This window comes from Sylvia atricapilla, chromosome 8 (assembly GCF_009819655.1).
Source record: "Sylvia atricapilla isolate bSylAtr1 chromosome 8, bSylAtr1.pri, whole genome shotgun sequence".
Taxonomy (NCBI): domain Eukaryota; kingdom Metazoa; phylum Chordata; class Aves; order Passeriformes; family Sylviidae; genus Sylvia; species Sylvia atricapilla.
This window is the reverse complement of record NC_089147.1, coordinates 26,587,312-26,647,654: the sequence shown is the minus strand read 5'-3', so window position 1 is coordinate 26,647,654 and position 60,343 is coordinate 26,587,312. Positions and strand designations below refer to the sequence as shown.

Genomic DNA, 60,343 nt, shown 5'->3' with positions numbered 1-60,343 from the left:
CAAAAGTGACGATGAAGGCTCACATGATCAGCCAGGTACGGATTTGGTCACGGAAAGAAGTTGCTCTGTGCAGGACAGGAGAGTGATGTGGTGTCAGACCACTGGCCATGCACACATCTGCCATTCCTATGGTCTCAGTGGTGGCAGAGGCTCAGTGCAGTCTTTTGGGTTTCAAACATTTTACAAATTTAAACAAAACTGAAAAAAACTCTGTTTAATATTAATCTAAATGTACTTTCATAGTCAGTGTGAACTGATCAGTCATTTAAGTTCTGCAGCTTCACTGGAATTTGAATTTGAGTGCTTATCACAAAGTAATTCCCTGATGTGTAATTTTCCACTCAAGTCCCTCAGGTAGTAATACTGTATATAACATTTTTCTCTTGTAATAAATATTATTAATGAATAACATTATGTACGGTCTGCCAAATATTGAGGGGGAAAGATCCTGCCAAGCTGAAATGCTAACAGATAAAGCTTGCTGAATTGTTCTGAAATGTGCTTGTAAATTTATTGGAAGGACTTCGACTCGTGCTCTGGATGTGTATGTACACTGTGGCTTAACAAAATTCACTGGTTGGAATGGAGGAGCCCTGTATGGATTTTACAAGTCCTCCTTGGACAGGAGGGTTTCACTTATGTCAGATTACTTGGCCTGATGGAAAAAGCAAGTCAACATATAGATGCCAGGAACAGGGGTACCTCACAAGGGTTTCTGATAGGGCTCTCTGTATTCCTTGCACTAATGATAAGGAACTTCTCTTGCATTGGGAGAATTTGTCAATCGCTGTATAAAAGAATTCATGCTACTTCTATGTCGTGACAGGTGAAAGAATTATAAAAGAAAGGCCTCATAAAATCGGGCCTGCTCTGCTAACTTGCCAAAGTTGTTACCCTGTCACTTCTAAGTAATTTGCAAGTTCCCATGCAAAAACAATCGTGGTATGAGAACTCGTTAGCCTAACAACCTATTCCTGGGCTGAAAACCAAACTCACCTGCAATAACAAGGGATTTGTCCCACGAGAACCAGTAAAGAAAATATATAAACAATACAATAGAGAGATTTAATGGACAAGTAGAACACCTTTTACTGACCAAAGGAGTAACTGGCAAGGAAGCAAATAAAGTTACACACGAGGTCTGTGAAAACTGTCCAAATTGAGTTGTGAGAATAAAGAATGGGCTTTTCCCGCACGGAGAAGATGGAGCCTGGGCCGATTTATCCCAGCACCCGAGGACCCGGGGCGGTGGCGGGAGGCGCCGGCCGAGCCGCGGGACAGGACCGAAGGCGAGAGGGACCCGAGAGACGGAGAACACAAACGGCGAACCAACAGCCCGCAGCGAACACACAAAGTAGGGGAAGGCTCCGCCTGCAGCTGCAGCCCCAGCCTCAGCCTGAACCCCAGCCCGAACCCCAGCCCAGCCCAAACCCCAACCCAAACCCCAACCCAAACCCCAGCCCAAACCCCAACCCAAACCCCAGCCCAGCCCCAGCCCAGCCCCAGCCCAAACCCCAGCCCCAGCCCAAACCCCAGCCCAAACCCCAGCCCAGCCCCAGCCCAGCCCCAGCCCAAACCCCAGCCCCAGCCCAAACCCCAGCCCAGCCCCAGCCCGAACCCCAGCCCAAACCCCAGCCCAAACCCCAGCCCCAGCCCAAACCCCAGCCCAAACCCCAGCCCCAGCCCAGCCCCAGCCCAAACCCCAGCCCCAGCCCAAACCCCAGCCCCAGCCCAAACCCCAGCCCAAACCCCAGCCCCAGCCCAGCCCCAGCCCAAACCCCAGCCCGAACCCCAGCCCAAACCCCAGCCCAAACCCCAGCCCAGCCCCAGCCCAGCCCCAGCCCAAACCCCAGCCCCAGCCCAAACCCCAGCCCCAGCCCAGCCCCAGCCCAAACCCCAGCCCCAGCCCAAACCCCAGCCCAAACCCCAGCCCCAGCCCAAACCCCAGCCTCAGCCCAAACCCCAGCCCAAACCCCAGCCCCAGCCCAGCCCCAGCCCAGCCCCAGCCCAAACCCCAGCCCCAGCCCAAACCCCAGCCCAAACCCCAGCCCCAGCCCAGCCCCAGCCCAAACCCCAACCCAAACCCCAGCCCAAACCCCAGCCCCAGCCCAAACCCCAGCCCAGCCTCAGCCCAAACCCCAGCCCAAACCCCAGCCCCAGCCCAGGCCCAGCCCAAACCCCAGCCCAAACCCCAGCCCGAAACCCAGCCCGAAACCCAGCCCCAACCCCAGCCCGAAACCCAGCCCCAGCCCGAACCCCAGCCCCAGCCCAAACCCCAGCCCAGCCCAAACCCCAGCCCAGCCCAAACCCAAACCCCAGCCCAAACCCCAGCCCCAGCCCAAACCCCAGCCCCAGCCCCAGCCCAGCCCCAGCCCCAGCCCAAACCCCAGCCCAGCCCAGCCCAAACCCCAGCCCAAACCCCAGCCCAGCCCAGCCCAAACCCCAGCCCAGCCCAAACCCCAGCCCCAGCCCAAACCCCAGCCCAAACCCCAGCCCCAGCCCAGCCCCAGCCGGGCCCGGGACGGCCCCGGACACACCGAGACGAGCCGGAACCCGGCGGGAGCCGAGCGGGGCGGGGGCGGAACGGACAGAGGCAAACACGGAACTGAACACGGAAACAAAAACGGAAATAAATACATAAACAGAGACACAAACACAGAAGCAAACACAGAAAGAAGCAGAGACCCAAACGCAGGAATAAACACAGAACTAAAGGCAGCCCCGGGCCGGCTCCCGGCTGAGCACGGAGCGCGGAGACAGAGCGGCCCCAGCCCCGCGCCGGGACCCGGGAACAGCCGGGAACAGCCGGGAACAGCCGGGAACAGCCGGGAACAGCCGGGCAGGGCCGGGAACAGCCGGGAACAGCCGGGAACAGAGCCGGGCAGGGCCGGGAACAGCGCCCCGCCCGCGGGACAGCGCCCGGGGCCGGCAGACGGCTGCGGAAGGTGCGCGCTGAGGAAGATCCGCGCCGCGGAGCGTCACAAATGCGGAATCACGCACCCGGGAGGAATCGAGTGAAAATCAGACTTAGTGTTTCAAAAACACCCTGCGGAAAAGTCGCGCCGCGGAGCGCAACATGCGCGTAATTACGCACTTAGCCGCGGAGTAAAGTCACGAATTTTGAGTTCAAAAACTACGCTCTGAAAAGTCGCACCACTGAGCGCAATATGCGCGTAATTACGCACTTAGACCGCGGAGTAAAGTGACGAATTTTGAGCTCAAAAACTTCGCAGTGGAAAAGTCGCGCCGCCTAAGATACGCGGCGCGGAGCGTCACAAATGCGTAATTAAGCACTCAGGAGGAATCGAGTGAAAAAACACTTAAGAGTTCGAAAAACACGCTGCGGAAACTACGCGCCGCGGAGCGTAATATGCGCGTAATTACAGGGTGTAAAGTCACGAATTTTGAGTTCAAGAACTACGCTGTGAAAAGTCGCACCACGGAGCGTCACAAATGCGTAATTACGCACCCGGAATCGAGTGAACACCAGACTTAGACCTTGAGAAATACGCCGCGGAAACTTCGCACCACGGAGCGCAATATGCGCGTAATTACGCACTTAGACCGCGGAGTAAAGTCACGAATTTTGAGTTCAAAAACTTCGCAGTGCAAAATTCGCGCCGTGGAAAATACGCGCCGCGGAGCGTCACAAATGCGAAATTACGCATCCAGGAGGAATTGAGTGAAAACCAGACTTAGAGTTTGAAAAATACCCAGCGAAAGTTCGCGCCGCGGAGCGCAATATGCGCGTAATTATGCACTCAGGAGGAATCGAGTGAACACCAGACTTAGTATTTCAAAAATACGCCGCGGAAACTTCGCGCCGCGGAGCGCAATATGCGCGTAATTACGCACTTAGACCGCGGAGTAAAGTGACGAATTTTGAGTTAAAAAACTTCGCAGTGGAAAATTCGCGAGGCGGAAGATACGCGCCGCGGAGCGTCACAAATGCGAAATTACGCGCATACGCCGCGGGGTATTATCCAGACTTAGAGTTTAAAATAGGAGTGAACTACGGGAAATCCTACATCACGAATTTCAGCTGGCGAAAAGGGGGTAATACGTGTGTCTGCACTTATATTGCACAAACGGGATAAAACAGAATAAAATAGGGACCTTTATTGCTACAGCGTAGCAAACTGTACAAAATGCCTTTTCTATCGATATTTTATTAGCAATCCGTTTAAAAACATTACAATCAGCTAAAGGACCGCAGCAGCTGCGGAAACCGCCCCCTCGCGGGCTCCAGAGACCTCCTGGTCACTATCTCCTTTGCCTGTAGGTGTTTCTGTTCCTTCTCCACGTGAACGATGGGAGAGTTACCTTTTAGTTCCGTTTTTCATTGAGAAGACCATTTAACACGTTAAATCCACTCTGAACTGTTGCCAGTCTAAGCCATGTGAAGACGCGGCCGCACGAACAGACCGGAAACGGAATCCGTGTGCTGGTGCCTCAGTAAAAGGGTTCCGGCGGGAAACAGCCTCCCCCGGCAATGCGGGGTGGCGGCTCCCGCTCCCCGGGAAGCCGCGGTGGCCCCGGTAGCTGGCGGTGCCCCTGTGGCGGGCGGTGCCCCGGTAGCGGGCGGTGCCCCAGTGGCGGGCGGTGGCTCCGGTAGCGGGCGGTGGCCGCGGTGGCCCCGCGCGGGTGAGTTTTACCCCGCAGAAACCCCCGAGCCGCGGTCGGTTCGCAGCTCCGTGCGGAACGCGCGAGCTCGGCGGCCGGCAGGAGCCGGAGCACATTCCCTGCACACAGCTCCTCCCACAGCTGAGGGCTCCAATGGCGTCCCCTCGCTCCCGCCCGCGCTCTGCGCGGGATTTCCAACAGCGCCGGCGGCTCTGCCGGTCCCGCCCCGCAGCGGGGGCGCCACAAGCGTTTTGTGCCTTTTTACCCTTTTCTGTATTTGTTTTCGGTGTTTCCCCCTTTTGCTCCCGCGGCCTGCAGAGGGTTTTGTGTTGCTCTCCCCTCCGCGGGTGTCGGGGCCGGGCGCTGTGCCCGCTCCGCTCGGCTCGCACCGCCCGGGCCCCGCGCAGTTCAGGCTCTCATCCCCGCGCCCGCCCTTGTCTCCTTCCCCCGCAGCAGCTCGAGCTGGCGGCGGCCGCAGTTTTCCTTCTCTTCCCCCCGCCTCCTTTCCGTGCGAGCACAGCTCCAGCGCGGAGCGCTCCCTGACTCTGTTTAATGATGCACTTTCTCCTGAGTCTCAACTATTTGGACTTTAAAACAATGGTCATTTATTATCTCAATTTCCCCTAGAGACATTGGACATTATTTTTATTTTTCTCATGCTGTGAGACCCTGTGTCAGTGACATGATTGGATTTAATAAGTTTTGTTGATTGCGATTGGTTTTTTATGTATCTTGTCCTCTATTTAATAGATAACCGGTAACAGCCTTAATAAAAGCAAACTGCTTTAACATCAGAACATATGAGCTTTTAAAACTAACAAAAAAGGGGGGAGACATTGTGACAGGTAAAATAATTATAAAAGCAAGGCAGAAAAAACATAGAAAAACAGAAGAAAGTCTGTTTTTCCAGAAGTTTTAGTGCTGAGTTGCAGGATTGCTGTAAGCCTGGGTCCTGCCCACAGAGGCAGCAGGGGCACTGGGCTGTGCAGAACTCAGCCTTCCATGGGTAAGCTCCTGAAGAACCAAGGCTGTCCTGAAGTTTTCCTGTGGTGAACGCAGTGCATCCTCTGCCCAAGGACCTTCCTGTAAGTGAGGCCTGCAGGAGCTGACTGGGAAGCAGAAATACTCACTTTTCAGCTGACTGGAGGCGTGAGCTGGGCCACTTGCTGCACCCAGCCCTGGTGAGCAGCCTGGCTCTGTGAGCTGCCTGTGGACAAGGCACTGGCACCCTTTGCTAGTTCTCCATCGAGGGCTCATCCTGAGACATTCACTGTGCGTGTCTTCCATTTTACACACTCTACTGGGTATTTTTTCTGCTTTGAATAAATAGTGATCCCAAATGGAATAAACGTGACTTCTGTCATTGCTGTGCCCGCTCTCACTGTGTCATAGATGAGGTATCCCAGTTTATCCTCTCAGCTGCTGCTGCTCAAGACAAGCTTTACTGCACTGCTGGTTCATACACAATAAGCAATAGGTACAAACTTGCACAAGCTCTGTCTTGTCTGGCATTGGTCAGAGGAGAAACCCTGTACTTGCTAAATTATGAGTAAAATTTCAAACCATTAAGGAAGCTGATGTGACTTCAAGGCTCTGGGTCAGATTTTCAGTGGTATCAGACATGTAAAGATAAATACCTCAGGGGATTTTCTGGTGTCATGGAAGAGCTGTTAGGCACCTGTTTTCAGCATGATAAGGAGTAAACCATTTATTGATTTAAGTCACTTCCCAAGATGTGCTGTAAGAACCAAAGCACACATCTGCTCTTGCATTCCCTTCTACCAAGCCTGGACTGGGTATCGCCATGCCCACTAAACCCTATTACATCACCTCCTTTTTAAACACGTTGATACATGCACTGTCTGAAACACCCACCTGCAGCCCGCAGTGCTTCAATGTGTCCTGCCCAGCGGGGATTTCTAACACTGAAGGCTGTGGCAGAAGGACTCATTGAAAAGCATCAGCCCAGACTTGATTTCATACAAGAAGAAATGCCATTTCAATCTGGAGTTTGACTCCCTGGCCATAGCTGGCAGCACTCACTGGGTGATCTCTCGGCATTTGCTTTGGCAATCAGCACAGCTCCTAAACTCCACTGCCCACAGACCAGCAGACACTGTCTCTGTGGAGATTTATTTTGACAGCTGGAGTTTTAGACAGCTTGTTCTGCATTTTGGCTTCAGCCAGGATGCCAGATGATGTTAAAGAGCAGCTGAACTGAGTGGACATCTGCTGTCACAATAGTGACCATTAAATTTACAAGCAGGCATAAACCTGGCTGAATTAAAAAGGCAGCAAAATCCCAGTCCAGTAGCTAACATAAGCGTAATGACTGTGGCTAACACTGGGGGATTTATTTCCCTTATGTCCTCCTCCCCCTTCTCTCCGCCCTAATTCATCCAATTTTGGTAAGTGATTTGCCACTGGACTCTCAGGTTAATACTGAACCTTCTGAGTACACTTGGAATTTGGATATATTTAGATAAATGGCCTCTCGAGCAGCAAATAAATATCAGCCTGAAAACAGCCAGAGCATTGGCCCATGGTACTGACTAACACCACTCTTTGAAAGGCCACTTTCCAGCCCTGTGGAAGGCAGGCGGGACTGGCAGGAATTCTCATGTGGGAAAAGGAAAACAACGGCATTTTTTAATTGTTTTTTCTGTTAAGCAGATAATTTATTTAAAATAAGCTATTTCTGACAGAGAACCCTGAATATCATTTTGCTTCCTATATCCCAGGACATTGGGCACCTGTTCTGTGCCTTAAGATATACATGGAGGGAAACTCCAGTAGTTTATAAACCTGTAAATAACTAACAATTTTTCATGGAAGATTTTTTGAAGACATGACTTAGCTGCCACATATTTAATAATAAGGAATATTCCAGCTAAAAACACCAAACCATAAAAATGCCATGTGCTTGTGGTTAGATGCGAGGCACTGCTGACAACAGCATCCCCACAGGTGTGGAAGTCGAGATGGCCACAACACTGGGAGTGCTTCACCAAAACTGCAGAAGGCTTTAGGCATCATCCCCTTGTTATCTAGAAGTCTCTCATACCTTTTCTCTTTCGCCTCTCAGGGGCAGCTCCACACAGCTCTGGCCCTGGCTCTGGAGTCTTCTCTCTTCCTTCTGCAGTTCCAGCTGGCTCCTTCCTGTCCCCAGCACGGCCACCTAACCCTGTCTGTGCCTTGTGGCAACCTGTTCCTTGTCCAAGCTCCTGTCCCTTGCTCCTCACAGCACGGCCAGCAGACCCCGACTGCCTCCCTACAGCCCACTCACTCTTTATCCCAGCCACAGCTGGGAGGGCAAAAGGCTGTTCCCACTCTTGGGTAATCAACAAGCTGTAATGTATCAAGGGTAAGAGTCTTTGTCTCTGCACACAGCGATCTTGTGGCCTGCTCCCTGTACACGGGGGACAGCAGCAAAGCACTGTATCAGTCCCCACAAGTTCCCCCACCGGTTCATTTTGCTGATTTGCCATGAAATACAAGCTCCCGTTGATTTAAACACTGCAGAAACAAGCCTGTGTCTTCCATAGGCTGAAAGCAGCACAACCCTGAGAGCCACATATAGCTCTAAGCTGCCACACTTTAAATATTTTTCTATCCCGGTCCCATAGGTTAGAGGTTAAGCAGGTTCAGGCTAATCTTGCTTTGTGACCCAGTGTGACACACGGGCAGTGAGGTGCAGCCCTTTTCCCAGGCGTGCTCCCGTGCTGTAGTGAAGCCCATCCACACTAGAGGGCCCCAGGAGAATGCAGAACTCCTTGGAAAGCACAACTGAAACCTATTTCGGATTAAAAGGGATCAATACATTTGGTTACTCAAAATCCCTTCTCACAACAGCTCAGTTTTTCAAGATGACTGAAAGGTAGTCGGCATGTGTCTTATGAGGGAAGCCAGAGAACAGTACTGAAAGTTTGGATTTATACAAAAGAGGTCGACTTCCAAGACACTCTTGTGAGAGAAACCCATGGACTGGCCATGATTATGTTGCTATTTTCAATCCCAACCTGTAAGAATTGAGCTACTGTGGGGAGGAGGAGTCATTTCAGAGGAAAAAGGTGCCATGCTAATGCTTCCATGTTGTAACATCCAAATTTGGGGAGCAGGTTTTGCACCCACCATGAGCAGGCCACACCCTGCACAGTGCAGCAGGCAGGGTTTGGGGTGGGATGGACAGTGCAATGGGCCACTTGGAAAATTACAGCTGTGACATCTGGCCCTTACTGTGGCTTTCAACCTTGATAAAAGCTATTAAAATATAGGAGATAGAGACAGACCCCATGAAATTTTTTTAAAAAAAGAAAGAATTTGGCCTGGGCTTGGCTAAAGAAGTAGTTTGGGCTCCATCGTCATACTCCCAACCAAATAAATATGTCCATCAGAACCCCCTCAGCTGGAGGAAAAAGGCCAAAAGTGGTCCTGGGGGTGGTTTTTAGCCCTTGGACACAGACTGAGAACCACACTAGATGTCTTCCTTAGGGTTGGGTCCCCAGCAGGATTTATTTCTGCGTCAAGGAAGATTACAGCTGATAGGATTTGCTTCTTGGAGGCTGTTGGCTTGTTTGGTGCAAACCCCTGCACAGAGCTTTCTTAAGGGAGAATATGGACCCTGTCTGTCATATTTTTCTTCTTCTTCTGGCCTTCCACAAGATAAATCCATCTGTTTCATCTTGCATAACAGGATGCTCTTGTTCCCAGGACAGCTTTGGAAGGTAAGAACACTGTAACCCCTGTTGTAGCAGCGGTGAAGTGGCTCAGACAGCCCCAGCAGGAACTTGCCGATGATGTGGGCACCAGGCAGACTGATGCATGGAGTGCCACCTTTAATACTTGAACTGTGCTGTCTTGAGCATAGAATGAGATTTCTCTTATTTCCCTGAGATATACATAGCCATTTTATTTTAGTAGTTACACACATAGCCGTTTTTATGACTTAATTGCATTCTTTATAATAAAATTGGCGTAAACCCCAGGGATGGATGGATGGACAGCTTATGCATGCCCTCCAAAAATACCTTATTATTATTCAAGTGCTTCTAGACCTGCATAGGGAACTGGTTTATTGGCCTCAAACGTGGTGTGTGACCTGGAAAATTTTCTGGTTTCCTCCCTAGGAGTTTGCTCTGCATGTCTGCGCTGCTGAGGCAGATCCCTGCAAACATCCCTCAGGACATCCGGAAAATTAGAATAGAAAATTCTCACCTAACAGAATTGCCTCGTGGGTCTTTTGAGAACGTTAGTGCCTTGGAGTATCTGTGGCTCAATTTTAACAACATCACAGTGATGCACATCAAGAGCCTGGAATACCTGCCAGCTCTGAAGGAGCTGCGCTTGCAAGGGAACAAATTAAGTTCGGTGCCATGGACAGCATTTCAGGACACCCCGACTCTGAAAATCCTGGACCTGAAGCACAACCGGCTGGATGTCCTTCCAGAACACGCCCTGCGCTACCTGCCCAACCTGACCTATTTAGATCTATCCTCAAATCAGCTTACCATCATATCCAGGGATGTCTTCTACAACTGGCCTGTCTACCAGAGAAGCCAGAGGATGGAGGGGCCGCTGGAAGCCATGTCCAATGCTGTCCTGGCCCTCCATGACAACCCCTGGATCTGCGACTGTCGCCTGCGAGGATTTGTCCAGTTTATCAAGTCCGTGGGCCCTCCTATCATTCTGATGAACTCCTATTTAACCTGCTCAGGCCCAAAATTCAGGACAGGGAAATTTTTTCATGAAGTAGAGCTTAACAGCTGCATGAAGCCCCTGACCTCAGCCCCTGACACCAACCTGACAGTCCCAGCAGGGTTAAACATCACCCTGACCTGCTTTGTGCAAGCCAGCCCTTCCCCAGCTGTCTGGTGGACCTATGCACTCAAACTTTTAAGGGCATTTAATGGTAAGCAAAGCTTTTCTTCTTCTTCTTCCTCTTTTTTTTTTCTCATTAAAAATTTATGCTGTACTATCCTACTTACATAGGTCTGCAGGCCATCACAGTCACCACAGCAACCCAGCCCCTTCAGAGCACCACAGTTATTGTGGTGGCAGTAATCCAAATGATCTTAATCATCCTGTGCATCTCAGCACATCTGACCAGAGTAAGAGCTGCTTCATGCAGGACATCAGTCAATGATGAAAGGAGCATGGCCTCATTTTTATACAATTATCTTACTTGTGGATTTTAAGAAGCAGCTCTTTTCTCATGACACATGATGTAGGAGCTACTAATTCCTATCTTAGTTGTACACATTTAACAAATAGATAGTTATCTAAATATGCATGTATATTTGCTATTTATCATACACTACATACTTTACTGTATGTCACAGACCATATATATATATACACACATTCTGTATATGTGCATGTACATGTGTTTCGATGAGCCCACAGAGATATACACAGACTTGTATGTCCCTACACTATTCCCCTGTACTGCACCAAGGAAATACTACACAAACCACAAAACTGTGCTGCCCTGTTTCCTGTCTGCATTCATGTTCTGCATGAACTGAAACAGAGGTGGTTGTTTTCCTGAAGTCTTGCTTATTTATATTCTTTAGCAAAGGTGTTGTAATGTGAGACCTTTTCCTCTTCCTCCCAATCCGTCCTCCCTCATGTTTATTTTCACTAAGAGCCTTCAATAGAACAAGTTGCTATTTTCATCAGCTAAGGTAATAAGACATAGAGGCAGCCAGCACACAGATTCTGTGTGCCCCTAATAAGCCAGCTAACTAAATAGGATAGCATTAGCCCTTAATCCTGGGCTGATATTTGCTTCAGTTGCAGCACAGTAGCACCGCTTGTGTGTCTTTCCACAAGCACATGCTGATTAATTACATAGTTTCTTCTCCACCACAGCCACACACCCCTGTTTAGGTAGATGACAGGGGTTCACACTGTTCTTAAAAGTGCATTTCACTTCCAGCCCAAAGCTTTCTGGCTTCATTCACCTGTTTCGGTCTGAGCCTCTTGAGACTACCATTTTTAATCCTAACAGAGGATGCAGCACTGTCCAAAATGCAGGTGTGCCTCCTCAGTACCTCTCCCGGCTTGCCCTGACCTAAGGCGGCTCACTGCCGATGGGCAGCTCGGCCTCTGCCCACAGCAGCTTCTCCGGCTGCTTCTGCTGGCGTGGGACACCCGCCACGCTTCCCGTGCCTGGGTGTCCCAACGCTGAGTTATTGCCCGTCAGACAGACAACGCTTTGCTGTCAGCTCTGGGCTCCGGCACGTTCCCGTGCCGCCCTTCTCCCCGGCCAGGGTGGGTCCCGGGCGGGCCCCGCCGCACACGGGCCCCTGGCTGAGCACTCCCCTCTGCCCGCAGTGTCCACGGAGCCCGTCAGCGAGGACACCGTCCGCTCGGAGCTGCTCATCCCGGCGGCACGGCCGGCAGACGCGGGCAACTACACCTGCACGGCCGCCAATTTCCTGGGCAACACCTCGGCGGCCGTCAGCCTCCGCGTGGTGGCCCCGTGGGCGTCCACCACGGCCCGCGGCTGGGCGCCGGCGGGCCCCGCGGAGCCGGGCGCTCACGTGGAGGTGCGCATCGCCAAGCAGACGGTCTACGGCATCACCCTCGAGTGGTTCGCGGCGGCGGCGGCGGCGGCGGAGCCGGGGGAGACCTGGTACACCCTCCTGGTGGGCCGCTACGACGCCGCCCAGAAGGACACCATCTACATCGGGCCCGGGGTCAACACCTACTCGGTGACCGACCTGCTGCCCGCCACCAAGTACGAGGTGTGCGTGGCCGTGCGCAACCAGGCTCCCCGCAAGGGCCAGTGCGTCGTCTTCGTCACGGGCAGCGACGTCAGCCAGATGGAGCAGCGCGAGAAGCTCATCCACATCGTGGTCATCGTGTGCGCCATGGTGCTGGCCGTGCCCGCCGGCATGTACGCCTGCACGGCCGAGGCGCTGCCCGGCTGCCTGGCCCGCTGCCCCAGCGCCTGCCCGCGCCGCCGCCGCGGGAGCCCGGCGCAGGCCGCGGGCAGCAAGGAGAGCACGCTGGACAGCCTGCCCGCCGGCAGCGAGGACGGCCTCTGCCGCCCCGACGGCGGCCGCGGCGCTCGACGGCCCGCGGAGCGCCAGGAGCCCGGCAAGGCGCGGCCGCCCCACAGGAACAGCGCCGACCTCTACTAGCCCGGCCTGCCCGGCCCGGGAATGGCGCCTCACAGCCCCGGGCCACACGGCGCCTCACAGCCCCGGGCCGCGGCGCCTCACAGCCCCGGGCCGCGGCGCCTCACAGCCCCGGGCCACACGGCGCCTCACAGCCCCGGGAATGGCGCCTCACAGCCTCGGGCCACACGGCGCCTCACAGCCCCGGGCCGCGGCCGGGCTCGCGGGGACACACGGCTCTCTGCGGCACTCGGGTGTTTGCGGCGGGCGTGGGGAGCCCCGGGAATGGCGGTGCCCGGCCACGGCTGAGGGTGGAGCAGCTCCTCCGTGGCCCCGGGCTGGCCCTGCAGCGCTGTCGGGGAGCAACGCGCACCGACACACCGAGAAAAACAACGCTGACCAAAAACCAGCCCCTGAAACCAATAGTACCAGTGCTTGTGGCCAGAGGCCACGAGTGTCCCCTCAGTGCTTGTGGCCAGAGGCCACGAGTGTCCCCTCATTCACCCACACAGGTGTCCCCTCATCCACCCACACAGGTGTGTCTGTCTGTATGTGTGTCCGCAGCTCTGTCCAGTGCCAGGTGCCAGCTTCTCCTGTGTGCCAGCTCCTGGGAAGGGACACGGGAGCTGGGCGCGGCTGTGGTCACAGCCCAGCAACAACAAATGGTGGGGAGGATTGGGTCAGCACGATGAAGAGATTTTATTTTAGTTGGAGAAAAAATTTTGACAAGAGGTGGTGGTTTTGTGGGTGGTTTGTGGTGGGTGTTTTTATTTGTTTGTTTGTTTGTGTTTTTTTAACTCCTCCTTAAGGTTTACGCAGCCCTAAGAGATTCACAGCTTTGGTTGTACCACCAACAGGAAGAGTGCAAGTGCTTGAACCAGGCTGGTGGGACAAGTGGACAGGGCATACAGTGGAGCTGGAGTTGGGAGCTGTGGATGCAAGCCGGGCACATTCCCTAAATGCAGACAGATGGCTGCTTATCTGCTGCTTTGAAACCAAAGCTCACCTCTTTGCTAGAGGCAAAAAGGCCCGAAGATGCATGTAAAAGTGACTGCCTCCTGCTTGTGGAGCAGCTCAGTGCTGTGATTCTCAGGGGTCTGAGGACATGTGACTTATTATTTTTCTTTTTTTTTTTTTTACCTCATGCTTTCCAGCACAACTAAAGCATGTGGCCCATATATCCACAGCCCTTGTTATATGTGTTAAAGGTCGTTTCAAAAAGAAAAATGTAGAGTAAACACCCCAGGTGTTTTGAGCTTCATGCTGTGGTAGCTTGGCTTTCTAATTGTATTTTGGTTTTTGGTGTGTTTTCCATGCTGTCTTTCCTCAGGCCCTATGATTCCTCCCCCAGCACCTCCTTCTGCTGTACTGTACTGCTCAGCTTTTTAACAGAGCTCTGTTTTGTCACTGCTGACTGTTGCTGTTAATACTTCACAGGACTTCCTAGTCTTGTCAGTCTTTTAGTGTCAAAGCAATAAACACGACAGGTTTTCAGAATACACCGAGGTCCTCTGCTTCATCTCTGGCCTTTTACAGTTACAAATTGCAAAGAAACGTGGATTCCAAAGAGCTCTGGGGTTTCTGCAGGGATGGAGGAGGCCAGGCAGCTTCAGTACAAGTCACAGGGGTCTGGAGTGGTGAGGAAGGGGCAGAAGCAGCTGGCCTAGCAGGAAGGCCTTGTCCTGGGAAAGCTGCCTGCAGACATGGCTAATACAGAGTGAGGCATGAGCTGATGCTGGTTGAAGATCAGTGTGGGGCCGTGGGTGAGGGGCAGTAAATAACAAAGCACCGTCAGTAATGACTGGCCTTCTTTTACCCCAGTCAGCAGGGAGGGACAACAGCACACTGTAGGGACTGGAGAGAGCTGCTGAATCACAGTGGGGAAACGGCCAGGGAAAGACAAAACATCCCCTGACCACGTGGAGGAAGTTCATAACAAATGGCAGTGGCTGGACGCTGGTGTCAGACTGCAGCCTGCTGCCCCGGGGCCACGCTGCCAGGGGCTCTCTGTGACCCTGCCCACGGCCTGTGCCAGGGGCGCCCTGCTCCTCACCTCCTCTCCTTCCAGCCTGGTGTTGTCCAAAACCCACACAGCCCCTCTCCCGATCCGCAGCCTGCAGAAGGGGCCATTTGGTCATCCTAAAAAGTGGCCTGGCTGCGTGTGCCTGGTCATCTAACAGGGAATGGCAAGGCAGCGTGGCCAGCAGAAGTACACCAAGCACAGAAGCACCTTCTGCAGATTTTTTTAAAATCAGTTTATTAAAAAATTTGGAGTTGAAATACAGAGTAACTGGGAAAGAGTCTCACAACATAGTAATAAAACATCTTTATTGTCTCTTATATATAATCTCTAAGACTATAAGCCTGTAATTCCTGTTAAATCTGACTTAATTGAATGGTCTTCATAGGCTTTCCTCATTCGAGAATGAACACTGAATACTGGCAATAACACAACACTGGGAAGACAGTGGTATGGGGAATTAATCAGGAACTTCTGGGAACATTGCAGAACCTGCAGACACTCAGCCAGCAGAAGGCAGGTGCTTGCACAGGGCAGCGGGAGTTGGGTCAGGGGCTGCACGTCCTCTCCTTCCAGCCAGCTTATGGCCAGGGGACAAGGACGAGGTGTTTGGACAGGTGAGAACCTGGGCCTCACATCACAGTGCCCCAGGAGGAGGGATAAGCAAGAAAACAGTAGAGAAAAGGAGAGATGTGACAGCAGAGGCTCTGGGAGCAGCGCTCCTGCCATGGCCCCCAGCTGGGACTCTGCTGCAGAGATTTTCCTTGTAAGTCGGTAATTTCAGCTATCTACTAAATATTCAGCTATCTGCTAAACTGATGAAGTCCTGGTGCAAAAAGGGGAATTCTTTCAGCAACTGGAAGGAGAGGAGATCCTGAAGGCCAGGTCTGCTGGTTCAACTGAAATGACAGCTGCAGAACTCTCATGAACCCCTTGAATTAACACTGTGTCCTGTCAGGTTTGCTCCCTACCTTGATGTTCCTGGTACCATGACAGCACAGCTTCTCTGCAGGGCTGGGTCTCAGAGAGAGGGTGCAGAGTGCTGCTCCCCAGCCAGCTCGGTTGGTGCTGCCTTCTCCCCAGGGGATGGGAAACATCCGGGCCCAGCTCAAAAACATCTCCTCAGAAATAAACCTGGGTGGGAGTCCATGGGGTAGATCCAGTGAAAAAAGTGCTCTGCTCTCAGTGCCTTTTTACTGTCATGTAACAGGAAAAGAAAAACCTGTCAGCTGCCCTGCCAGTCCCCTCCCGTTAACTGTTGTTCAATTCACTCAAAAATACTGGTAAGAAAAACCTGAATATTTTATGGAAACCTCCTTTTTCACACACCAGTCCCTGCAACAAGCCAGGAGAGGTGATGAAATATATTCCTTGGCACCTTCTGCTAGCAGTGTACAACACCACATGATCTTTCCAGACACTTCCCTGACCAACATATGCAACTTTCCAGCACTTGTCTCTGTCTTCCACTTATCATTTGCATCTCAGTTTTACCTTGTCTTCCCTGTGTTTTTATTCCTGTCCTCCTCCTGCTGGGCTCCTGCTCTTTTGGGGAGCAGTGTCAGAAGGAGGCAGTGCTGAGTGAGTGCTGCTATTCAACTTCTGTGCTCAAATCTTGCCCCTGCTGGTCCGGGGAAGGCTGAGGTGCCCCTTTCATCCCTCCTCAGCAGGCAAGTCCAGGGCAGAAGCAAAGTGCAGCATCATGTCAATGTGCTCTGGCAAAACCCAGCGTAAGCTGCAGGAAAATGAAGAACTTCTCCAAGCCTGCCCGCTTACCTTTTGGGAATGAAGGTACTCAGCCACGAGCACATCGCTCCGCCAGCTGTTGCAAAGCACACTGTGCTCTGGGGACAGGGCAGTGTCACTGCTGTAGGAGACCTGCACTTCGACTCAGTGCTGCTGCCACAGCCAGGCCAACATCTTCAAAAAATGGGTCTGGGATTTGAAGTGATGGATTTTCAGACACCTCAAACCCACCTGCCAGACCAGGTCAGAAGAAGCATCCACCAGGGCCTTGGCTGCAGAGCATCTTGTTTGAAAACCCAAGCTCTGGGTAGAGACCTCCAAACCAGGGGCAGCCTGAGTCCCTGTTCACCTGGGGAGACTGTGGCTGGCGCACTCGGCACCGTGGTCAGACACAGTGCAGGAGGGCCCACGGGACACGGCCGAAGGAACCGCAGTCGCGACTGGACATGGAGGCAGCGCTCCTGCGGGGGTGACTCTGTAGCACGTGGTACTTGCAGAAGGTGAGGGGTGGCTATGACAGCGAGAGGCTGCTCTGGTTCACAGGGTGCTGACAGACACAGGGAAGAGACAGCACGTAAAAACATCCATGCCCAGCCACAGTCTGCAGTCTCTGGGGGCTGCTGAGAGCACTTAGATGTGGGGCTCCCCGTAAGCTGCGTTCCTCTTCTCAAACCTCATTTTGAGCTCTGACACGAGGGCGTTGTGGGTGCTGCTGTGACCTTTCTTCTTTAGTGGCTTGATGACGTGCTTGGGAGTGAGGGAGCCGGACACGGTTGGCACCCGCCACCCTGGGGCATCGCCCCGGGGAGCCAGGGCCGGGGGTGGCGGCGGCAGGGGGGCTGCCGGCGGCACGGGGACAACCTGGACGTTGTTGTTGCTGTTCTCATTGTGCAGGCTCTTGGCGTCCTCCTCGACAACAAACTTCTCTGCGGCGTTGCTGGGCCTCTTGAACTTCAGCCACTCCATCCTGACTGTCCGGGATGGCGGCATCTGTCTCTTTTTTATGATCCGTCTCACCGGCATGACTTTGTTGGACCGCTTGTTGCGCCAGAACATGGCAGTAGAGATCATGATAGTTATCAGCACCATTATGCCCATGACACCAGCTAGCACTCCTAAGGCTTTCATGGGGTTATCTTTAGTTTGCATCAAAAAGGCGGCCATAGGCCCTTTGTGAAGAGTCTGTAAAGGAGTACAAAGAAAACACATAACTTACTCTAGGGGACAGACAGTGACCCAGAAATTTCATTTGTCCAAAATATGTTACAAGTACAGCTGATTGATGGAAGTTGTCTCTAAAAAAAAAAAAAAAAGAGAGTCACATGGCCAGTCCAGCCCAGGGGTGGAGAATTTAGACGGGGCCAGAGACTGGGTAAACATTATAGTACTGTGAGGTAGATGACTTGAACACAAAAGCTTACAGAAGTATTGCCACCAAATTAGGGCAGATTCCTGCATGTCGCCATAGTGTTTAACTTGCAAGAATGGAACAAGGAAATAATTGGCTCAATTACTGAGCATGGCATTGAAAAGGATTAGGAGAAAACTTCTGCTTATAAAATGTCAGTGTACAAATGAGTAGTCAGCAGATATGTGCTGCATTCTGTTTTCAAGTACTCTTTTACAGACATAACAAAACTCTTTGAGGTAGGGGAGATAAGTGGAGCTAAAGAGCTTTGTTTGTAGAAAGAAAAGAAATCAGCAATGACATAAGCTACATATGGCATATTAAGGACAAATGAATGGCCAGTTCGCTTTCCAGCTTAGCACACTGTGCGTCTTGGAGGTCCCCGTATAATTTTGCGGATTTTGCCCTGCGGGTGGAGCTTGGATCTTTTCACACTTTTCCAGTACATGATGGTGGAGATCACCATTGTAACAGAAATGGTGGAAAGGACGCCACTCATGCATATTCCATATATTGTCCATGGACGCTTCTTGAGGCCTAAAATATAGGATTTTACCCTGGACTTGATCTGGAAATATCAAAAATAAGAGAAATGGTCAACCCTCACATGGTTATATTTGAAGGAGGCCAGTATCTATTATAAATACAGCTGGGGAGCTAGGCTGAAATGTGTACAGGCTAGAGAGCCTATAAAATAAAGGGAGCTAAGTGTTCAACTAGGCACAGGAGAGGAGGCAGTTGCAATGATGTTGAACTGAATCCAGAAACAGTAAAAGAAGTTAGGAAGCATATATAAACACCTGGCTAATTGGGGACTAAAGGCTAGAGGCATGGCACATAGATCACCCTTATTCAGGGCACGGCAGCCCATCCTTGGACTGCATTTCCAGGAGGAGTTCATCATGAATACAGGTGGTATCTGAACAGACAATAGTGCTGTGCAAGGCCAGGAGATGCTTCAGAAATGGCACATTCACATGCAGGTTTGGTTACTGAGCGTCAGTCATAAAGTGATGCGTGGCTGCAGAAAGACAGGGCTGCTCACTGTGCCCCAGGCCCTGTCTTTGACTCCGTGAGGGAATCCTCATCCAAACTGTGCACATCTAGTGATCTAGGTTTAGTCAGAGGTCTAAGCTCCCAGCTTTTGGTCAATGGGTAGAAAAGGACACCTCTGGAGCAGGAGTCACCATATGCTAAAAGAGGTATCAAAGAAGGTTGTACAAGGAGGACCTTGTGAGTAGCTTGGACTTGAACCTCTGACTTGAGGTTCTGACTAGATCAGATGGATTTCCCTGTATGACCCTAATCAAGGATGTCCATCTCTTTGCCCTCCCCAGTCTGGGAGTATCACAGAGTGTGCCTCAGAGTAGCTCTTGTCATTAATGTCACATCCATAAACTTGGGGCATGTTAATTAACTAATAAACACCTCCTTGTCTTAATTTCTGTGTTTTCACAACCTATTTCAAACACATTATATCAAGCCTACTCTTCTACCCTGAATGTGTCCCATTGCCAACAACAAAGGGGCAAAGAAATGCTAGTGAAACTCACAGGCCATGTCACTGGGCAGGTAGGGACAAATTTTCATCATTTTGCTGTGCAGAGTTTTCTTCCAGTATTTAATTAAGAGTGGACATGAACTAGAAACCAAAAGCAAAGCAGCCCATGACTTTGGCAGAGCTTAGATTCACATCAGCTTTGCTGTTCTGCATTACTTGGATTTTTTTTGTACTTAAATCCCATCAGATGATAGAAATTGTACCCTAGCTTACTTAACTTCATGTGAAAGTCAGATGAATTAAGTGTCAGATAAACCCTGCTAAGTAGTATGTGACCTGAGTCCACCTGTTACGACTTTTGTCAAGATCTCTTTTATAGGAAGGCACTGATGGCTGAAGAGTATTTGACTAGGTACTTGAAAACCTTGAATAAATGAGATTAGACAGAAATACATGTTACCCATGTACTACAGCTGCAGAGGTAAGAACAGATAAAAATTGTATGGAGAGTTTTGGCATGTGGCTTCGCTCAATCCCCTGGTCTCAGCTAGTCTGGCATTTGTTCAGAACTCCCAATGATGAAGAGATGATTAATACCAAAACTAAACCCATTAACAGCTAGCTGGTTCAGCATCTATTCTAGTTACTTGACCTTTACTATACAAAGCTTTGCCTGGAATTAGCCTTGGATGACAACTGTTCTGCATAAAGATATCAGGCATTTTGTAAGCACACAGTGGGAGAGTTTCTGTTTGTCATGGCCATGCCACTGGCAGGATAAATATGAGGAATAACTTGCAACACAAGCCAGGAATGTCATAATCTTAGCCAGGCTGGAGAGAGACTTATGGGAAGTACAGATTTAAAACATCTTTAAGTCCTTGTGTCGATTACCACCAGTGCCATGTAGCCAGCTCAACAAACAGCCACTTTGCAATTGCTGAAGCTGTTGTTTTTTCCTAAAAGGCATGCTGCATTTTGAAGAGTACTGGTTTTTCTGGTACACATAAAATAAAAGCAGATACATGATGAAATGGAAGCTATCATATCTCTGTGGGCCAGGACCTGGAACAAACACTCTTTCTTAACAGACATCAAAGGAGTTAAAATACCACTGCTCACAGAAGACAATGCTCTGGTTTTTTTGCTGTAGCAGCTTCTCAGGCTTTCCCAGTGCATGGGTTGCAGTAAGCAGAGCACATAGAGCACATAGGACAAGTAGTCAGAGGCTGGACCCAAAAGGAATGTGGTTGAGCTGTTCAAGAACAAGAGCAGCCAAGGCTCACCAGAAGTATTTAGGAGTCTAAGTAGGTGAACCTGTTAAGAGTCCTAGCTATTGCAGATTATTTGTAGATATGCCACTTAAGGGACATGGTTTTGTGATGGACTTGGCAGTGCTGGATTAACAGCTGGACTTGATTTAAATGCTTGGCTCAGTGATTGTGTTACAGGCAACTTGGGCTGTGTCGACTTAAGCAAGTGGATCTGTACAATCTGTACAATGAGCCAGTTGGTTCTGAGGAGCCCACTTGCACACATTCAGTGTCCTGGGTTTTTTTCTAGCCTGGTTGCAGGGAGGGACTGCCTGCTGGTGTCCAGGCACACTAGGTGTGCTCCCCAAACACATTTTCCTCTGAAAGAAGTCCATCCCTTGTTTGCTTGGAGCTGTGTGAAACACAGGCACAGTATGTGGGGATGATCAGGAGATTTGCTTCAGAGGTGACTCCTGATCCGAGGTAGAACACCAGCTGCCCCTGCAGTGTTTATCCCGAAGCTCAGTGCTAACACTGTATATGAAAGCTGTGTTTGCATCACTTTGCAACATAAACACCAGCATGAGGCAAGACTTCTCAAATCAAACCAGTATTTTTTTTCTGGTCCATGAAACTGTGGGAAGAAGAGACTTAACTGCTCTGCAAATGTGGGAAGGGGCTGTGCAGTGCCATCAGCCACAGCTCCCAAGGTTGCAGTTAGTATGAGACAGGAGAAGATCTCCATGTTACTGCAAAGATTTTTGTTGAGCCTTTCAGTTAGAAGAATCTAAAACTGAGACTCACTAGGTATTTTTAGAAGTCTAAATGAGTGGCCAAAGCTATTAAGAACTACAGATTATGCTGCCTAAATATGGACTTAAGCCTCAGTCCATGAGGAGGTGTAAATAAACGCCCCCAAACCTCAGTGGAGTCATCAAGAGGCCAAGGGATGCTCCCATCAGGCCAGTCTTCAGGAACAGGAGTGGGAATCAGCCTTCTCTGAAAATACCAGGCAGCAGGAATAGATTTCTGAGTGAGACATATGGATGGAAAAAGACTGTCTTTTCCAGCATATGTTTTTTATTCTGTGAAAGGATATTTTTTATTTATTGTGAAAGGATAGGATATTAACAGATGCCCCTCAATACCAATTTCCATAAAATCAGACTCAGTTAAATTAAAAGTACTTTGGATGCTTTTAGCACTGTATTATTCCAAGAGAAGAAGGTCCTTTTGATGTGCAATACTGCTGAACTTAGCCACAAGGCATCCATCTCGAAGGGCACAGACTTGTGCTAATTGCAATGGTAAACGTTAATCAGAAAATATGCCTGTTTAATTACTTACTGTGATTAACACTGCAGGAAACCTCTAGAGGATGCATTCAGAAATATCCTCCTTATCCAAAATCAGTAATACATAAATGCCCACCAAACAGCAAAATAAGAGCCTTTGTACAGCTGGAGCACAGAGGGATGAAATGCACATTTGTAACAGCCTCAGAGAAAAAAGAGAGTGTGTGTATGCAATATGCCTTCACCAAGAAGATGACTTCTTCATAAAGTGTTAGGGACTGTGCTGTCCCTGGGACACGGGGAATGATCAAGGGTTTTGGACACTGGCACTGCATCTCTCATACATGCAAACTGAAATCTATTTCTGCAAAAAAGATGGGATGCTATGGGATAAAAAAAAACCCCAACCCAAATCATTGCAAGAAACGGAAGAAGTAATAGAGACATACACAAAAGGTTATGGAGGATGTGACACTAGATTAGTAGTCCAGATCCTGCTAAAGAAACCTACTGAAAGAAAGAAGATGCTGTTGCTATCTCAGACTCTCTGTTGGGAGAAGAACATGGCAAGAAGAAAAAAACTGTGTTTGTGAGGAAATCCATGCCATCACAACCCTCTCTGCTTCCCCTTTAGACTTTAAGAGGATGGCTCTCCCTCATTTTATGCCAAATACGTACCCCTGGAGGGAGAGAAAAGAAGCAGACAGGGGACTTCATACAAGACACCATCTTCCATCAGGTACTGCTATTGCTTCAAGCACTAGAAGGAAATTCAGGAAACTCCTTATCCCAAAGTATCAGCTACTTTAGTTTTCCTTCCAGTTGTCCTTCACCAGCTGGCCCAGGGACACGCTGTCCCCCAGCAGGGGAGGTGTGGGGCACCCTCCCTCCACTCACATCCATGACAGAGTTTTCCAGCTCACCCAGGAGGGAAGGGAAGGCTGGTGGACACCAGCAGGGACATGCATGAGGACAGTGTCTGGGTCCACCTGGTGCCATGCACTCCTGAAATATGCAGCGTCTGAGAAGCCTGGAAGCAAGGCAGGGAGGGCAAGTACTCCCATTGCTGCGGGCAGCAATTCTTGATTGTAAAACCCACCAAAACTTCCTTTCGATGGGAAATCCAAGTGTTAAGCAGTGCATTTCCTTTGTACCTGTAAGAACAGCTAAGTCTCTAGACTTCACACAGACACCCCAGCTCCACACGTGCCCAGAGGGCTGGCTGGCCCCAGAAGGCAGCCCCATGCCAGGCACTGCCCTGCTAGGGCAGACACACGTCCCCTGGCAGTCCAGCAGGCTCTGAACTGTCTACAAAAGCTATCATATGAATGTGCCTCATAAGGAGTATCAGCGGAGTAAGAGGAGATGGAGAAAACAGAAAGATTGTAACAGACCTAAGAGCAGTGGGAGCATTTGTGACCGAACAAAGAGAAGGCCAGCTGCTGTCTGTAGGAAGAGATTTGCATCTTTGCCCAGTTTGTGTGTGTGGTCCGGAGACTGTCAGGCTAATGATGTGTTTCTCATCTGCTTTTAAGCCCATTTCCTCCCTGCTGGTACCTAGTTAAAGGCATGGCAAGGCAGTTACAATAAATAAGAATTGTGCAAGCGTGCACTGCACACCATAAATTGCTGCTTGTTCTTCAGCTGATGTAAAAGCTGGACTAAGGAAAATCTCAACCTATTTGTGCAAGACTCTTTTAGAGACTTCTTGTTTCATCTTCTAATAATACTGCAATTATTAAACTGCCATTCAAAGCTCTATGTACTTTAAAGCATTTCTGTAAAGTTTTTTCTCACTTTTCCTGTGTCACTTAGGTTGATTTATCTGATTTATTTCACTCTGACCCTGATTTATTTCACTGCTTTCCACTCACTTTTTGTAAGGAAAAAAAGACTTTGTTTTCTTCTGCATGAAAATAGGAAAGCAAAAATTTAGCAGCTGAGATTTACTTTTACTCTCTGAAGTCTATAGACCTTAATTCATATCTAACAATCTCTAACAAAAAACTAATCTCCCAATTACATTCTGCTCCTACCTTTGTACCTTTTCAATATTTCTGATCAAAATATCTTTCACGTTTGTGGCTGTAAAATCCAACTTCACCACAAGGCTATAGAAACACTCTACAAAACAGAGCTGGCAAGAAAGTCTCAGAAATGGAACAAGCAATGTCTACCCACTGGTGCCTTTCAGGGATTGTCTCCCATGAGGATTTTTCTAAAACATTTGCTTACCTCTTCTGTGATATCAATCTTGAGAACTGCTGTGGTACTGAAGGATGGGGAGCCTCGGTCTTTGGCCTGGACCACCAATGACCATATGCAGTCCTTGTTGTTTGTGATGTTGTGGATGATGTCCAGAGACCGGATATAGGATTTCAGCTTGATTTCCCCAGTGCTTTGGTCTATGTCAAACACATTGGCTGGATCTGCTTGCATGATGGAATAATCCACAATGTTGTTGGGTTCTTCTGCATCTTGGTCTATAGCCTGGTAGGGGAAGTGTGAAAAACAAAGGTGTTATTGTTTGTATCTTTGCCTGAGGACAAAAAGCTTCTGAGCATTCACTTCTGAGACTATCTGTGCCATGACTGGGCTGCTTTCATTTCATCTTGGAAGCTAGGCTATATTTTCTAGTGAAAAACAGCAGGACTAGGCTCCTTTCTTTATAAGTGATTTCTATTTAAGATGAAATAAAATCAGAGGAAAAAATTAACTGTAACCTATCTGTAAAATGCAAATGGCCCTCAGCTGGGAGCTTCTCACACAGTGTGTGGGGCAAATGTGAAGTGATAAAGAACAGCAGGATTAGCTCCATGTCATAAACTATAGCTGCCTTAATTTTTGTGCTGTGGTATTTATTCTACTAACATTAGGTGTTGTGTGATCAGGCTTCATGATATGCATTTAAATGTGTGGAACATAGGATGTTCTGCACCTTTGCCTGGGAATCGTTATTGCATTTTTTCACCTTCTGTTCCACACTGATTATTGAATATGGTTCTTCAAAACGAAGGGAACTAAGTTGTGTAGTTGAACACAAATGGGTGTCAGGAAGGTTAAGTGTTCAAAACCCTGTACTTTCATTCACTTATCTTATTTGGGCTTCTTGTGATCACTATATAATCCAGGACCCTCCACCAGCTGATTGTTCAAATACTGTAACAGGACTTTATATTCCGCCTATAGAACTTAATTCTCCTTCTCAGCAGTCAGTAAATACTGTAATTCCACACTTTAATCCATTTGTCACATCCAAATGGATGTGCAAAATAAAGCAGGAAGAAAAGGCAAGTTTCAGGCATTCATCATCACCCCTGAGAGTAAACAGCAGAGCCAGGGCTTTTCCAAAGCACCCTGCTTTGTGACACATGGTGCCATCTCTCACCTCTATCTTCACCGGTGACCCAATGATCATTGTCTTCTCCTGGATGTTCTCATTGAACTCTGGAGAGTGGTCATTGACATCTAGCACGGTGATGAACACTTCAGCCAAGCTGTATTTCCCATCTGTGTCCTCTGCTTTCACGTAGAAATTATACTTGGAGTTCACTTCAGCATCCAGTACAGCCCAGGGCTGGGTGTAAATTATACCTGTTGATGGGTGGATTAGGAACCTGGAAAAGAAGGAAGGAAAGACTTCTGGTCACTAAATGTCTGTTTAGAGCTCGCTGTAAACACTGAAATGCCGTGCCCAGACACTGGTACTCTCCACCTAACCACTCCATCCTTCACTCTACCTAATTTTTGTCTAGTTTCTTTAGGCTTGAAAACCAGAGAAATACCAGTGTCTCATAGTTTTCTCTCTCTTGTGCCATTTTAGCTGCATTTTCCATTAAAAGTCTTTGTCCTCAGTAAATGGTCAGTGTGACAGCCTTCTACTAGAGTGATTGTCTTGCATTAAAAGGAAAAGCATTAAACCTGTTTTTACTTTTTTTTTTTCACTTTAAAAGTATGGTGTAATAGATTATGTTCTGCATAAATTAAGATTGATTTATATCACCTAAATAGCTAAAAGAAGTGTGATGCATATAATATTTAAACTCTTCACTTCTCAGAATGGGTAGGAAAAAAAAATCTGCTTTTAAATCTCCCAAACTACAGGGCAAATTATCTTCTCCAAAAATAATCATTTTTCCATAGACTGACACTGGGATGGAGTGGGTGTTCAGATTTATCTGTTGCAAATTCAATTTTACACATTTGTAACTACAGAGACACTGTCAAAAGTGTCAGCCCAAAGTTTGGATTTATAGAGAAATACCAACACAGTGTCTTTTTAAAATGGACTGCCAATGTAGGCTCCAAGAAGTAGAGCTTTTAACAGATGAAACTTTTTATATATCCTCTGATCAATGCACAGGGTAGCAAAATATTTTCTGTATTCCAACTGTGAATGCAGTGGAGAGTGATTACAAAAGGGGTATTTGGAAATCTAGAATCTTCAATTGTTCTCATGACCCTGTTAAATAAAAATGGAAGTCTTGATGAAATCCATGATGTGGAGGTACGAATAGCTGTGCAGGAGACAGTGCCTGTGCTGTCTCCTCTGCACCCAGCCCAGCCTAACCATGCAGACACCACTGTCATCCTTCCCATTTCAGTGGAAGAACAGAAGTGCTCCCACTGGCAGCTTGGATTACCAAAGTAGGATTACCATCAGATTGGTTTCATCTTCAACAGTTAACACTATTTCTCTTACTCCGCTACAACTGATCTTTCTGCCCACGCAACTGCACACCCACTGATGTAATATCCCAGGCAGAAACACCTCTAGTTGAAATTCTCCTGTCTGCATCAAACTGTGTGTTCAGCAGATCTAGAGGTGCCAGGGCTAAAAAATCAATCCATCCTTGCAGAGCTATGCCATTCTGGCACGAGGAAAACAAACAAAAATACTTAAGAAGGAAAAGTTCACATGATAATTTCTTCATTCGATAACATAAGAACAGTGAATCTGAGCATCCCCATAATGCCAATCAGAATAAAGTTGTGCTTACATTTTTTTCCCCCTAAATCCTTTGTCAACAACCTTCTCAAGCTTTTTTCCACCAGCTGCTACATTCCAAACCTAAGAGGCCTGCCTGCATGACATGACCTTTTCTTGCTGCTCTCTGTGCAGTTAGCAGCTAGCTTAAAGACTTAGTGAAGAGCTCAAAATAATCCATGGTGGAAATGCTCCCATATGTGTAGCCTTCTGCCTACTGAAGAGGTTCACCCTTAACATCTTGGATTTAGGACTTTGATTGTGCCTCCTAAACAGCTTTCACCTTAACAAGAAGAGTTCAGCTTTAGCTCCAGGTGGATAATGTACAGAGGAAAAAAGATTCTTGAGATGAGTGCCCGAAAAGCTCATTCATTCCCAGCATTCTGCCCTGCAGCTGCAGGTTCCAGCAGGAATATATGTGACAGCCGTGTCATTGATCCCAGCCATGTTTGGGAGCTGGGATGGACATGATATGAGGGAAACCAGTGTTTCAAGATGTTCTACCCCCATCACTGCCCCCAAAGACAGGGAGAGGGTGGGAGGCATTATTACCAAATCAAGTTAGCATCAGGTTCCCTTCTTTCTGATGCAGGACTTATTACGTGTAAGTATATGAAAGGCTTTTAACACTCAGTGCAGCTGACCTCCAAAGCTGAAGTTTAAATCCTTGAATATCTTGTCTTCCTTGATTTATCTTGACAAGAGCTATTTGTAAAGGCATATGGAACAGGAAGGGGAAAAAACCAAGAGATTCTTTTTCTGTAGAACTGACTTTTCACAACTAGACCAAAACCTCTCTCTCTGTCTTACAAGTGCTTTTCAAATGGTGATTGAACAAATCCTGTGTATTGATACTTCAGCTGCCTTATATATCTCTTTGGGGGTTTGTGGGTAGAATTCCTTGGGCTCATGAAGCAGATGTTTAATGATCACAGCAGCTTTACTGTTGTTGTGTTCACAGAGCTCACAAAGAATATGGCATAAATGTCCTTGGAAATTATCAGATCAAGAATGAGCCTGCTAGAATTATTTTAAAATTCTTTTACAACTCTGCTTAGAGGTTATGTAGTTTTATTTATTTACTTGTTACTTACAGATCTGCTCCTGTTCCATAGATGGAATACTTGATTTCTCCCCAAAGCCCTGAATCTGGATCTGTAGCCTTTAGAAAAGAAAAAAAAGATGGTTTTACTTTACTAAAATGCAAAAAGAAATGTTTCATTTTTCTTTTAACAAAAGGCCCAAATGCTTTTCACTCTCTTTGCCGTCATATTTTTAGTGAGAAACCAGGTGAGCAAATACGGACCTAGAAAGTGCTCAACCTACGACCAGGAAATGTCCCTGCCAGTCCCGGGAGCGCCGTCCCTGGTGCCCGGGGACTCTGGCAGGGAGACTGACGCTAGATGGCCCCATCCATCCACAGTTACCTCATCCTCCTTTGACAGAGATGATCTCAATGACATGAGCACAACTGCCAGCTCTCAAACCTTCCTAATTACCAGTTAAACATTAATGAATATTCCTTAGACGAAATTATTTACTTTATATAAAGTATTTTTTAAGCTTCTCCTTGTTTAATTGGTTCAATTTAAAGTAATGAATAACAAATATTTTAATCTATACATTGTATTTCAGCTTTGTTTATATTTTAATCACTCTTGTGCCTGTATGACTTTTAATAATGCAAATACTAAGCTAGATGATATCTTTGTTTCACACTCTTGTTGGCTTCCTGTCTTAGCTCGGGCTTAGGAAAGCTATTGATTTGGTAGCAGCTATTTCCATAAGCTCCTGCTTCTCTGATAGCTCTGAGGAGGTGTTACACTGTTGTATCTGGCCATCAGAATTCATGGTGGCGCTGGTTGATTCATTCATCTTTCTGTTTAAATATCTGAGAACTGGAGCAATGTCTTTGATTCCTGCACAATTAACATAACACACCCGGAGCCCTACTGATAGGTGTTGTTTTGTTCTTTGCCATGAGCTTGTCAGATTCTCACACCCCATATTTTGACCACAGCCTAGTTTAGTACTGTCTGACTTTACTTAAAACATCTGCATATTTGGGACTTCCTCCAAAATTGCCATTCTGAGTACTTGAAACATCTTAGTTTTTCATATATAGTTGTGAACCTGGGTCAAGTACTGAGCTGACAGACATGACTAAATTTTTTTACATGGGCTCCTCAGCTACATGTTCCCATGCACTTTGGGTCAGAAGTTTTGTTGCTTCTGCAAACATTTTTTAAATCTCTTTTATTTTACTGTCCAAGTCCTAAATTTTTTTTATTCCTATTACCTCAAAGATAGTGATGTTTAAGAGTCTAATAGCTTTCCTATTAGTTTCATGCAATAATTTTTTCTCTATTGTTTATGTTTCATTTCATTGATTCTTCCATCGCTAAAATTTGCCTTCAGCACTTTATTATTCTGACTGTTTAATTGTCTTTCTTAACTTGTTGCCAGCTTGTGCTGGAGATCTCTGGCAACCTGCCTCCACCATCCTTACCTGTGTGGCCTCTGCAAGGTGACCTGCATCCCCCACCAGGCCCAGGTGGCCAGGAACTTTCTTGTCTGTGACATGAGAGCTGTTCCCAGTCTCAGCAGTTGCGTTAGAGAGAGGCAGCTGGAATGCTCCTCCAGCACTCAGGGTCCATGAAATGCCCTGACTTTCTTTGTATGAAAATGCAAGATACTGGAAAATCTATTTTTCATATTTTTCCCGCTATGAGGAGATACATACATAGAGATCTTCTTTTCCCAATCCTAAGCACTTTAATTTTATATTTGTGACCTCATTAACTGTTTAATTATGCCTTTAGCAGCCAGGTTCCTCCCAAGAGGAGGAGACTAATACCTACTAAGCAGCCATCTTGTTTTCTTGTTACTTATACTTAAGCAAGCAAATCCAGTAAATCCAATTCCACTTAGCCATAACTGAATCTTCCCACTGGACACTGATTTGGCCGAGGCTTTCTTAATACTCAAAGGCCATGTGATTTGTCTTGAAAGCAGATGGCCCTTGTTGTTCTAAATAATATTTGTCTAAAGCTTTATTTTTTTCCTGAAGTGGTTTTTTTTCTGTTGATTCTAGAAAGGAATTACAGTTTGGTCCAGAAGTTAAATGGCGAGAAAGATTTGCTACTTGGCCTGTCCACTATTTTTAAGGTACTTAAACTGCCTCTACAGACATCCAGAAGAGAGAGCATTTCTTAAGAAGCGAATTAAACTCACTGTGACAGCAACTACATTGGAGCCCCCTGGGGAGTTCTCGGGGATCCTGGCGATGTAGTAGTCAGAGGAGAACTTCGGGACATTGTCATTGGTATCCAGCAAGCGAATCACGACGTCAGCCGTCGAGCTGAATTTCTCTGGTGTGTTCACCTCTATTGCAAGAAGCTAAGAGGAGAAAGACCAGAAATCACTACAAAGCAGCTATTGGTTCTCTTAAAGGAGCTTTCTCCACCACCATGGCACTCTGGTGCATTTTAGCCTGGTTGACCAGACAGCTCAGAACCAGTGGGATGAAGAGGCAGGTCAGTGTGCAGCCTTGGCTTGTTTGTGTGTGATTGCTTGCAGTGGGCAATCAAACTGTGGGGAGAGGCCTTCAAACCCCTGTATTCATATTGGACTTCGTGTGACAGATGTGACTAGTCATAATTAACCAACACACATCCAAAAGCCATAACAGAAGCCTGCAAACAGTCATCACTGGGCAGCTCCTAGAACTTCAGGAAACATAACCACTGAAATATCTTGAATAACCACATGTCTTTAATCATGATCTTTTGTAGAGGAAGTTCTTTATGAGGAAAGAAGAATAAACTGCACCAAACAGGGTGAAAAGATGAGGGAACCTTTTGTTTTGAGGCAGCTTTACTCCCACCCCAAATGCTGGGTGGTTAGGCATGTACAGCACAATCCCATTTCCCAAAGATTGTGAGGACTTCTACTACTGACTTCATGGGACTTCTACGCTCGTGGCTGCGTGCTGATTAGGACTTTATCAGATAACATGGGGGCTTTTGAATTGCCTCACTGTCTCTGAGGAGAACAGAACTCTCTGACATCACCCATTCTTGTAACTGCTCATCTGAAAGGACACATTTGTGTCACCTCGAGGTGAAAGCAGAGCATGGGGAGCTGTTCAAGTAGCCAGGGAAAGGGTTATCTCAGTGTCATCTAGAGCCTTCCTGCTGGGTGAACATTTATGATGTTTGGAAATAAAGAGAAGAAGTGCATCTCGAAGGACTGCTTGCAGATATTGCAGGACACAACTGCTCTAAAAGGAGAGCCTGGTCACTACATTGCTGTGTTAACTTTTGTGTTTGGGAGTCTCAGGTGGTGTTACAGCAAAAGAAATTTTTGAAGGGACAGCCATACAGACATCAGAAAAAACCTCCTCATGAGAAATCTCAGCTCCTAAAGCAGTACAGAGGTAAAGTCGTAGTGCTGATTGTGCACATGGAGCTATAACTAAATTATAACATCTGCAGATAAATCATCTTTGCTGCTGCTATCAGCCCATCTGAAATAAAAGCTCACTATTTTACTCTGTTTTCTAAACTGATTTTTTATCCTTTTCCTTTAAGTCCTGCTATGTCAACATGCTGACAACGTCGTCCTTCAGGGAGGAAATTTTGTCAGCTTACTTGTCTGCAGTGTCTTATGCAGATCTGTATTGTTTGTTTTATGCAGAGAGAAAAAAAAATAGCATAAAATCTATTACTTCACAGGATTACATATCAACAATTGATACTTAAGTGTCAGAAGAGCAAACTGACAAGTAATGTTAAAAGTGGTAGGTGAATTTTTAAAATAGAGTTTGATTTTGGCAGCTGAAGGCAACTGCAGCCTCAGCTGGTCCCAGTCTGCAGCTGTGTCTGCAGCATGTCCAGGCTCCTGCCAAGGCACGATGTGCTCTGAGGTGGAGGAGATAGAGGCAGGTGGTTTGCCCCTAAAGCATGGCTGCCCTTAACAAGGTGGGACAGCAATATCTGGCCCCTGTGGCAGAGGGACTTGAGAGATGTATGAATTATCAGAGCTGCCATACTTTGGGAAACCCGTTCGAGCTCCTGGGCATCTGAAAATGAAGGAAGTCCCGACTACCAGCCCCATTCAAGAGTCAGCACTAAATGGAAGACAGGTTTCTTTAGTGGCCTTTGCTTCAGAAAGTTTTTCCGTACATCTCCCAGACAAATTAGCTTTAATTACTCTCTAGCACTTTACTCTTCAGAAACAAACTAGAGGAGAGGGATCATTGCTTACAAAAAAACCCCAAATGCCTGAAGATAACCTCTCAAAGCTGTTGTGAGCTACGCACTTAATAGAAATATATTTGATCCAAAATTCTAGCCAGAATGACTACACTGACAGCTAAAGCTGGGTAGGAAGTGATCTGAACTTTGCAGGAAAATGAAGCCAGCAATGAGGTCTTTATAAAGGTTTTGCTGCCATATATTGCTAACATATCATCCATCTGAACCTTCTCCATTTGGAATCCAGACAAAGGCTGCACTTTTTAAGACAAGTCTTAGTCTCCAGTAGAAATAATTTTGGAAAATCTTTCTCCAGTAGAAAAAAAGAAAAAAAAAAAAAAAAGGTGAGTAACTGCTTAAGCTATAAAAATATATATCCTTTTTCCTGGTAATTAATTCTTTTGGTGTTCATGGCAATCACATTAACTACTTTGATTTCTATTGGCATTCATGAGGAGGCCATGTGTAACTCCTTTACTGATCTTTTGGTAGTTTAACCTGAATAAATGTGCACTTGTTATAATTAGTTTCAGTAGCACTTTATGGCCCTTTCAGAATCTTCCACTTTAATACAGTAATGATGCTTCATATTTTTGTAGCATCTATAACCTATAAAGCTCAAAATGGCTTAGGAACATTACAAGAAGAGGCCTGAAACATACTGAAGTGAAACTTGCTAAGGGCACAAAGCAAACTGTACAGCAAGGGGGAGACAAATTTGTGGAATTTGGGCTTTTGGACTGTGCAAAAGATGCCCTCTCTGTACATTACAAAACTAGCACATGATAATACTGTTAGATCATTTAGGCAGTTTTTTTAAATGGTTACAGGGATTGTCTATGCAATTCTTTGCAGTCAGAACTGAAACATCGACATTCATGTTCAGAGGCAGCTGACAGAAAACCAGACTACTTAATTATATTGTTGATGAGCCAAAGAATCCATCAGGGAAGGTGATAATGCAAGGTTCCAGCTTTTGGATGAAACTGGTTCTTGCACGGCTGGCTTAGAGCATGGGTGAGCCTCAGGTCAGCCTGCAAATGGCCATATAGATGGATAGACTCTGACAAAGGCAGTGAGCAATTTTTGGGAATTATCTTCCAGTCAGCTGGGGTCTTCGGGCTGCCAACACTGAAAAGCATGATCATGAATCAAATTACTTAGCACTATGCAGGTAAAGTTCTAGCTGCAGAGAAATTAGGATTTCATCCTGTGAATGTATCATTGTGAGTGCAGAAATAACACCCTCAAGGTTCAGTCTAGAATGATTCAGAGCCACCAACATACACAGTTTCCAGAGGGAGATAAAAATCAACGTTTTGCACTGACTGGACTAAATCAGTCCACAGATGCATCCATTAAACTTTGTGAAGGTGGGGAACTAGAGGCAGAAATGAGTTTCCCTTACTGCATCAGACAGTTCCGGGTGGATTAAGAAGCTAAATCACATCAAATACAAAAGCCATCATACTCAATAGTGTATACATTGAAAAAGAGGACCTGGAAAGCAGAAGTACCTTGAAGGTTAACACCTTGAAGCTTTCATAGTCAATAGCAGCAGAATTTTCCACTATTATTGTAACCTGAGCCTCGTTCAGGACAGTCTGAGGAACCACTCGGAAGATGCCACCAGGTCCAACAAGACGGAGGTTGAATTTAGCATTGGCTCCCTGTGAATAAAAGCAGGTATGGCATTGATTGTTTTCAGTGAGTGGCACATATCTTACAGCCTGGATTGATTTGTTTCTTCAAACTATATAAAATGAGAATAAATCTTACTGCTTAGAGCCCTCTGCTCTCCATCCCCTGGGCAGAAGACCACTAAGAAGCTTAGTTGTATAATCCCTCCAGCCCTAGTCACAAGACAGACCCAGCTTTTCTTAAAATAGATTGACAAGCTTGGTTATTCTTTCAGTCATAATGGAAAAACCCTGCAGCAGGCCTGGCTAAGAGAGGAATCTTGTGGCAAGAAGCCTTGGGTTTTGTGCCACACACTGGGAGCTACTCAGAGATGTGCATATTGCCAGGGAAGTCCTACCTCTTCCTGCTCCTTCCAAGGAAAGAAAACTGAACTGCTTGACTGAGGACAACACAACCCTCACAAACCCAGTCTCATGGAATGGTTTGGGTTGGAAGGGACATTTGAGATCACCACATTTCAACCCCGCTGCCACAGGCAGGGACACCTTCCACCAGACCAGGTTGCTCAGAGCCCCATCCAGCCTGGCCTTGAACACTTCCAGTGTCCAGCCTGTGTCCTCATAACTCACATGCTGCGCGAGTTGTCCTTCATGCATTCTGCATGATGAAGATGCAGAATCACAAAGATAGGCAATTTCCAAACAGAGGAGGTTCTCCACATTTGGCACCGGTTGGATTAAGCTAGCCCAGAGATGCAAACACCAAACCTTTTGGAAGTTGATCCACTTGTGGGGAGAGAGGAGCTCCACTTGTGCAGAACAGAATCCGACACACTTGACAGCTCCACGTGAAGTGAGAAGGCAAATCCCATTACAGAGATAAATTTTCTAGCCAGAGAGAACATGGGAAGCAGCAGTATCTAAAAGATACTTTTGTGCAGGTTGGGAAAAGTGAGCCAGAGCCAGCTGGCCAGGCTAATTCTGTTAAACCAAAGTGGAGGATGTAAAAGAAAATATGAAAGGGGGATTCTCATATTTCTGCCTTACAGGGAAGATGTGAAAATGAGCTGAGCCTACCTCACCAAGCTCTCTGGGTTCACCAATTTCTCAGTGTCATGTTTACACTGTGACAAACAGCCAGATTCACTGCCTGCCTGGTGCCACCTTCTCCCTGTAGCATGAATCTTGAAATGATGAATTTCCAATAATAACTTTCAAACAGAACAACTTTACTTTCAGCTGTATCCCTGGAGAGCTTGTTATGAGCAGTTCTTGAGCAGCTCTAGCTCATGTCAAGAGAAAAAGTACTCAGCAGTAGTCCCTTAAGGGAAACAGAATGACCTTGGATCCAAACTCAGTGGTATGTGTTGTTTGGTCACACAAACCCACCCCCTAACTATAGAGATGATAAAGGGCTCTCTTTGGCTGGATGGTGAAGCCAAACACACACAAAGCCAGAGCTGCTGGACTATGGAAAATAGTGCTGATGGGAAGAGTGGACAGTGTGACAATAAAAAGTCAGACAAAGTGTGTGGCACATGGGACTGTACATGACTAGAAGAGTGGCATGGGATAGGGAGAGAACTGCCTCCCTCCAACAGCTGGGTGATTTCTGCCACTGATGTCCACTGAACCCAGATCAGCTCAGAGCAAGCCATGCTGCTGCATGTCTCCAGGCAGACAGCCATGGGACACAGGAATGACTGGAGGAACAGCAGCACTGAGCCCTAAGCCCTAAGTTGAGGTCTGAGAGAGAAATTTCTGTGTAATTTTCTTGAAAGTAAACATGGCATTTCCATCAACCTGTAGGCCTAAACCAGACCTTAACCATAGCCTCCTCCTCCTCCTCACTTGTATCATCCACTCCCCCAAAAGAAAGAGCCTCTGGTAGCTGTGACAGAGACAGACACATGTTTAATTTTCCTCTCTACGGAATCATCTTGGATGGAAGGGAAAACATTGTATTCTCTGCCTTAGAAGAAAGGCGACCCACCCCCCTAGGGTTATGCCTTACACTGTACTAGGAAGCTTCTTGAGAAATCTATACAGTGTATTTATCAGTGTTTTCTGCTTATTTTATAGCCTAACTTGCAGCCCGAATATTTTGTCAGCCTAGATATATATATTTTGTCTCTAAAGAGAAGAGATGGGTTTTGTTTCTCCCCTCCTGCAGCACCATCCCCCGTGACAACAGCAGGACAGACGTAGCAGTGCTTTGAAAGCAGTCATTTATCTGCTCGCTGCAGAGCAGCAGGAGGGAGGGGGAAGAAGCCAGTGGGTTTGATAAAGTACAATACCATCAAACCAGCACAATACTGAGCACAGTTACAGAAGAGAGCTCTTTCCAATAGTAATACAATTCTCAGATGCATTAAGCTTTTTTCTTGTCACTACCTAACCTGAGGCTAACTCAGATGGATGTCATTCATACAGCATTTAGCTTAGGGGTCCCTATAGCAACCATTGCCATAGCACCTACAGGCATCACAGGTCAGTTAGACTGCAGGCTGAGATGGATGGAGTGTTCTTTCCTTTTCCTTTATCTGTTAAGAGTTAGTTTGGCTTGGGCATAATTTTTAAGACTACTTAAAAATATCACTCCGGTGGGAATGACTTATCAAACCATGCACTGCAGACCCTGACTGGTAAAATAAGGGCCAGAAGAAGATGCAGACAGTAATTGCACTTGAAGTTAGTAAAGGGCTCGGAACCTCCAGAAAATCTTCAAAGGGAACAAGTTCTCAGACATTACACTGGCAACAACTGAACACAACCAGTAGTTGGGGAAGTTCATAAGGATTGTTCAACTTCAGTTGCCACAAGACCTGGGCTACAGGTGTAGAATCACCCTTCCCATTGGCATCACAGTACATGACAGACTAACTGAACTCCTGGGTCCACGCTTTCTGTGGTACTGGACCCTACAACTACTACTTTGGCCTGTCCTAGCCTTTTAGGGAATGCAGGTGAAACAGTTGAGTTTCTAAAATGACATTTATCCATCTGACAGCTCTTTCTAGTCTTTGGGAAAACAGGACAGGAAAACTGAAAGTCCACATAGTTTCCATTTACCTGATCTGAATCATTGACTGTAATCTTCAATCCCCTTAAGATTTCACCCTCTGGGGGATGCTCGTACATGGTCAGCTCAAACCTGTTCTGGGGACCATTTTCTCCATAGAACGTTGGCGGATGGTTGTTGAGGTCGACTACCCGTATGGTCACCATGGCAAATGTGTGCTCCGAGAGGTCACCTTCCTGACTGACTTCTGATGCCTGCAACAGGCAAGTGGGAGAAAAGAATGATAAAAGTGTTCTCTCCTTCTTCAGATTTGTGTTCAGGTATTATTCTACACATACAGAGCACTCTAACTTGTAGGAAGATGCACAGACTTATAAAACCTCAGTCCATTTCACAGGGAAGTTTACGATGATTAGAAGATTATGGTAATAAAGCAGTCCCAGTAGAGCCCCAGTTGATTCTCCTTCTCATTTTGTGATCTTAGTAACTCTCTCTAGGTGAAAACAGTCCTCTAAAAACAAATAATCAAATAGAGGCAAGGTAATTGCTTGCCTAAAGTGTTGATAGAATAGAAAAGGAAGTCAATGTTTAAATTTGCTGTGGTACCACAGGCAGTTCATTGTCTCATTGCTGCAAGGACTGCAGCCTTGAATACTGCACGAAAAACTGTACTTGTGGTATTTAGGTAAATATTTGAAAACACACACTTTTTTGAGATTTAGTCTCTGATTCACAATTCTGCTGTGATGTTTACCTGATCTTAATTGAAAGTGGACATAGTTTAGACAGACATGCAAACATAGCTGATATTTTTCTGAACTACAAGATGAAATCTGTCTGGGTTTCAACAACTGCAATGCGCAGCTTGATTCACTGGATTGAACCTGAGGCATTTCTTCTGCCAGGACAGAAACTAGCTGGTATTTTTGTCACAACAGCTATATCTAACATGTCTTTTTGCACAAAGGGCTCAAAACCAAAGGCACTTTCTCTGAAGACACTAGTCTGGCAACTGAGGTGCCTGTCACTACGTACACTGGGTAATATAACACCCTTTTGGTTCCTCTAGCAGCTTTTGCAGCCTGCATGAGCTCTGGGTCACCACATACATAATTAGGAGATCAGAAGAGCTTGCAAGGCTTTAACCTGCAAGCATCTGAGGAGTGGTAGCAGACTGCAGTGAAGCAGAGCTGATAGAGGAAGAAATGGTGCCTGAGTTTAACTCAGCCCATGAGGACTCTGTGTTCTCCTGGGTACTGCTCACTGCTTGAACCCAGGAGCAAGCAAGTGGGGATGCTATACACCAGTTCTGGCAGTCTGCAATTCCTCAAGGCTGCCTTAAAGCCAATACTGTCCTTACCACAACAATAATATGCAGTTCCAGCATGCTGAAGAAAACTGATACAGTCTTCACAATTTAATTCTGCATTTTTAAACACTTTTTCTTTAGAAACTGCTTAAAATAACCCAGCCTGTCACATGAGCACTGGCTCATCGAGGTGTTAGCTCATCAAGGTGTGAGCATGTATTAGCATGAGTCCCTCAGGAGTGGATGCTGACATGACAACTGCATGATCTGTCCCAGTCCCTTTACTAATCATAGATTTGACTGTTACCTATCTCATAACACAGAGGTTTCAAGGCATTAATTCCCAGTTTAGCAATGAAGTCTGGAAACATAGAACAGGTACCTGTGGCCTGTAAAGGACATTGATTCTCTAGCCTCAGAGATGAAATTAGGACAAGATAATTCCATTTAAAAGAAGTAATTTGAGACACTAAATTCTCAGCAAAATCCCAACACCTCAAAAAAAGCAATTAGTGCTGCTTTATACTATCTGGCACTCTGCTCAAATAGAGGAGGTAGTTTCTAAAACAGGTAAAGTCAGCTATAAATCAAACAATTTTAGACAACCATGCCTACTCATGGCATTTCAGAGCAATAGTCTTAAAGTGGCCACAGTACCTACCTTAACTTTTAGTTCATACACTTCTTTCTTGAGCTGATTTGGGCTTTTTATCACAGAAATGGCTCCAGTTGTGTTGCTGATTTCAAATGAACCTTCACTTCCTGCAATGAAACCAAGATGCTCTGCTTACGTGCAACACCTTCTTTCTTTAAACAAACATGGGCAAATCAACTATACACTTCATTAGGCACATCTTTTTCCATTTGTGTATCCATATCTAGCAGTAGATCTGAAGCCACTCTTCAAAAATTAAGCTTTTCTATGATTTGTCACAGTGAGATGAAAACAAAGATGAGGGCCAAAAAGAGTTTCAACCCCTAGGAACAGCTCAGTGGAGTTCTTCCCTTACAGGCAACTGTCAGCATTTTCCTCTTCCCATCCTGCTTGGGCTGCCCTCAAGCCTCAGCATCCAGGCATGCAAATCTGGTATTAGTTTTTATTAGGCTGTCTTCTTTAAATGCTGATTTAGACAAAAATAGACATTTGTCATTGTAATTAGCAAATGCTTAATTAAGTCTCTGAGAAACAAGAATATTTCTCTCACTAATATCAGCTAAGCTGAGAAGTCTGACAATCTGCCTCAAAGAAATACAGTCACTTCTCTCAGACAGCAGCTCTGGAGAAGCCTCTTCTGGACATGAACATTGAGTTGTCAAAAAAAGCTTTCAGCCTGTTTCAGCAAGGCTGTCCTGAAGGAAAAGGGTTTTTTGGAGTACCTGGGGTAAAGCCCAAGGTTTCTGAACTGAGGCAGAGTCTGACAGAGGCAGGACATGACTGCAGGCTGACTTTGCTACTGCTACCCAACTTCCATTGATGTGGAGAGAATACCAGTTCCAGGCAGCAGTTTATTGAGACTGCTGTATTTGTGCTGAAGCAAATGGCAGCTTGCAGAGAGGCAGCAGTGTCTCACCAGGATGTCAGGAACCATCTCACAGCCCAGCCAAGGGCAGCCCTGATGCTACCTCATGTACAGTATTGGCTATATCCTGTGCTTTGTGGCAGTCTACCATTGAAAGGAAAAGAGGGGAAATCCCTTTAAATGAAGAAGATCAAGTTCCAGAAATAAAGGACGATGACCTGAAAGCCCAGTCATTTTTCTTTTTCTCAAACTCATTTCCAGTGCTGATTTTTAAACCATCCAATAGTATCCTCATTTGCTAATACCTACAATAACTGCAACTTCATTAAAGCACTCTAGACACAACATTGAGCCGATATTGACTCATAATACCCAATTATTAAGATGCATTTGCCTGCAAAATATATTCTGACTGAGAAGAAGCTTAAGTCAATAGTGGTTTCAAACCACCCATACTTCATGTTATTGTGTAGTTATCCTGGGGAAATTGGTAACCTGGAGTATGTGTAGCAGTATTTTCTCCATACAGCATGTTCAGGAGATTGGAGCATTTCCTGTTATTATTCTACACTCCTGGGATAAGAAATTCTTATTAAGAACAAACAATTCCCTATTTGCTGTTAGTGTTTTCTTGCCCTTTGACATCCCAGCCTGCAGTTATTGGAATACTGGCTTGTCAAGAGTAATGCCAGTGCCTGACGTGCAGGGGCAGAAACTTGTTGCAATATTTTGTTCTCCGTTTTCCAGCTTTCTATGCACTAAAAGCATATTCCCTTCCCCTCTTTTCCATTTCACAACAACAAACCCCTTTGTTAATGGGCATGAGAAAAGCCTGCTCCTCATTAAGTCATATTTTGTTCTACTTATCTGTCATTCCCTTCCATCTTCCTTTCCCACTCTTTCCTAAACACTTACCTTTTTTTTTATCCCAGAGAACCCTTTTGGTCCTTCTCTATTTTCTTTGGAAATCCAGTATCTTTCCTCATTAATCTTACTTACTTCCCTTTGACTTTTTCCCTTGTTCTTTGCCTTCACTTGTCGTCCTTACTTAATTTCTCCCCTGTTTAGCATATCTTCATCCCACTTACTTGTTCTTGCCCCTCATTTTCACCTTTTTCCCTTTTCTGTTTTCTATCTATTGTCTTCTGCAACCCCTTTTTCCTCAATGTTTCTACCTTTCTTTTACCTGTTTATTTCCTCACGTTAAGAAGGAACCTCAGCATGGGTCTCATCCCACACCAACACAAAAACTCAGCTGTATCTCTCTGTTCTGGCTGTTTAGATCACTTAATATAATGAAGCGCTTACTCCAAAGATCTTCAACTACACCTTAGATTTCTTTAGGAAGTTTTGGGATCTTTCACACCTGTGAGCTGGGGTGCCCAGTTGCTGTGGAAGACTTGTTTGGAAGGGGGAGAGTTTAAAACCCCAAACTCATAAAGCTGTAGCCTGGAGTTTAGTTGCTCTAAGCTGTTGTCTTCACCACCTAATGAATCATCAATTCAGCTAAGTTTCACATTCATGCTATTAAAAGACGTGCGACAGACACTCTCAGAATAGCTGATGGAAAGCATTAATCTTCTGATAACATCTGTTTTCTTCCACTTCAGTGTACAGCCCGTGTCTCTTCACTGGCAAATATAATTTCTTCCAAGAAATCAGAGGTTTGACTGTTTAGCCACTTTCATCACTGTATTAATAAAAATATCCCTCCAAATGCCATGTCTGGGTCTCCCAATGAATTATCTCACCTCCCGGATTAAGTGATAGAGATGCTCAGAAGAGTGAATGCATCTCCCTTTACACTTTCTGAAATGACAAGCAGGCTACTGATGCCTAACAAATCAGCAACATTAACAGTTCCAAGTGCAGTTCTGTGAAGAAGATACTAAAACTCGCTGAACTGAATCTTGGCTGTTCTCTGCTAGACAGGGCCCTGAAGTCGTTTGAGGTATCTGACATTATTTCCTGAGATTTTGTCTCAGGTTTATTAAACTCCAGCATATTCTGTTCTAATTTAATGCCAGATGTAGTTTTGAGTGCCCTTCAAATTTCATATAAGACAAGCCTACTCACCATTCACGATGCAGTAATGAATACTGTTAGGCTTTCCTCTGTCTCCATCAAGAGCAACAACAGTAAGGACCTCAGAGCCCTGGGGAGAAATGGGAAATCACAGTCTGTGTGCCGAGATCAGAGCAGTGAAATTGCAACTGCACATTAATAAACTGAACTCCTGTAAGTCTTTCCGCAGTGAAGTGCTGGGGGCAGAGTGGGTACTTGTGCTTGTGCCATATGGGGAACACAAAAAGGGCCAGTGCCTGCTGCTCTGGGAGTGAAATGGCTGTGTGGCCATGGGGGCCTCAGCCCTGGGGGCTGGCTGGTCACAGGAATGGTTGGAAGCTGTGGCCAAGGACACCTGCCTGAAGCCACAGATGGGAACAGAGGGTTTGGGGCAGCCAATCTGCATCCCAAAGTTTAGCTTGGGGCACTACCAAGATTCCCTCTGGCTGCTTCTATGTAGGCTCCTGTGCCCCATGGCCACACAGTGTGCTGAGACACAAGCAGCTGCCAAGGAGTCATTGGGTCACTTTGGTCCTTCCTAGTTAAGTTCAGACAGGCAGTAGAAGCAAACAGAGATCACAGAGCAACTTGGCCCACAGAACATCTAGGGCATAAAATTGTGATGAAAATGATGGTGATTTAACTGCCCTTAAAACTTCACTGTCTGTCTTTCTGCACAAGTAACATGGCTGTGGGCCATACGTACAGAATTTGTGTACTGGGGACCATTTGCTCGTGTGACTGCTCCTATCAGCTCTGAGGGATGAGTGTCACATTCAAATGCTCACCCAAGTGGCAATGAGCTGTGCAATTTAGACCTCTGAACTAAAGCATTACTGTTTGAGGCTGCAGAACCAGGGAACATTGAAGTAGCTGTCAGTGAATCACAAATGGCAACAAGGAACATTTTCATGACAACCCTTGAGTGAATTTTTCAAACAAGAGCAAGGCTCTGTTAGAGCAACTGGAAATACAGAACTGTATTTATTATCGGTTATGCTGGAAGCAGCAATAAAATCTGCCTACTGGGCAAAATGCAGTCAAAATGCAGTGCAGTCCCTTTGAAGGTGACAGAGTACTTGTAAATCCTGACAACTCCATCAAGGAGAAAAGGTGCACGTTTACAAAATGGACGCCAAATGTACAAACACCACTAAAATCAGCTATTGCCTCTTTCTCTGTGGAGTTCATTCTAATGGCAAAACCCACACCAGGAAGGACTGATTCGTTCTTCCATCATTATATCATAATGGTGTAAGATATAAGCTCAAGCTGGATGTAATTAACATTTATTGATTCTCATTTCCATAGTAAACATTAACTCCTGTGTGCACCTGATAGTTATTTCAAGATCTATACATAACTATGCAGAATAAATCAATAGACACAATATCATTCATTCTAAACACCTGCAAAGTACACGAGCATTACTTCTCTGCCCTGCTGAAATGCAACAGCTTCTGCAGGGAACTGCAGTATATAGTCATTCATGGGGCTGCAGGGTGCATTTCTGGACTGAAAGGTAAGACACAATCTTTCCTGAAACTAAAGGGAAAGTCAGATAAACAAAGTGCAATCACACAGCTAAACTGATCAATAGCCTAATGTTGGGTAATTTAATGGGTAGATATAATTTCTTGTCCTATATATGAAGAAAAGTTTTATTAAATCTTATGTGTCAGGGTGAAAGCTGATCCATACACAATCATGTCACTGCTTAGACATGGAGAAAACTCATTAGTTTGCAGCTTCAAGAATGTGTGTCTGAAAATGACTGATTCTCCTAATTATGTCCCTGCTTGACTGATAATCTGGTTGAGGTTAGGCTTAGGAGGCCTGCCTGGCCCATTCTGCCTAACCAGCCATCCCTGAGCAGAAAGCTTCCTGCATTTTGGGGATGTCAGGGTTGCTTCTCCCTAGGTGATATCCATGGTACAACACAGAGAGTCTGGAGAATTCAGGCATAAATTCTGTCTGCACCTTGTACTGTTGGTAGCAGACTGATCTGAGCTAGAAAAATAAAAGCACCGTGAGACCACAGAGCAGACACATGAAGGCTTTTAAGCATGATGTGTTCAGGTGAGGTGACTGGCAGCCTGCTTAGGCCTTCTGTCAAGTGCCTCTGGAGGTCTGAGCTACAGAAGAGCTCTTAGTCACTGGGCTTAGACCAATGCAAACGGGCGGAATCCTTTTTGACTTTAATGAAAACAACAGGAAGCCTTGCATGGCAAATTTGCAGTAGACATAAGTACAAACAAGTCTGAGATTTGGTCAGCTCATTTCATCTAGGAGTCAAATCAGAGTTTAGGTCCTATTTCCAGTAAAGCCTGTGCTAGAAACCTTAGGGCCATCTTGACTGAGATGGGAAAGGCTGCACTGTTCTCCCATAGATGGAATCCAGAACTTACTGCGAGCGTGTCCTCATAGACATATCCATAGTAGGGAGTCCCGATGAACATGGGAGGAGTGTCCTGAACATCCTCCACATTGATGGTAACTGTTGTTGTGGCTGAAAACACTTTGTTGTCTCCCCTGAGCTTCCCACCTCCATCCTAGAAAAGAAGTAATTGTCAGATGCCTCTGCTGAAGCATGCCTACAAATCAGCTTAGGCATTGCATGGACCTCATAAGCCTTCAGAAGCACAGTTCCAGGAATCCTTTCTCTCTCTGAACATACCAATTAATCTATGCTGCCCTATTCCCTTCTCTTTTCCATTTGTCCTGCTCTCTCTCTGATTAGGAAGACAGCTTGCAGCGCCTCATAAGTAATTTCTTATATTAAAAGTGATTGAACCAATATATGCAGTCATAAATGATCTTTAGAGAGGAGAAAGGGAAATCAAGGGTTTTTTTCAGGAAAAAAGAACACTAGAAACTGATGCAAAAAGTTAGTGACCAAGGTCTACAACTCTTCATCCCACATAGAGTCCTGTCATGAACACAAGACAGTGCAAGTAGCAAGGTAGTGCAACTCTAGAGGGAAATAAACAGTGTACATGCTCAAAGTCTCCTAGGAATCCTATGTGATAAAGTGCAAGCACAGAAGGAGCTGTGCAGCCAAAACCTGTGAGACAGCCACGCTGTATAAACAGTCTCTGGGGACTTGGCTACAACCAGCTCTGCACGACTGATACAGCAGAGCCAATTAGGAAGACAACTCACTATTCCAGAAGCTTTTAACACCCTCAGTCTCAGAGCACCAGCTGTAGGTCAGTAGTCATGCTGGTGTGTAAGAGTGTGAATTGTTCAACATGTCTGCGGTACCAATTCTAAAAATTTCATTTTTTTAAAAGATACATTGATTTTTTTTCTTCCTTACTGCCCCAAAGGCAGAATTTAAGCCAAATTTTGTTACTTTTTCTCAAATGAACCTTGGCTAAAAAAATACATGAAAAGGTCCATACATTTTCCAAAAAATATGAGCAACTCAAAGTTCTCATAAGTTACAGCAAAATTGCCCTCTTTCCACCCATGTAAGTCTGTCTGTGTGACAGGTCCCCACAGGATTGTCAAAGACTTCAGAATCTATAAACTTTTAATGCCTTTTATGAATTCTCAGCCAAGTCACAGGCACAGTACTGCTGGGAAAGACAGTGGCAAGAAGGGATGTGCAGCAATATTTGCAGGATTTAAATAAGCTCCTGCCATGAGGCAGCAGAGAAATCAGAGAAAGAAACATCCACAGGTATTTCCAGAAAGAAATCCATCACTTTTGCTGTGCTGGGTCTGGCTGTGGGTAATGACTGTGGCCTGTCTGCCTGCCAGGGGTTTGTCCTTGTGGTGGTAGGGCTGTGCCCTGGGCAGCATGATGAGTCCTGAGCTCACAGGTTGATGCTTCTTGAAGCCAGGGCTGGATACACCAACCCTTCACTTCTAGGTGAGTCTCATGACACAGGTGACATGAACAAAATGTGGGAAACCCCCTCCCAAACACTCCAGATGTTGTTCAGCAGCAGACACCTGCTTTCTTTACTCCCTCACCTTTCCATGTTGCCCCCCACGCCTCCAGATGTTACAGCAGGAGTAACTCTGCTGCCTTCATGTTTTAGCAGCACCTGGATTCAAACTAGCTGGTCCCACTCAAACACGACAGCCCACCTCCTGTGGTCTCACATAAAAGCCTTTTACCTTGGCTACAACAACAACAAAATGTGTCCTTGATTTCTCGTAGTCCAGGGTGACCCCTGGTTTGATGCGCAGGACACCACTGTGGCGGTCTATGGTAAACTTATTAGCATGGATGTTCTAGAAGAGAAGAGGAGGAGAAACAGCCAGAGATTACACATATGGAGATAGGACTGCCATAGGGATTCATCTTTTATTTCATCTGCTAGGGGAGAAGACTAGAATAATGATATGGCTTGGGTGAATAATGTATTTGATGAATTTCACCTCTGTGTGTTTATGAACAATTCATGAACCAACCACAAGTCTCTCATTATTCAGAATAAATCAGTGACTTGTAATGTAGCTGTATTTAATCTTTTAGTATTTCATTGTGAAAACTTAAACTTTGGTTAACTCAGTTAATTGCATGGAAAGAGGAAGGGAGACTTAAAAGAAAAAAAGATGAAGGGAAAAGGAAGAAAAAAATGGTGTTACCCCTTAATGTTTCAAAGTTCTACTGGTTTAGAGAATTAAGCAGAAAGGTTGCACGTACTGTCAAACACAGTGGTGGTCTGGTGATTTTTGTGATGTACAAACAAAATCTAAAGGACATCTGATTTTAACAAAGGCCTAAAAAATGCCTCCCTCCATTCTTCTGAACTGGAGATACCTGTACAAACACCTCTGTTCCTGCATCCAGACACAATGGCCACTGTCAGATAATCTTGGCCATTTCAGCAGACACTGTCACCTGCCTATATCATACCTGTGGAGAGGTTTTTTCTGTGCAACTTGAGAATTCTCAGAGACTGTGCCCAAAGACATGGCAAGATTTTTTTCAACAAATACACATATTTATTGTCCTTTTTTGCCACACAAATAGATTATAAACTAGACACAGAATTTTGAAGTTGCTGTCCCTTGGTTCAGAGACTATCAACTCTCTGGAAAAAGCCCGGTGCAAAATTGAATCCTGCACATGGATCATAATTTGTGAAATCAAAGCTAAATTTCAAGAAGGCACTCAAGGTGTTCTTTCACGGTATGCTCAAGCTCTTAACAGGATTAGCTTTAGTGCTATGTAAATATCTTCTAACTTGTCTCCATATTTGTATCCAAAATTACATATTGCAACAAATTTGCTTTGGGTTTTTTTGTTTGCTTTTTAAAATGTTTCCTCTTGAATAAGGGAAACCTGGATGAAACTGCTGGTAGGAAGAAGAATTTGAAGGATATAATGCAAAAAATTGCCCTTGTGGCATACAGAAAATCTGTAATACAGAAGTTCAGCTTTAAATCTGGAGCCCTTTCAGTTCTTCACCAGTGGGCAGCAACTGAAAGGGTGGTTCCAGGCAGTCAGTGCTTTGTCAGGGAGAAGATTTAGTACCTCTCATTTCACACTGTGATCCTGGAATCCATTATGCACCAGCCAGCTACAATAAAGGGCAAATTTATGTTTCCAGTGAGTTTTGCTCCCTAAAGAAAGTTATTTCATGCTTTAGAAATCCCGTAAGCATAGAAGATTACCAGCCTATCTTACTCTCCCTGTCCCTCCAAAGGAAGGGCCAGTAAGAGCCCTGCCATGAGGGGTCCTGCTGGCAAGCACAGGAGTGTCAGTGGCAATCCCAGTTTATTGCCTGCTGGACAACCCTTGGCTGCTGGCAATCAGAAAACATCCCTCCTGCCAATGCTTATTTTCTTGTGCATGGTACAAAATCGGTCCTGTAGGCGCTAGCAGTGCACTCAACCCCCCAGAAATCTGCTTTCTGAAATCTCAGTAAATAAGAGATGATTTGTGAAGGTACAGACAATTCTTTACCTGCAAGAAGTAGGTGATACTTCCTCCAGAACCCGTGTCCTTGTCTATTGCCTCAATCTTAAAGATACTGCTGCTGGAGGGAGTGTTCTGTGACCAGAAAGAGTTAGCAGTCACATAGAAGCAGAAAACCAGGTGAGTTAAAAGAAATGAAAAATGAGCTTGCAGGGAGGCAGAAAAAGAGTGATGGTAAAAAAGAAACAATGTAAAAGCACTGAGGGAACCAGAGAGAAGAAAGGAAAGAGGGAAGAGGTTAAAACTGGAAAACAAGAAGAAAGAAACACTTTGTGAAATAAAAATAACAGAACATTTTAGCTGAGTCTGGGTGTAACCTATTCCCACTATAGTCAATTCTAAAAACTCACATTGCCTAAAAATAGCACACTGTAAGTTCTACAGACTTATTCCCCAAGTATACAGTATAGTATATAAATATATACTAATAAAGTATATAGTATATAAATATCTACCCAAACCCTACAGCAAAGGAATGCAAGTCTGTCCTGCACAACTTGTTATTTTAATGAAAACATATTAGCCCCTATTTACATCCTATAGAAATATTTCCAGTATGTAAAGGAATTTTACCAACCTCTGGGACTTGGACTATGTAAGGTGTATTGATGAACTCTGGGCTCTCATCATTGGCATCCATTACAAGAATCCTGACTTTTTCAGAAACCTGAAGTAGAATATGAAGAGCATATTATGACTCCCATGATTTATGAATCCCATTATTTCTAGTCTACAGAGGTTTCCAGGGCAGTTGTGAGTGTAGGATGCTTGAACCTCCCAAACATTTCTTGCAATAATCTCAATTAATTTCTTTGAGATGAGGAAGAGCTCTAGACTTATCCAGTCTTGTGGATAAGAAGAGGGTCCCACTTTTGTGGTACCTCTAGTGATGAAGCCCACACCTTCCTAGTTTAATTTAATTATCCTGGCTGTGACAGCATCAGTCCATAAATTGAAAATGCCAAGAAAATCTGTGGAAGTAGGACTGGATGCTCAGTGCCTCAGATAAGTCCTTAATGATTAGACATGAACAAAGCTTTATCTAGCAGCAGACAAGAAAACCCCCACCACCACAGCCTAAACAAATCTTCTTAATGTCATGCTCGAGAAACACTGTGGGGGTGGGGACAGGCAGCTCCTGGGCCCTCAGCACTAGCTCCTATAATGTCACACATTTCTCCAAAAAGCCTCCAGATCTTAGGCACAAATCCAACTGTGCTGGCAGTGAAACTTCATAGGAAGCTGCTGTAATTCTTAGCAGGCTGCTAAGTCAGTATTTCAGCTCACACTACATTGTAATTATCCTCAAATAGCTGAGAAGGGAGACGAAGTGAGACTTGAGTAACTGTGAGTTCAGTGGCTTTTGGAACAGGAGGTAAAACTAATGAGATTATGTTTTCTGATCAAATGAGATTGTCCCTTTAAGGTAATTTAATAGGAGTAGGTATGTGAGGACAGACAGCTTGACAAGCTACAGCATAATTAAATACTTACTGTACTCAGGCCATCTGAAATACTGACAATAACCTCAATCTCATCTTCCTTCTGTAAATGAAGAAAATTCTTTTGTTAGAGAGATGGTGTTTGTCCTGATCGGAAAAGGGACTGCAGATCTGAACCTGTCTAGGCAGGCAGATGAAAGTAACAACTAATACCACAAAGCAATCCCAGCTGAGGCCAGGAAGACCCCTTGGAAGCTCCAGCTCCTTGAACATTCTATGGCAACTGTCAGGAGATGGTTGCTCTTGGAGACAGTAGGTAATCCCTGTTGCTTCTAAAAGTGCTCATAAAAATCAGTCTCCTTTTCCAAGAAATGTTCCCTGAAATGGCACTTCGGTTCAAAATTATTCTATCTTAGTATACAGAATTTTAAAGGCTTTACCAAATACTGTGTAAGCTTGTCAGTGAGGAGATGAAAGGTTCAATGCCTGTGTTCCCAGAATAAGGCTGCCTTTAGGCATCTTTAACCAGCACAGTTACATTGGCTAAAGGGCTACGATGTACTAGAGGAGTGTCCTGAAACACTGCTTACACAAATCTCTCCTTTTTCCTAATGACAGGAGAGAACCCTGTCTGAGGATGTGACAACGGCACCTGAGCTCTTGCTCAGGGGTGTGGGTGGGGGAAGATAGAAATGAAGAATATACTTCTCTTTTGAAAAAAGTTGGACAGACAGCAGCTAAAAAAATTGATAGCAATGTTAGTGACACAAGTCAACTGGAATGCAACATGAAGGGTGAAGTATAACGTCTTAGAATTGCAAAGTATATTACATGCTTCAGGGGCTAATAAACCGGCCTTGTCCCTCAAAGCCTCAGATCAAAAATTAAAATGGAAAGAAATTCCACAAACACCTGGAGTGGTGCCATTTGACTGTACCTCTCTGTCAAGCTCCTCGATCAAAGTAACATTTCCAAGGTTCTTGTCAACAGAAAAGTAGCGCCTTGATCCAGCTTCATAGGTCAGGTCATAGGTCACGGGATCTCCTTCTGGATCAGTTCCATTCAGAGTGTACACATGGGTACCTGAAAATCGATATGCAACAGCATTTCCCTGTGATTATTTCAATCAGTGAGTGTTTCACTGGTCTGTTCCTTAGGAACACTGCAACAGGAAAAGGTTTTGTCAATCAACCCCACTTACTGGGAAATATGGAAAAGCAAACAGTTCAATAGTCCTGATGTCAACGTTTAGCCAGCTGGTTAAATTGAGCCCATCAGTTTCTGGTTTCTGTCACTTTAGGCCCTTTCCTGTGGAGCTGTATCCAGGTCAATACTGTGCATATCTGAGGGTTTACATAGGTGACAAGCTCTTCACCTGTTCTCAGCCCAGGTGAGCCAGAAGTGATGCTGTTGTATAACTGGGTGGCAATCTCAGCAGTACCAAAAGGCCCTCACAGACCTCTTCTTTGTAGGAACACCAGAACTGCAAACTAGCACGCAGAGAATCCGGCCTCAGGGAGAGCTCCTGCAGGACTGGATCTGAGCTTTGGAACTTGGAAGATGCAAGGACATTTTTTTACCTTCCCACTTTCAGAATTAATCAATGCAAAAGTCTTCTTTCCTACTTCACTCCCACTCATTAGCTCGCTCTCGTTAAATTCTTTGGACTTGACATATCCACTCATGCTAATACCAATTATAAAATTTTTCAAACTCATCAATGTATTTCCTTCAGAAGCTGGAGAAAGATTGTTATTTCTATTTTTAAACATTGAGAGGTTGGTGTCAGTTTTTCCACTAAACTGACTTTGTGTATTATAAATGATAATTCCTGGGGGAGTCATAACAACCATATTTTCAAAGCATGGTGAGACTGTTTATTAGTATTTTTTTAAAAACTTACATGTCTGTTATTCTACTGTGCTTTAACATCTTCATCCAAATGACTTCAAACAGTTTAGGAACACCAGTTAACTGAGCCTGAAATATAAACCACTGCTGTTGTTTCCTTCCAGTCCAATGTGCCTTGGGTAAATTACCTGAGGTATTCAGGTTGTAGAGGATAAGCACAGAAACTGTGCTTTACATCTAACAAAGCCCTCTGCACTGGAAATACTATAGCCAAGTGACTCACTGGTTACTAGTGAGTTTTGCTCACACATGCAACCCAAATATAGGGTGGAAGGATCCCTGCTAAGAAAGTTAACATAAAGTTAAGGAAGAACATTAAGACTCTCAGTTTTGAACTACTCTGGTGGTCTTGAGTTGGGCAGATTTTTAATTCAGTACTTAAAAGTGATAATCTTTTTCTCATCTCCTCTCTTCAGTCGCATAGATCACTGACCACATCTGTAAGGTTGTGTTTAATTCTAGAGCTTTGCCCACACCACTGACAAGTCAGTTTCTCAAAGGTTTCCTCACTTTTGCAAGGCAATCTTTTGGACCTCATTTGCTTCCTCCTTGGCGTGCAAACTGTGAAGTTGCTCAGAGGCCTTACTGGACATGGGGCATCCAGCCATCAGTGGCGATATTTGCAAAGCATGGCTGTCTTCTTGTCATAGCAAGAGATTACACCAAACCATGTGGAATCTGTGCTCACGTAGGAGTACACTCTCGTATGATAATTACCAGGGCAATATTTGGGCAACTTTGTACAGAAAAAAGTTATGTTGCAAAAACCAATGCACCCACGAGAACACTAACAAAAGACCCTGTTATGAGCTGGTTCAGCCAGCCAGCAAATAATTAAGACTTGCAAAAGAGTTCATGAAACTACAAAACATTTTCCCACATTTTTCTTGTACTTTTACCACAAAACAGAATGGGAAAATAACAACACATCTGTAACTGTGATCTCTGAAAATTATTAGGGAAAGACAATGAGCATTATGATGAGACACTTCTGACTGTAACAACTCTCTAAACACAAAGAAATGAAAGAAGAGTAATTAACTGGGACTGATATAAAATAGGATCCTGAAAGGACACCTGCTTCCTGATACAACTATCTATATAAGAGACAGAGATTTGAAAACTGTGGAGGGTTCTGCAGCACCAGCACTGACTCATTTACTTTTGTTTCTCAAAAGCTTTGTCTTGATATCACAGCTGGGTCCAATTGGAGATTTAAGGTGCCATTTGTCATCATCTCAGTGCTATCCTTATAAATATAATGCTTTTCTGCAGCCTTTTTTTTGGTCATTAATTGTCTCTGCTTCTCAGTTGTTTTCTGCTCTTACTACCTTTTCCTGTCCCTTGCCCTTGACACAGTGCTGGCTGCCCTGCCTGTTTCTAGCTTGTGTGGATGTCTGCAGCAGCTGCTGAGCAGTGCTCCCTGTGCCGTGGAGAAACAGGATGGACACCACATCTGGGCTCTCTTGGAGCCTGAGAGCAACCACCAGGCACAGCTGTGGCTGCCCTGAAATCCCAATACCAGCAGGACACAAATGCAAACCACTCCTCAGGGGGCTCAGGGCTAGAGAAAAACAGACTGAAAGTTCATGTGAACCCATCTGAACTTGGGCTTGTTCTTGAAATCGCACAGTTTCCTTTCCTTCTAAAATTTCTTAGAATTTTCTTATGTGGAAGACAGGAATTTTCTTGCTGCTAAATGTGAGAAGAACTATTGATATTGGTATAGACTGAGATTACTGAGCTTTCTGAGCAAGTAATGATGGACTTCATTGATCTTTACACTGGACTGTTTGCTTTCTAGCTAAAGCTGATACTTCATTTTTCATAATACAAAATACTCGCATGCCTTTTAAATTAGATTGTGGATCAAAATTTATTTTCTAACTCATTATAATTCCTTATTTTTTCCAAATAGTAATTTCACTGCACAGTACTCTCCATATCATTAACACCCCCAGGAACACTTCTCAACAGAGTGTTAATGCCAATTAAAAATCTGTTCTCAGTGTGCTGCCTCTACTTGCTGAAAAGGAAATAAATGAAAAAGACAGCTAAAATCTTACCAGAGGATACCAAGTAAACAGCCTCTCCCTCTCATAAAATTATGGGAATAGAAGAGTCTTTACTTGAGGATATGGCAAATGCCAGAGTTAGAAGAGCTGGATACTCTGAGTACCCAGGGGATGATGCAGCAGGCTGGGACAGGGGAGTCCTGGGGAGCTACTTGCTGCTTCCTGCTGTGGCTTCCTCCCAGGAGCAATGCCAGGCTTTTTCACTCTGTTTTCCTATTCCATCTTAAAAGTCATTTGCTCTCTGCTCTGCCACTTGGGCTAAATGGCTCTCTCATGATGCCATCGCTCCATTTTTCTTCATTTTTTACTCAAATTTAATCACAGTCTCTGCCCTGGCCTCTGGGGCTGGTTTTGCTTTTTCATTGAAGACATGCTCGCACTTTCTGCTGTGGAACACTCAGCAGTCAGATCCCTTCCCTGTCAGTTAAACAAACCAAGCACATTTTGGATTCATGCTCAGTCCTGCCGTTGTCCTTTGCCACCACAGCTGACATCTGTTAACAAGATGCTGAGAGGGACATGCACGGCCATGCTCCCAGGACAAGACATCTCTGTTTCTAATGTCACAGCAAATACCACTTCGCCTGCTCTCCACCTGTCTCTGCCAAGGGCCCATTTCCCCAGCAGAAAGGAGATGGTCAGTTAACACAAAGCTACAAATTGCTCTTTTGACACCAAGCTCACCCCAAGCTCAGGGGAGCTCAGGCTCCTGGAGGTCACGGACACACACCACGACTACCCCAAAGCCAGCTCTTTTCCCATCTCCTGCTTGCTGCCACTCCTTCTGGACCATGCCCAGGGGACTCCTGCTCCCTCCCTGCACTCTGGTCCTCCAGCTGGTTGAAAGCAGAAACACGGCAACATCAGCAGCCTGAACACCATGGCTGCTACACTCCCTGCTGAAACACTCCCTGCAGCAGCCAGTGTCTGTCGTGGAGAGGTGGGATACAGCAGCAAGTGCTCAGCACACGGCCTGGACTATCACCCCATGGACAGCAGCAAGATGTCCCTGTGGCACCCACAGCAGCCAGCTCTAAGGAGAAGCCATCTGAGTGCAATTTTCTGATGTATCTGCAGTTTCTGTCAGAAGAATCAAAACAAAATTGAAGGCTGTAACACCTGTGAGTGCTCGGAGCATCTCTGTGCAGTGCTCAGCTTTGCAGGGGGCTTTGCTCTGTGCACTGCTGGCACTGCTGCAGGAGTGCAGAAGGCAGACTGTGTTTAACACTTCTGTTCTGGTAGATCTCAGCTTTCCTAGAGGTGGACCAGGGCAACAGAAACGAGGAAAGAATGATAGGTACCAGAGGGAACAAGAAGGCTCTCCACAGTCAGCTGCGAATGATGGGAAGAAAGGAGACCAGGAGGGTGCAGGAACAGGGCAAGCTTCAAGGATGGAGGGATCTGAAGGGATCAGTCACCCAGGGGTGAGTAGTTGGCAGCTGTAGCTTTGATCAGAGAACTGCCACTGCAAACTGGCTTTTCATGGGAGGAGTGCCTTCTTGGGGGCAAGGGAAAAAACAGAAAGGGAAATGCAAGGAGATCACGCAGAGATCTACAGAGCATTGATGATGTTTGGGCTTTGAGAGAGTAATGAACTTACGGAGTATGCTTCAATCCCCTGCTCTGCAGCTGCTCCCAGCCCCACTCTGTCCCTGCTATGAGGCTTACAGGGATTATGGGGTAAGATGAAACAAACAACCTGAAATAGCATCCCACTCCTGCCTTAAGACCTTGATTAGGAGCACACGCACATTTTGTATGTACACATGCAAAGAGCTAATTACCCACCTGCCCTGCCAAACCACAAACACCAATTGCTATTTCAGTTTATAACTTCTCCCATTCTTCTTAAATCTGACACTGCTGTTCTGGCCCCTCTTACCCTGAGGGGTCTCATGACCTGCAGCAATAAATAGGATCGGGGAATCTGCAGGTATTTTCAAGCATTCATGCAGAAAGAGTAGTTGGTGGTTTTATGATATCTTGGTACACAAGTTACAACTGTCTGTAAATAAGCAAAACTGGACAAGGGAAAAGAAGGTCAAGTTAAGGATGATATGGGAATGGTAATGAATTTAATGTGTTCACAGCTGCAGAGCTGCAATTTCTCTTTCTACAGCCACACAGAGAATGCATCATGTCCTTTCAATGTTCCCAAATGTTGCATGTCCCTTGCCTACAGATGTCTGGGAATATAACTAACACATATTACTTTGCCAACCACTTGCAATCTCAGCAGGGTCAAAGACTAAAATTTCTGGAGGTTTGTTAAAGCTGCTGTCTGTGGCATTGCACAGATCAGACACCAGCTGCTGCCAAGAAAAGCATCCTGCCCATGACTCCAAACTTTATGTGAGGAAGGATCTAATAGCAACCTGTCCATTTTTGGCAGCACTTAAGCCTGAGTGAAGCCATCCAGAATCAAACATATGGAAGTTTTAATTCCTCTGTTTTGTCACTGGTTATCCTGCTCAACCTGAGGGATGACTGGGGGAGTGTGGATGCTTGGGACTGCACATGGACATGGGAGACCAGATTCCTTCCCCTCCTTCTGGAGGAGATCAGAGCAAGTGATGAAGAACAATTGTCTCCTCTGCAGTGCCACAGAAGAGGGCCAGCCTGGTAGCCATTTAGCACTGAGCTCTGGCACAAAGATCTGGCTGTGATCTGATGTGAACGCTGGTCCTCTTGCCCTGTACAAAGCTGAAAGCACACCCAGCACTGCCACACTGAAGTGTCAGTGCTGTTTGTGCCCTTCTCTGTGACTGTCTCTGCCAAAGCCTCCCTGAGGAGTGGCTGTGCTGACATGGGCAGCAGCAGTTTGTGTTAAACAAATCCCAAGCCACCATGTTCCAATGGAACTTCTGAAAGTGCTTTGAGAAGAGAGGACCTTGCAGTACTTACAGCTGTTTGTCAAGGTTTTCTGGGAATTAGCCCAAAGAAGCACTGGAAGCTGTGTGACAAAGCAACTACAATTTGGTCTTCTCAGAAGTAAGATCTTATCTCTCTTTCCCAAGGGTTTCTACAGGTCTTTTGGAGCTTTCAGAGAGAGGCTGCTTCTCTCTTGTCTTTTAAAGCACATTTATACATCAAATTAGAAGAACAAGCCAGCCAATTTAAACACATGTAAGCACATTCTGAATGAAGCTAGTAGGCAGGAGGCACAGCAGCTCTCAAGACAGAGCCAGCCTGAGCTTCATCAATGCTACAAGCAAAGCACAAACTCTCCAGAGAACTCTATGTCCCTAGTCTGGTTGCTAATGTTACAAAAGCACATCCAGGAGCCCATCACACATATCTCATTATTCTTACTTGGGCTAATTAGGAGAGCACTAACACAAGCTCTGATCCCTCACACTGCTGTTTTGCTGTTCAGGCACACTGTCCTTTTTTTGGCTGCTGGAGCACCAGATCAGATGCAGTGAAAATTACTGCTGTACTTCCCTGCTGCAGGCAGTGCTGTCATCTGAGAGACCATGTGGCGCTGCAGTCCTGATGGTGGGACATTTTTGCCAGTGTTGTGGCCCTGTGCCATCTTTAGCTCCTCATCACCACGCAGGTGCCTGGAGGCTCCCAGTGGTGGCAGGGAGACTGGTGCTCGGTGAATGTCTGCAGGCTGGCACCACACCAGGAGTGTGAGTTGGATGGGAAGCAGGTTGTACTGCCTGCAGTTTCAGTGGAGGACTTGGCAAGCACCACCCCAAACAAACTGAGTTGGGGTCCCATTTTGTGGCTCTCTGGCATTACAAGTGTTATCTACACTTGGACAAGTGATTCCACTGGCTAATCTAACTCCAGCATTCAGCAGAACCAGAGGAACTGCCAAGGCTGAACTAAGCGTGGTTTCAATGAGAATCCAGGCAGAAGTACAGCAAAAATTGCAGCTCCTTGGTCTGCCTCTGGCTTTTGCAAGTGCCACTACATTACTGTTGGCCTTCAAGCTGAGGTTTCCACTTAAGCCTGACCAAGCTTATAGCAAATTCCTGCTGCATCATAAGCAAGCTGCTTTTAAGTTTGTCGTTGAGATGTGCCACTTGTACACTATGTGCTGCCTTCTCCCCCTGCTCTTCTCAAGCTGAGCAGGTAAAGGAGAATTTGCTGCTTCCAAATACCTCTCTCCCCACCCACCAGCAGGCCCAGCAGGGGCCTTGGATGACATTAACACCACTGGGTCAGAAATGGAGACTTTGAGCAAACCCAGGCAGCTGCTTCCCAGCACAGAGAGTGACCTTGGTCTGGCTAAGAAGGTGTGGGTGGCAATGTCAGGCTTTCAGAGCAGGCTGTGCCCTCTGATCTTCCCTCATCCTGGCCTTCCCCAGCTGCCTAAGCCCTGGGAGGGGGTGTTTGGTGCACCCCCTGTGCTGCCATATCTCTCTTCTGCATGAGGCACAAGGGGTGCTTTGGTACTCAGTTTGCATTAACTAAATATTTTTCTGATTTAGCCCGTGAAAGCTACAGATGAACAAAAGAAAATCCTAAATAAAATTTCAGTGCAAAGTTTGAAGTAAAGGTGATGTTCATCATTTAATATATTTTTATATAATTGTTTAGGTGTTAGGAGATTATTTTCCCCCACAGAAAATATAGATTATAAATCACCTTTTGTTCTTATTTAACTTAGTGCAACCACAGTTAAAAGTAGCATAAGTAGACCTGCCTCAAAGTGCTGAAATCTGAAAACTGTATCAATTTTTGAATTTTCAATAAACCAAAACTAAACCTTTTTAAAAATCATCAGTTATTTTGACAAAGGAATTTTCACTACAAGTGGAAACATTTTTTACCATTTGTACGTAAACATTAAAAATGAGTTTAGGAAAAATCATGCCCCTTACTTTTCAATGTACAGCTTGTTTTTATCAAGGCTGATAAAATTACTAGAAACTAGACTTTCTTCTCATAAGCATTTACAGAATTGGTGAGAAACCACAAATATATTTCTGACCCCAAAGGTCTGTGCTCTGAAGCTGTGAATAGATTGGTGGACCAAAAAAGAGAGAGCTAGAATTCATGTTTTAAATTGCAGCTACAATTCAAACATGTCATTTTAAATTGAGGCCAATTAAAAGCTTGAGAGAAAAACATGTAAGATCACAGGATATAACAACAACCTACAAGAAAATATATACGTTCATCATAAGAGCAAGCAACTCCAGTTTCACGGTTTAAACATACAAATTTTAATACTGACCAACAGGCGTGTCCTCCGAAAGGCTGAGAAGTGCCATGTTCCCATTTGTGCTTCTGGCTCCATTATCAAAGAAATAGGGGGCATAATTTGCCTGAACTGCAATTAAAACAAAACAGAAGCCAAACAAAAGCATTTTGTAGGTGACAGTTACTTGGCTGGCTCAGTTACCTGACTCTCAGTAAACAGGAGTTGTTTTGGGAATACTAGGAGTGCATAACACACCCAGTTGCTGCAATAACACACCCAGTTGCTGCACTGGACTTTCAGAACTGTATCTGTACAGAAACTTTTAATAAAATTACTTTCACATGCCACTGCTACAGTACTTATATAGCAGGAAATAGAGAGAGTATATAAGCCCCCTCTAAATCAACTGAAACAAAACAAATAGCAGGACCTCCCTAAAAAAATCTCAACCAGTTCCAGGCAGCTTCAATGAAAAATTAACTTTTTCAGCTTGCAATGATTGAACACCTCTCCCCTACTCTACACAGACAAGCCTGAAACTTTCCCAGTGCCTTGGTACCTTACCCAGTTTTCTTACTCAGTGTTCTAAGCACATCCTGCCTTAAAATTATGCCTACTACATGAGCAATTAGCCATAATTTAATACTTACTTGCTGCCAGACACAGCAAAGTTAAAAAAAAAAACAAAACAAAAAACAAATTAGTTGTCATTCTACTGACTGACTGTTAGAAATTTAAAATAGCCCATTTAAAACAAAACTGCAAGTATATAAAACACAGAGAGTAACATTTGCACAAGGACCAGTAGCCAAGGAAAATATTTCAGAACAACATTACCACATCAGTAAGGATAACTACAGGATTTAAGGTTATGCTTGCATTCTCCTATATTTTTACTTAACAAAGTGATTATTGTACTCACCCAGGCAAACATGCACCAAACTGAGAAATAAGGAGGGGGTGAAATGCCTTACATGCTTCATCCCACTGAAGAAAGAGCCAACTTCTTCTGCGTTATAAGGGCTTGGCTTTTGTTGTTTTTATTTATTTTTTAATCTCTCTGAAATGTCCAGGAAAGTGCCCTTCAGACTGATGTAGCAGAGAAATGGGGAAGAGGCAGTAACAGATGCTAAGATGTTAAGCGGATGACACGTCTTAATTTCTGAGGCATTTAAAGAAGCTCCTTCCTACCACCTAATTAGACCAATTACTTTGCAGCGAGCTGTGGGACTCATCTCTGAGACAAGATTTGGAGGAATCAGTGCAACTCTCATGTTTTGCTGTTGCTACTGTATTTGTGCTGTCCAAACACACAAGTCAGGGAGAAGGTAAAGTGGACATTTTGTTTTCTTTCTGAGCTCTGTCTTTAATTCTCTAGGCCAGTTCTCCGTTTTTAAGAGCTAAAAGAAGTTTATCTTTATTTAAGCTCTGATAATCTTGAGAAACTACAAAAGAAGAAAATTTAATATTAGCAAAAACAATAGAAATTATTGTTACCATTTTAAAGAATGCACTTATGATAGCAAAAAAATTACACAACATTGCATATTAAAAATGCAGAAGTCAAAATGTTTTTTTTTATTAGTTGGCTTGATCAATTAATTCCTAAACTGCATGAATTGCTGAAAGCATCTTTTACTTTCAGCAAGAAATTTTCAGCGTACTAAGAAGTGTGTTTAATCATCAACACATTAAAAAAAGTGGCTTTTAAAAATTGCTTGTTTTGACATATTTACACTAACTGATATACATATATATATATTCCAGTATACTATATGGTTAAAAATGAATCACACTGAGGATGTTCACAGACAAACCTGTTTGAAAGGAGCTCCATCACTGACAGTAGGTGACTCAGTGACCCCTGTGGTCCCTTCCAGCTCAGACAGTTCTGTGGCTGTTCGATTCTGCAGCACCTGGCTGCCAAGCACCGAGATGTTTACATTGGAGCTGAGCTGTTTAAACCTGCCCTGTGGCAAAGCACTTGCCCTTTAAGGATGTGTTAATGGAGTTCTCTGGGTTATTTAATTAACAGTCAGAGTGAAAGAAA

At 45.4% G+C, this 60,343-nt stretch overlaps 2 protein-coding genes across 2 annotated transcripts; one reads left to right on the top strand and one right to left on the bottom strand.

Moving 5' to 3' along the window:
* The first annotated feature begins 9,237 nt into the window (after positions 1–9,237).
* LRIT2 (leucine rich repeat, Ig-like and transmembrane domains 2) lies at positions 9,238–12,770 on the top strand. Its single transcript, XM_066324507.1, has 3 exons — positions 9,238–9,347; positions 9,750–10,531; positions 11,959–12,770. Exons 1-3 carry the CDS (start codon positions 9,238–9,240, stop codon positions 12,768–12,770), a joined length of 1,704 nt encoding a protein of 567 aa, XP_066180604.1.
* Positions 12,771–17,018: 4,248 nt separating this feature from the next.
* Positions 17,019–59,344, bottom strand: CDHR1 (cadherin related family member 1). The gene is made up of 17 exons (XM_066324506.1): positions 59,216–59,344; positions 58,327–58,422; positions 50,087–50,232; positions 49,202–49,252; positions 48,285–48,374; positions 47,696–47,782; positions 45,898–46,014; positions 44,178–44,321; positions 41,782–41,860; positions 38,847–38,947; positions 36,927–37,130; positions 33,732–33,884; positions 30,191–30,355; positions 28,051–28,118; positions 25,358–25,586; positions 24,205–24,459; positions 17,019–17,694 (listed from the first exon to the last, which is right to left on the bottom strand). The coding sequence occupies exons 1-17, from the start codon at positions 59,274–59,276 to the stop codon at positions 17,143–17,145; spliced, it is 2,598 nt and encodes an 865-aa protein (XP_066180603.1). The 5' UTR covers positions 59,277–59,344; the 3' UTR covers positions 17,019–17,142.
* Between the last annotated feature and the right edge of the window lie 999 nt (positions 59,345–60,343).

Excerpts from the sequence above, each read along its gene's own strand:
- LRIT2 (XM_066324507.1), top strand. The coding sequence starts at position 9,238 with ATGGACCCTGTCTGTCATATTTTTCTTCTTCTTCTGGCCTTCCACAAG. Across the intron at positions 9,348-9,749 it reads TCCCAGGACAGCTTTGGAAG|GAGTTTGCTCTGCATGTCTG; the intron begins GTAAGAACACTG and ends TTTCCTCCCTAG. Across the intron at positions 10,532-11,958 it reads ACTTTTAAGGGCATTTAATG|TGTCCACGGAGCCCGTCAGC; the intron begins GTAAGCAAAGCT and ends CTCTGCCCGCAG.
- CDHR1 (XM_066324506.1), bottom strand. The coding sequence starts at position 59,276 with ATGAAGCATGTAAGGCATTTCACCCCCTCCTTATTTCTCAGTTTGGTG. Across the intron at positions 37,131-38,846 it reads TGTATGAACTAAAAGTTAAG|GCATCAGAAGTCAGTCAGGA; the intron begins GTAGGTACTGTG and ends TGCCTGTTGCAG. Across the intron at positions 17,695-24,204 it reads AGATTGATATCACAGAAGAG|ACTCTTCACAAAGGGCCTAT; the intron begins GTAAGCAAATGT and ends ACTCCTTTACAG.